The following is a 72,089-nucleotide window of genomic DNA, read 5'->3' on the forward strand; positions in this document are numbered from 1 at the left end:
CTCAAGACATTTTCCAGAACATTGCTTCCATTAGTGGCCATCTTGCGAAAGCAAGGGCTGCAGGTTCCTTAGCTAGACAACAGCTGTGAGTGGCTCAACATCCTCCGGGTCCTGGCAAATTCTGATTCAGACTCAGGTCAAATTTGGACATTCCATCAACTGGAAAAGGCCAACTAATCTCATTATAATAATGACATTTTAGACACTCAAGAGAATACTGTAGAGTTGCTCTCACGGAGGGTGACAGTATTAGGTTCTTATGTGGAGGCAAGTCCTAGCTGTATCCCATGGTCTCAAATGGTCAAGAAGTAGTCTACAGTAATCCATGCAGTTGGTTGGACGCACTGGAAGATTGAGAACATAATCTGGCCTTCTAAGGTAATGGAAGATTTGCTTCCTATTCCAGGGAAGATTACCCCACATGTGAGACAAGTCCCGTTGATGGTGGCTAAGGATAATTAATCTTGTCAACTTTCATCAACTTCCAGGCATACCAATCATCAAAGTCTGTATTCACCTCAGTGACCTCCTAGCTTAAGGTCAATGGAGGAGGAAGTGTCTGGGCAACACAGCCTAGGAGGCCTCAGTTATGCTCCAAACAGAGGGCAATGGGTAATCTCCCATCATGGCAAGAAGGAATACAAGATTTTTCAACTCATGCCAGAGGTATTCAGGTTTGCCAACAGTAAAACCGGTCTCATCTCATCGCTCTGTGTTCTGGCTTCCCAGAACTTCCTGTCAGACACGGTAAAATACGAAGCTTTGGATGTCAAGGGTGAGTCCCTAGACCAACAAGCAGTTCAATGAATCTCAACTTGGCAGTAAACTCAATGGTCAGGAATGGAAGTTATTCTTGCAATAGGAGCTTCCCAGAAGTGGAAGCAATGGACCTACTAACATCCAGCTGGGTTAGCAGGTTAGCCTATATAGCCACCAGACTTAGTGATCTCCAAGCTCCTCATCAGGATCATAGTTGCATGGTTAGGCAGGTTGAAGAAAGACGCAAGTCCATCTAGTTCAACCAGAATCCGTAGTCAAACAGTTGGGATAAGGGCAGTAATGATCCGGTGGCCTTACAGGCCGTGGTGTCTTTGGCCCAAGAACCTCCTATTCTATTTTTCCTGAGATCTCAGACCTTACACAGACCTCAGACCTTACATAGCGGAGCCAAGTGTATCCAAGTTCAGCCACATTAGATATAGTAACTGGGAGACCAAGTTAGGAAGGCTCATCGAGGGGTCTCGCCTTTTGTTATTTGAAACCTTGTGGAAGCCTGGGGAACCTGCGGCAAACTCCAGGTATACTGAACAAGACTACCTCAATACGTTCAGTGACACTAAAGCAGTATTTCTTAAGGATATCACATCTGGAAGAAGGCTTTCAGAGATCCAAGCGTCAAGTGGTAAACTACCTTATTGCTACCATAATCAAACAAAATGGCTCTGGTTTCTTCTTCTCCAGCACCAGACGAGGGTCTGCATCCTTGCTTCTGGGTTAAGACATCACCCTTCCGGCATGTCCAAACTGAAATGTCTGCGTCACCACAAGCTGGAGTAATGGACCCTATGTGGAGGAAATACATGGAAGTGGCCCTTCTCTAGAAGGTCAGTCAGTGGCCTCTTCAGGCCTGGCAGTATCAGAAGACTTTTTTCATTGTCCACTAGGACAATGGTATTATCTCAGGTCAGAGTAGCCTAAGGGGCTTATAGGACGAAGATAAAGTGAGCTCTGCACTAGATTGATGAATTTATCAAATTGGGTGGCGTGCTCATGGGCAAAATTCAGAGGTCCAGAATTTTACAGGATACCAACCAGGTTCATATACTGAAAAACATTTTTTTTGCCTATTGCAAATTCAATCAACCAACATTGGAAGCAGGGGAGTTGACTTCAGTTCCCAAACGAATCTAATGATATGCTAATTCAAACGCTTCAGCATGGCCCTCCCTTATAGGTTTTGTTGGCGTGCTACATCCCATTTGTGTATGCTGTCATGCTTGTGTCAGGAAAACGGAAAATTGTATACTTACCTGATGGTAATTTTTCCTTTCCTGATACATAAGCATGACAGCATACAAACCCTCCCTTGTGGGTTTCGCATTTGAGTATAGTTACGAGAATGCCGCCTGGGGGGGGGGCCACTCATTTATTTATATATATATATATATTAAACAGTCCTGATTGGGTGAGGGCCGGAGCCTATACCATTCGTGTATGCTGTCATGCTTATGTATCAGGAAAGGAAAATTACCATCAGGTAAGTATACAATTTTGCCTTTTTTGGCTGCAGGCGTTTTTTTTTCCCCCTGCAGCCAGTAAACTCTCCAGCTTGTTATCATATGTGTCCATGCACACATAGGCTGTTATCAGCGTTTTTTTGGCAGGGGCATTTTCTGTCTGGGAACCCCCCCCCAGAAATAGTGGGTTTGAAGTTTTTCAGCTGTAAAACCGTTCTAACTGAAAGGCTAAAAAAGGCGGCTATTCTGTATCTATGGGTGTTTTGGAGCCATAAGCTTTTGTGGGAGTATAGTATATGTTTAAAAAGCAAAAGCTGAAAAAGGCCACTGCAAAAAATGCTGCAAAACTGATTCTACAGCTTTCTACAGCTAATGCTACTGGCATTTTTATATTGTCATGTGTGCGTGAGGTCAAAAAGGTTCATACGTTTGCTTGATTAAATTTCAGTTTTACAAAATAACTCTCTCTTGTTTTTATCTTAGGTTTTTTACTTCTGGTTTGTCCCATCTGCCATAGTTTTCATAAAGAGACATAAAGAGAGGGAGAATCTCTCCTGTCACTCTGCAGGCAGCAATAAAAACCTGAAAGGGGTTTAACCACTTCCATAAGGCAGGCCGTCATATTACGTCCTGGGCTTTCAGCTGTGTTATCTGAAAGATGCCTGCAGCTGCAGGCATCATCCAGATATAATTTTTCTTTCAGCCCGCGATTCCCTACACACCATAAGAATGATCATAGCGGCAGTTCAGCCACTTGATCATTTTTACCGGCAACCAGAGGGGGTGCCCCCCCTCCCGCCACCGTCCGGTGCTTCTGCGGGCTCTCCCATGCCATTCTAGAGAAGGAATACGCTGGCGCTGGAAGGAAGTCATAGAGAAAACCTGAGGAACAGATGGTCCCCGGCAATCTCTGAAGCCGGAAGTAAAGAAAGCTAAGATCTCAGCTAGAAAGCATCAGACCGTAATTTTTTTTTTGATCTGATGCTTTCCAGCCTGGAGGAGAGATGTGGGGTCTTATAGACCCCCATATCTCTCCATAAAAGAGGACTGATCACGCACTATTCCCATGACAAGGGATGTTTACATTCCTTGTAATGGGAATAAAAGTGATCAAAAATGTTTTACTTTTTTAAAGGGAAAGTGTAAAAATAAAAATAAAATAAATAAGAAATCAAAGCGGCCCCGCGAGCTCACACGCAGAAGAAAACGCATACGTAAGGCACGCCTGCATATGTAAACGACAGTCAAACCACACATGTGAGGTATCACCGCGAACGTTAGCAATAATTCCAGCCCAAGATCTCCTCTGTAACTCTAAACATGTAACCTGTAAAAAATGTTAAAGCGTCGCCTATGCAGATTTTTAGGTACTGAAGTTTGATGCCATACCACGAGTGTGCGCAATTTTAAAGCGTGACATTTGAGGTCTCTATTTACTCGGCGTAACATCATCTATCACATTATGCAAAAAAATTGGGCTAACTTTACTGTTTTTTTTTTTTATTATTTAGAATTCATGAAAATGTGTTTTTTTTTTCCCCAAAAAAATTGTGTTTGAAAAATTACTGCGCAAATACCGTGTGACATAAAAAGTTGCAATGACTGCCATTTTCTTCCCTAGGGTGTCTGCTAAAAAAATATGTTTGGGGGTTCTGAGTAATTTTATAGCTAAAAAAATTGTATTTTTACATGTAGGAGAGGAGTGCTGGAATTCACGCATTATGGAAGTGGTTAAACCCTGCCTCTTGGCATCCAAAACAAAAAAAAAGGTGTGTGTGTAGATCTCTCTCTCTCTCTCTCTCTCTCTCTTCCTCTCTCTCTCTTCTCTCTCTCTCTCTCTCTCTCTCTTCCTCTCTCTCTCTTCCTCTCTCTCTCTCCCTCTCCCCCCCCTCTCTCTCTTCCTCTCTCTCTCTTCCTCTCTCTCTCCTCTCTCCTCTCTCTCTCTCTCTCTCTCTCTCTCTCTCTTCCTCTCTCTCTCTTCCTCTCTCTCTCTCTCTCTCTCTCTCTCTCTCTTCCTCTCTCTCTCTCTCCCTCTCCCCCCCCCCCCTCTCCCCCCCTCTCTCTCTTCCTCTCCCCCCTCTCCCCCCCCTCTCTCTCTCTTCCTCTCTCTCTCTCTTCCTCTCTCTCTTCTCCTCTCTCTCTCTCTCGCTCTCTCCAGATTTTGATATATAGAACCAACCTAATTTTATAATTGCTATAGGCTCTTATTTTGCAAGTTGCTGTACCAAAGTCCGTTTTGCCTTTACATTTTGTCATACTGAATTTGCACTAATAACCGACTTTGTAAATGGGTGACTAGTACATTTTTATAATGGTGTGTGTGTTTTTTTTTTCTCTGACTGATAAAGAAATGTTACATAGTGGATGATTTCATTACTAATCTGTGATTAAATCATCATTATAGATTTTGAATGGATTGAAGGATTGCATATGAAATGCACATTGTGAGTAGCATCTGAAATATGAGATGTTTGCCAAAAATGCCAGTTCACTGCCAATAATTTATTACTGTAAAACATGAAAACTGTACAGAATTTTCAAAATAAATGGACATTTATGTATAGGACATCTGGTCTGTGTTTTTCATTTATTTTAATTTTTTATGTGCATATTCTCTGTTCAAGACACTTAGATTTTAAAGACTTGTGAAAGTTGTTCTACCAAAAGTTGGAAGAGAATAAAGGACTAGTCAACAGTCTTACCTTTGACCCACTGCTGTGACAAGGTCATCCAGCGCTCAGGGCAAAAAATTACTGCCCCCCTCCCCATTTATGTTATGCAAGCTTAGGGGATCCTACACCCAGCAGTCACTCGCTTGTCAAAATCACTGCTGCTGTCTTTAAAGCAGAGTTCCACCCAAATGTGGACGCTCGTTGTACTCCCCCCCCCCCCTCCCGCTGCCACATTTGGCACCTTTCGGGGGGGGAGGGGGGCAGGATAACTGTCTTTCACGGGTATCCTGTCCCCACTTCTGGGAGCCTCAGCCGCGGGTATTTGCGTCATCGCTGGGGCTCCCTCCTCCTTCCCCGGCTGCCGGGCCAGTAAGAGAGGAGCGGAGCCTCGCTCGTGCGCAGTAGAGTTCCCAGCGTGAAGCGGTAAGGCTACGCTGCCAGGTTCCCTTACTCGCAATGGCGGCGGCATGCACCCAACAGCTGATGTAAACATCAGCTGTGGTGCCAACATCGCTGGACTCCAGGACAGGTAAGTGTCCGATTATTAAAAGTCAGCAGCTGCAGTATGTGCAGCGGCTGGCTTTTAGTTTTTGCAGCAGTGGGCGGACCTCCGCTTTAACCCTGTCAGTCATGTAACAGAAGGAAGGTGCCCCCATCCCTACAGTAAACCATTCCAGCCTTGTTCCAGCCCTGCTCTGACGTCCCTGCAGCGCCCACCCCTTGTTCCAGCCCTGCTATGACGTCCCTGCAGCGCCCACCCCTTGTTCCAGCCCTGCTCTGACGTCCCTGCAGCGCCCACCCCTTGTTCCAGCCCTGCTCTGACGTCCCTGCAGCGCCCACCCCTTGTTCCAGCCCTGCTCTGACGTCCCTGCAGCGCCCACCCCTTGTTCCAGCCCTGCTCTGACGTCCCTGCAGCGCCCACCCCTTGTTCCAGCCCTGCTCTGACGTCCCTGCAGCTGATACTTTTCCCATTGACTCACTATGTCTTGTCCACAAGGGGCGAGATTTACTAAAACTGGAGCAGACAGAATCTGGTGCAGGTTTGCATAGTAATCAATCAGCTTCTAACTTCAGCTTGTTCAGTTAGGCTGCATTCACATTAGCGCATCTCCAAAGTCGCACGATTCCCAGTGTGACTTCGGAGCGCGTCTTTGATCTGACTTTACATTCTTTGGACCAATGTTGCATCAAAAATCGCACCAAATCAGTGGCGGCACCTTTTCAAAGTGGCTGCAACTTTAAGTCGCACCAATTTGAATGGGCTGCAACTTGTCATGTGGCTTTGATGTCCAAAGTAGCATGACAAGTCGCACAAGTGTGAATGGAGCCTTAAGCTTTGACAATAAAACCTAAAAGCTGAATGGTTACTTTGCAAAGCTTCTGTGTGCACCAGTGTTAGTAAATCTCCCCCCTTATTTCTATATGTGTCCATATTGGTAGAGGAGCAGAGCCCTGCTTCCTTATGTCAGAGCCGACCCCCTGATGAATGGTGGGGAATATACAAGCTACAGCAGGAGAGGTGCAGGTAGCACAGATCCACAGAATGAATTAAGTAGAGACAGGGATATCCTTGCACTGCAGGTCTTCAGGTACAGCTTTCTCTCCAGCAAGCAGAGCAGTATTGACTTTATTAAACTTCATTACAAATCTGGTGAAACAAGCTGTCAGAGGTAGTAGTGCCTTATGATCTCACACTGCAGATACAGAGCTATAGTGCTGCTACAGAAAAAGAGTGCCTAGGCATGGAAAGTGTGTATTTTTTTTAGGAGTGTAAGACAATGGGTAGATATTCAGGGTATTTTTTTTAGGCAAAATTTTTATTTCTAGATGCAGCAAGTCTTGACTTTTTGAGCTCAATCCTACTTTGAAGAGAAAATCCACCCCCCCCCCCAAAAAAAATTAAGTCAGCAGCTACAAATACTGGGAGGCAGACACCCTAAAACAAAAACAACAAAAACAAAAGTGTGTTCATTGCAAAAAAAGGCTTTTATATTCATATTTACAGCAATCAGTTATATGCAAATTCACAGCATAGGGACAAGGAACTGCACACATAGTATTAGGTCATATGGCAAATCAAGGTCAGGTAAAAACTTCAGTATGGGTTATGTGACAGGCAAATAAGTAATTTACTGCAGGATGTACAAGTAGTCTGATTGGACTCTAATGCCACGTACACACAAGCGGACTTTACGGCAGACTTTGCCCGGCGGACGGGATGTTGTCGGACAATTCGATCGTGTGTGGGCTCCAGCGGACTTTGTTTTCTCAAAATTTGGACGGACTTAGATTTGAAACATGTTTTAAATGTTTCCGTCGAACTCGAGTCCGGTCGAAAAGTCCGCTCGTCTGTATGCTAGTTCGACGGACAAAAAGCCACGCTAGGGCAGCTATTGGCTACTGGCTATGAACTTCCTTGTTTTAGTCCGGTCGTACGTCATCACGTACGAATTCGACGGACTTTGGTGGATTGTGTGTAGGCAAGTCCGTTCATTCAGAAAGTCCGTCGTAAAGTCTGTCAAAGTCTGCCGAGCAAAGTCTGCCGTAAAGTCCGCCGTAAAGTCCGCTCGTGCGTACGCGGCATAAGGATAGGTGTATAAGGTCTAACTGGGAGTTCGTGTAGGGCAGTGGCGGCTGGTGCACAATAATTCGGGGAGGGTGGCAAAATAAACCAACTTGTGCGTCTTTAGGGCTCACTGTACAAACTTTATCATATGCACGTATTATGTGCTTTTTATCCTTTTTGAGCATTATGTTTATATTTTGTACTTTTTTCAATAAATGTGATAAATATTAATCTTGGTCATCTCCCCATTATTTCCTTGCCTTCAAAATCCGATTTTTGGTTACTCTAGTAAGGCCTTCCCCATTTTTCCTTCAGGCTCTAATCGTTCTTCAAAAAAAAAAATAAATAAATAAAAATCCCCACTGAAATCCATGCGTCTGGCGCCCTGCATGTAGATTAGGGGGAAGGGGGGGGGGGGGCGGCGCCCCTGCGCCCTGTATGAAGGGGCCGCCACTGGTGTAGGGTAGGGTATATAAATGGCTTATACTGGTTGTTTAGTGTAGGGTGTGTCACAGTCAGAATAGGTGTTTTTTGAAGGATGTTTCAGGGTCAGATTGAGTGTTCATTGTATTATAAAGGTTACTTATTAATTATAATGTTATGAGGTTTACAACACATCACAATCTGACTATAAAATCTCCGTTAGATCAACCTACTGCAAGGGCAAGCATGATTGGACGCAGTTTGGGTAGTTTAGGTAAGTTCTCATATTATATAGTTATAAAGTTGACTGTACAAAGACATTGTGGTCAGATTGTAACATGTATGGTGAGCTGAAGGGTCAGGTTGAACATTCATTGTAGGTTGTACAATTCAGGTTTATTTTTTGAGTATAGATTGGCTCTGAACAGTTTTTTTATTTTCCCATACTAAACTTCAAAAGAGTTATTCAGGATTTATGGTGGCGCTATAAATATCTAGTGAGGAGTTTTTACACTCTTCAATACAAGCATTCCATTCATCTAGATCAGGGGTCTCCAAACTTTCTAAACAAAGGGCCGGTTTACTGTCCTTATGACTAGAGGGGGGGGGGGCCGGACTGTGGCCATTGGGAGTACAAAATGTCCCAGCATCAGTTGGAGTAAAAAATGCCTCAACTTTGGTATCAGTGAGAGGAATTGTGCCCCATCCTTGGTGTCATTGGGAGGAATTGGGTCCCATCATCGGTGTCATTGGGAGAAACTATGCCCCATCTCTGGTGTCATTGGGAGGAATTGTGCCCCATCCTTGGTTTCATTGGGCCCCATCTCTGGTGTCATTGGGAGAAATTGTACCCCATTGTTGGCGTCATTGGGAGGAATTGTGCCCCATCATTGGTGTCGTTGGGCCTCATCGTTGGTGTCATTGGGAGGAACTGTGCCCCATCGTTGGTGTCATTGGGAGGTATTGGGCTCCATCATCTGTTTCATTGAGAGGAATTATGCCCCATCATTTGTGTAATTGGGAGGAATTGTTCCCCATTGCTGGTATCATTGGGAGGAATTGTGCCCCATCGTTGGTGTCGTTGGGCCCCATCCTTAGTGTCATTGGGAGGAATTGTGCCCCATCATTGTTGTCGTTGGGTCCCATCGTTGGTGTCATTGGGAGGAATTGTGCCCCATCGTTGGTGTCATTGGGAGGTATTGGGCTCCATCATTGGTTTCATTGGGAGGAATTATGCCCCATCATTTGTGTAATTGGGAGGAATTGTTCCCCATCGCTGGTGTCATTGGAAGGAATTGTGGCCAATAGCTGGTGTTATTGGGAGGAATTGTGCCCCATCATTGATTTCGTTGGGCCCCATTGTTGGTGGCATTGGGAGGTATTGGGCTCCATCATTGGTTTCATTGAGAAGAATTATGCCCCATCATTTTTGTCATTGGGAAGAATTGTGCTCCATTGTTGGTGCCAATGATAGGAATTGTGCACCATCGCTGGTGTCATTGGGAGGAATTGTGCCCCTTGGTTTGTATCAGAGAACGAAATAAGACCCCAAGGGCTGGATAACAGCAAGCACAGCGCTGCATCTGGCCCCCAGGCCACAGTTTGGAGACCACTGATCTAGATAGAGAATGTCAAAGCTCAAGTAAACAAAGGGTATTAGAAGGTGATTTGGGAAGGCCAGTTTAGGGGTCCCATTCAGAAGAGATCATGAGAGAACCAAGGCGGTTTAGGTTGATGTTTGATAAACTGCCTTACAGGATCTGTTGAAGAACCACAACTCCCAGCAGGCCCAGGCAACCCAATATTTACATTGGGGATAAGCATTGTAGGACATATCTGTTCATACAGGACTAGGTGAAAGTAGATTTGGACTTGCAGGCTCACTCCTCAGTTTCATCTTTGCCTGTTCAAGAAATTCCCGAGCGAACACCGGCTCAACCTGAGAAGAGATGGGAGAAGACCAGTAGAGATGAGGTCCTAGCGGAATGAGGCAACAGTAAGGTCACTGTGTGGTGCAGTCTATAACAACCAATCAGATGCTAGCTTGCATTTCTTGTGCAAAAAGAAACAGCAGTGGGAATATGAGTTCCATGAGCAGACATTTTTTCCTGTGCACCAACCCCCATTAAATGACTTCAGATGACTTTCTCTAGCCATAATACAGATGGACAAATCTCCTGCTGTGGCTATTGTATTATGATACCTGAACAGCTGCATCTGATTGGATGCAGCTGCTGTTTAGCTGACAGTTTTCTGCCCGACGCCTTGAAATTTTCAGTTGAGAGATGATGAGTGGGGGGCGTGGCTAACGCCCACCCACTGAGCGACTTTCCTGAGGAACAGGATGAAATTTGATCCGTGTATGAACCAGCTTTAGGAAACAATACACAGGAACCTTTTTTGTAATCACTGCAACATGACTTGTGGCAATGTGAACTGTTCCATTGCCTGCAATGGGGTGCGACTTGTTAGGCCATTTGGAACTGTCAAATCGCATGACAAGTTGCATCGGTGTGGATGAGGGGCTTAACCACTTGCCGACCATCCCATAGCAGATTTACTGCTACAAGGTGGCCGCTCTGCGCATCATCCTGCATTTCCGGGTATAGGGTGCGCATGCGAGAGCCGATCAGCGGGCCCGATGCCCGCCAGCGCCCGCTGATCATTCGTTACACAGGCAGAACGGTAGCCTGCCTATGTAAACAAGGCAGATTTCCGTTCTGTCCGTATGGAAGGCATTGATCCTGTGTTCCTGCAAAGCAGGAACACAGGTTCAATGCCTTCCATTAGTACAAGCACCTCCCCCCACAGTAGTAAAACACTGGTCAGGCACACATTTAACCCTTTGATTGCCCCTGATGTTAACCGCTTCCTGGCCCGCTTACTGGCTCCCGCAAAAGTGTCAGTGTCCGATTTCTCCGCCGCAATATCGCAGTCCCGCTATAAGTCGCTGATCGCCGCCATTACTAGTAAAAAATAAATAGAAATTCCATCATTTTATTCCATAGTTTGTAGACGCTATAACTTTTGCGCAAACCAATCAATATACGCTTAATGGGATTTTTTTTTTTTTTTTTTTATCAAAAATATGTAGCAGAGTACATATTGGCCTAAATTGATGAACAAATTAGATTTTTAAAACATTTTTTATTAGATTTGTTTGTTGGCTATAAGTTGCTGAGCGCCGCCATTACTAGTAAAGAATAAATAAAAATTCCATAATTTTATCCCATAGTTTGTAGACGCTATAACTTTTGCGCAAACCAATCAATATACGTTTATTGGGATTTTTTTTTTTTTTTTAACAAAAACATGTAGCAGAATACATATTGGCTTAAATTGATGAACAAATTAGATTTTTAAATTTTTTTTATTTTAAAGCAGAAAGTAAAAAATATTTTTTTTTTTCAAAATTGTCGTTCTTTTGTTTTCTATTTTTTTTTTTTTTTTGTTTATAGCTCAAAAAATAAAAACTGCAGAGGTGATCAAATACCACCAAAAGAGAGCTCTATTTGTGGGGAAAAAAAAGGACATCAATTTCATTTGGGTACAGCATCGCAGGACAGCGCAATTTTCAATTAAAATGACGCAGTGCCGCACAAAATGGCCTGGTCGGGGGGGGGGGGGGGGGTGTAAATCTTGCCCCCTGCTGAGTCACAGTTGGAGATCTGGAATTAGTAAAGGTCGCGGTCCCTGCTATTGATTTGACATTGCAGAAGACACATTGGGGGTTATTTACGAAAGGCAAATCCACTTTGCACTGAAAGTGCACTTGGAAGTGCAGTCACTCTAAGGCCTCATTCACACGGACGTTTTAACAGCGGATTTTTTGAGCTTTTTTTTGCTGCTTAAGAACGCCGCTCCATGTTATTTAATGGGCTCATACACACCATGGCGTTTTTGAGCTGTAACGGGCATGGTCCTTTTTAAGCTCCAAAAAAAAAACAAACCAAGGACCAGCGCGTTCTGAGGCTCCAGCGCTAGGGCTGTTTTGATGCCGACGCCGAAGAAAGCTCAAAAACGCGCATTAGCGCTATACCGACGTTTTTAAGCTGTAAAACTGTTTATGTGGGTAATTTGGGAGTGGAAAATAGCAGAGAGATTTAAAAAAACTAAAAATAACGCTTACAAATGATGTTAAACGCGCATTGACGCCAAAGCAAAACACTAATAAAATCGCCTTTTTAACGCTGCTTTTTTCTTTCCAGGTGTTGTTACTAGCTTTACAGCCCCTCTTTTTTTAAAATGTCCGTGTGTATGAGGCCTAAATCTAAGGGGAAGGTCTGAAATAAGGGGAAGCTCTGCTGATTTTATTATCCAATCATGTGCAAGATAAAACGCTGTTTTTTATTTACCTTGCATGTCCCCCTCTGATCTACAGCGACTTCACTTCCAAGTGCACTTGCAGTGCAAAGTGGATTTGCCTTTAGTAAATAACCACCATAGGTCCTCTACAGAGACACCGCTGCTTCCACACAGAGAGAAAATACAACTTTTCACAGCAAGGGGGCAGGCTTTGCTACTTAAGCTGCTGACAGCTACTATTTTCAAAAGGATGTCAGCAGTGGCAGTTGACTTTTTTTTTTTTTTCTTCTCGCACAGGTCACCTAGAAACATGGAAGCTGGGCGGTTGCTATAGTCAGCACAATTTTTTTTTTGTTCGTCGTCCTGATTTCCCAGCTGTTCTTTTATGTACGCATTGCTAAATGTTTTTTTTTTCTACAACCCTACAGCTTGCAGGTGGTGCCATCATACTCACGTGTGCTGTTATCAGTTTGTTGGGGTTACCAGATGACTCGGGGTATTCCTCTCCAAAGCACAGCTGGATCTGGTACTGGGGTTCTGGACCTTTGTGTGTCATGAACATTTCCATTTCTAGAACAGAGAGGCAGAACATATAAGGCAACCGGTAAGCTAACACCTTGCAAGAAGAAGACTGTGGACCTAAATGATCAAGGTGTCTGCAAAAAAAACTGTTATTAGTAATCCTGTAAGTTTTCTCTTTGATTCCTCAACTTTAAGTTGAGCAACAAAAGGGATAAGATGATTGGTTGCTGTTATACTCATGTGTGCTATAATTAGTTTGTTTGAGTTGTCCAATGACTAAGGGCAGTCCTCTCTGAAGGACATGCTCTTTAAATCTCAGCTGCCTTCAGGGCCCCAGGGCAAGAAACCATGAAGGGGCCCCCCCTGGTCCCTGACCGGGGCCCTCCCCACTGATCCCAGGGCCCTTTTACTCCCATCGTGGGACCCTTTATTATGGTCCCGCAGCGGGCCACCTTCCTGCCGCCTTTGAGTCCCCCTGCGGGGAAGGAATGCCAGACAGCATGAAATAATAGAAAACTAATGCGCACAACCGCGTTCTTACAAATCAAGGGCACAAAAGGTTAGAGAAGCTGCCAACATAAGAGGTGGCCTCACCCACCCAAATGAGTAACGTACTAACAGTTAAAGATATGTGGCGCTAGTCTACATATGCCGCTCATCATAAATCTCCAAAGAATTCTCAATGTTTCCTTAATACACAATAGACAATAATAACTTCTCCCATTAGGGGGCAGCTGAATTAACCACAGTGTTAAATACTAAAAGACATCCCTAATAAATCATCAAATTAAATCATCCAATACTGATGTGTCCCTCAATCAGACCAAATAAAAAATGTGACCATAAAATACTTATAAAACACAGTGGTAATGATGAAAATTAAACAACGGTTCCTAAAACTGTGTCATAAAACGTGCATAATTTCTTCAACATACAAAAATAAAAAATAAATATTGCTGATGGGTAAATACTATCAAAGCAGCATGCAATAATGAATGTGAAAGTGCAGTTCAATATCACATAAAATAAACAAAAAGTGATCAAGTGCATAAAAGTAGCATAGGTGCAGAGCCGTGCATATATCTAAAATTATGACTCTAAAGTGCACTCCAAAATATATATGTAACACCTCTTCCACCTGAACATACTTCTCATAAAAAACTGTGGCATAAACTGTGATCAAGTCCAAAAAATGTATTGCTTCATGCAATGTGGTTTGAAATGTCCATACAGATGGTTAATATTAGCATGCCAATAACGTGACTTGGTGCTGGATTCATTCACTTGAAGAAACTGGTGCAGCACACAGGTGTTTCCCCCAGCCTCTCACCTTAATCAGCGGCCCCAATGGGCCAAGTCAGGCAGATAGTTAATATTTAACTGTAAGGGATGATGATCCAGCAGCCGTCCCCTTCTTCCAAGGATGTACGTGGGTCAGACACTCACTAACTAGTCACCAGCGCTCACACCGACCCCAAAATGATAATGAAGAAGGAGATGCTTCCATAGTGAAGTAATTCAAATCCAAGTTTATTATAAAAACATAGTAACTTACATGTAAAAACGAAACTGTCAGCAGCAGTAACAGCAGAAACAGTACAAGCTTCCGGGTACGGCCGTCCCCTGGAAGCGTCGGCACCTGGCTCCTCCTACCCTGACGCGTTGCGTCACACCACGTGACTTTATCAAAGGGATGACTGTGTGCTGCACCAGTTTCTTCAAGTGAATGAATCCAGCACCTATGCTACTTTTATGCACTTGATCACTTTTTGTTTATTTTATGTGATATTGAACTGCACTTTCACATTCATTATTGCATGCTGCTTTGATAGTATTTACCCATCAGCAATATTTATTTTTTATTTTTGTATGTTGAAGAAATTATGCACGTTTTATGACACAGTTTTAGGAACCGTTGTTTAATTTTCATCATTACCACTGTGTTTTATAAGTATTTTATGGTCACATTTTTTATTTGGTCTGATTGAGGGACACATCAGTATTGGATGATTTAATTTGATGATTTATTAGGGATGTCTTTTAGTATTTAACACTGTGGTTAATTCAGCTGCCCCCTAATGGGAGAAGTTATTATTGTCTATTGTGTATTAAGGAAACATTGAGAATTCTTTGGAGATTTATGATGAGCGGCATATGTAGACTAGCGCCACATATCTTTAACTGTTAATGCCAGACAGCAGTCGCAAGTGCGACCTTTGCGACCCTGGTAGTTTTGCCGCTGGTGTCAGGTTTTTTATTTTTGTTTTATTTTTTTTATTCATTTTTTTTTTTTTTTTTTTACAATTTATTTTTTCTTATTCTTTTTTAGGACCCCCGTTGGGGGGGCTTTGGTGAAATATCTGGGGTCTAAACAGACCCCTGATGTCTCACTTTTGAGACAGAGAAAGGGTCTGAGGACATATTCATCAGTCCCTTTCTCTGCAGTCTCAGCTGCACAGAATGAATAAACAGGAATAGCTCTGTTCAGAGCTTCCCGTTCATTCATAAACTGAAGCATAGTAAACACAGGTACATGGTGTACCGATCACTAATGCTATTTAATAGAACAAGGAAGGGACTGGTAAATTACACATTTGCCGGCCCCTTCCCCGCTCTCAAATCTGACAGATCCCCCCGCAGCAGCCGGTGGGAGGGCAAGGGGGTGGGGGCAAGGGAAGCACACAGAGGCCCTTGGCAGCAGGACAGGGATAGGGAGGCATGCGGAGGAACCGATGCCCTCCATTTGCCTCCTGCAGTTGATTAATGTTTGCGGGAAGATGAGGAGGAGAAGCGGGCATTCAGTGGCTACATTGAGGTTCCTCTACATGCCACCACCCTCCTATCCGGTACATGGGGGCTGCACTGGCTCCCAGGAGCATGGGGCCAGGTTGCAATGCGACCACTGCGACCCCTGTTCGTATGCCCCTGCTTCCACATCTTACCAAAAGGTCCAACAGCTCCACGTCCTACAATTTGAAGTAGTATTGCCAGTGACAGACTGAGAGGCCACTGCTTAGAATTTTGTAATGCCTTTAGCAGTGACAGGTTTCAGTCAGACCAATGAAGCTGCAAAGCAAGCTGTGTCTGCTGTGCTTTCACTTGAGCTAATGCTTATTTATCTGGGAATCATTGGCATTATTAAAATGCTTATTTGTAAAGCAATTGTGTCAGGGCCTGGATCACTTGCTGATGGCACTGTGGTTCCCTGGGCGGAGGGTTGTAATTTCAGTGTCCACCAGCGGGTGTCTCCCAGCAGCCAGCAGATTCCAGTAATCAGTGTCCACCTGATGCTGGCTGCTGGGAAGATATCTAGGTCCTCCACCTTAAGACCCCATTCACACAGGGGCAACACGACTTGCAGGTCGCCTCTGCGAGGCGACCTGCAAACGACTGCCCGGGCGACTTGCAAAACGACTTCTGTATAGAAGTCTATGCAAGTCGCCCCAAGTCGCCCCCGAAGTCGTACAGGAACCTTTTTCTAAGTCGGAGCGACTTGCGTCGCTCCCCTTAGAACGGTTCCATAGCACAGAACGGGAGGCGACTTGTCAGGCGACTAGGTCGCCTGACAAGTCGTCCCTGTGTGAATGGTCTCTTAGTGCCCTTTTGCTCGCTGCCTGATACTACTTACTAGCTGTTATCCTGTTCTTGCTCCCTCCCTGTACTCTACCCTGCTGCCTTTTACCTTCTCTTCCTTGTTCTTGATCCCAGTTTTGGTTCCCCTTTCTGCTCCCTGCACCTCCATATGTTGTACAGTATATATAGTTAGTTGTTAGGCTTTCTGTTTGTTAGTTGTCAGGTTGTCAGGTATTCGATCACTGGGTTCTTGGTTCACTTGTATTTTTATTTGTTGCTGTGTGCTGGTGTTTGGGTGGTCTTTGTTTCACTGTAAATAAATCTCACTTAAAGTGATTGTAAGGGCTTGTTTTTTTTTTTTTTTTTTTTTTATAAAAATACTGTGCAGTTGGATTTGCACAGAGCAGCCAGGATCCTCCTCTTCTCGGGTCCCTCTTATATTCTCCTTTCCCCTCCCTCTGGTGAGTGCCCCCTCAGCCAGCAGCTTGCTACAGGGGGCACCCGAGCCGAGTCAGAGCTCCATGTAGCCATTCAGACAGAGCCCTGACCCGGCCCCGCCCCCTCTCTCCCCTGATTGGCTGGCTGCTTTTGATTGACAGCCGTTGGCGTCGCGTGCAGGCGTGGCAGCCTATCAGGAAGAGTGTCTGGGACAGCTAAGACACTCGTGGACATCGCTGCGGAGAGAAGGGGCTCAGGTAAACGATAGGGGGGTGCTGGGGAGCTGCGGCACACAAGTTTTTTTATCTTAATGCATAGAATTCATTAAGATAAAAAAACCTTCTGCCTTTACAACTCCTTTAAGGTATAAACAGCCTGGTCCCCGTCTCCTGCCTGTAGCCACACAGATCTGGCCATCCCTGCTGCTGATTCCTGACAAATTGCCTGTATGTGTTGTAAAGAGGCGAGCCCATACTACTGTTTATTTTAGCAGTTTAAAGAGGAAGTAAACATCCTCTGCTGACATTTACCTCTAGGTATGCCTATAATAAGTGAACACATCTCCCAATGTGTACCGTTTAGGAGATATTTACATTGCATGCAGCCAGTGACATCACTGGCGCATGCGCTCTAAGGGAGCGGCCACGGGTGCCGTTCCTTCCGAGCTGTGAACAGGGGCTCACGGGCGCATGCCAATCACCGCGCTGGGGCCCGCAAATCCGGGAGAAACTCCAGGGAAAATGTCAGCTGTCTCAGCGGTGTTTGGGCGCCACTAAGCTTTGTTCTAAGATAAGTATTTCATAATGAGCTAGTATGCGATGCATACTAGCTCATTATGCCTTTTTCTTACATCGTTTTTTTTTCTGAGGTTTACAACCTCTTTAAGCCAGATTTTTGGAGAGGCAGGCACGCTGATTGCACAGGTTACATAGTAGGTGAGGTTGAAAAAAGACAAGTCCATCAAGTTCAACCTATGTGTGTGATTATATGTCAGTATTACATTATATATCCCTGTATGTTGTGGTCGGTCAGGTGCTTATCTAATAATTTTTTGAAACTATCGATGCCCCCCGCTGAGACCACCGCCTGTGGAAGGGAATTCCACATCCTTGCCGCTCTTACAGTAAAGAACCCTCTACGTAGTTTAAGGTTAAACCTCTTTTCTTATTTTAATGAGTGGCCATGTGTCTTGATAAACTCCCTTCCACGAAAAAGTTTCATCCCTATTGTGGGGGCTGGGTTCATAATAGACCCGGGGTTAGCGCTCAGGGCTCCACCCAACAGACATGAGGTCTGTGCAGGACTCCCATCCTCTCTAGGAGTCAGGAAGGCTGCATGGGGGGCAGCCAGAGTGTGCATGTCTGCAGGATGCAGAAGTAGTCCATGACAGAGCAGCAAGGAGCTGATTGTAAGTAAGCTACGAGCAACACAACCTTTGTGTTGGTATGCAGAGCAAAATTCCACGCATGCTCGGAATCCAGCAGAAGAGCCGCACTGGCTATTGAATTTCATTTTTCTCGGCTCGTCGTACGTCTTGTACGTCACCGTGTTCTTGACGTTCGGGAATTTCCGACAAGATTTGTGTGACCGTGTGTATGCAAGACAAGTTTGAGGCAACATCTGTCGGAAATAAATCCAGGATTTTGTTGTCGGAAAATCCTATCGTGTGTACGGGGCATTACAGTACTGGTGGAACCCCTGCATGAGAAATTGGTGTCTTTTGTGAATTTTCCGTTCCTTTAAATAAAAGTGGGCTACAATGCCCTTAAAAATGCAGTTCTAATGCCCCGTACACACGGTCGGACATTGATCGGACATTCCGACAACAATATCCATGGATTTTTTCTGACAGATGTTGGCTCAAACTTGTCTTGTATACACACGGTCACACAAAGTTGTCGGAAAATCCGATCGTTCTGAACGCGGTGACGTAAAACACGTACGTCGGGACTATAAACGGCGCAGTAGCCAATAGCTTTCATCTCTTTATTCTGAGCATGCGTGGCACTTTGTCGGATTTGTGTACACACGATTGGAATTTCCGACAACGGATTTTGTTGTCGGAAAATTTTATAGCCTGCTCTCAAACTTTGTGTGTCGGAAAATCCGATGGAAAATGTGTGATGGAGCCCACACGCGGTCGGAATTTCTGACAACAAGGTCCTATCACACATTTTCCGTCGGAAAATCCGACCGTGTGTACGGGGCATAAGACTGGCACAACTTCTTGAAATCCCATGCACCACTTAAGTCTAACCACCCTGATCTTACTGTGTGTATATATCACAGTCCCCCATACAGTTAGTAATCACAACCAGGGAACACATTTAACCCCTTGATCGCTCCTGATGTTAACCCCTTCCCTGCCAGTGTCATTAGTACAATGTCGGTGCATTTTTTTTTTTAGCACCGATCACTGTAACAATGTCACTGGTTCCCAAAAAAGTGTCAAAAATGTCAGTTAAGTGTCCGATCTGTCCTCCGCAATGTCGCAGTCCCGCTAAAAATCGCTGATCGCCGCCATTACTAGCGTAAAAAAAATAAGAAAAATGCCATAAATCTATCTATTTGTAGACGCTATAACTTTTGCGCAAACCAATCAATATACGCTTATTGGGTTTTTTTTTTTACCAAAAATATGTAGAAGAATACAAATTAGCCTAAACTGATGAATACATTTGTTTATATATATATATATATATATATATATATATATATATATATATATATATATATATTTTTTTTTTGGATATGTCTAATAGCGGAAAGTAAAAAATATATATATATTTTTTTTTTTTCAAAATTGTCGGTCTTTTTTTGTTTATAGCGCAAAAAATAAAAAACCGCAGAGATGATCAAATACCACCAAAAGAAAGCTCTACTTGTGGGGAAAAAAACACATAAATTTTGTTTGGGTACAACATCGCAGTTAAATCAACACAGTGCCGTATCGCAAAAAAATGGCCTGGTCATTAAGGGGGTAAATCCTTCCGGGGCTGAAGTGGTTAAATAAAAGACAGTTTTTTTGGCTGATCAGTCATATTTTCAACATCAAAATTTCACAAATTCTTCCAGGCTATGCAAACTTTTAAGATATATACTGTGTGTGTGTGTATATATACCGTATATACTCGAGTATAAGTCGTTCCGAGTATAAGTCGAGGCCCTAATTTACCACAAAAAAAATGGGAAAAACTTATTGACCCGAGTATAAGACGAGGGTGAGAAATGCACAGCTACTTTAAGTGGAAAAGAGGGTCAACAATGCCCATTTGCAGCATCACTGTGCCCATTTGCATGCCTCACTGTGCCCATTTGCAGCCATAGGTCCCCCGAACTTCAAACTCGGTAGTTAAGGGTTCCTAGATGCCTCCTAGCTGCAGCCAAAATTTGGGGTCTCTGAACCCAAAGGGTCCCGAAATGACATTGCTGCAGATAGACACAGTTGACCGAATTTGGTGCCCAGTATCTCGGGGGCCACTTAGTGCTAAGAACCCCAAATTTGGTGTGTAAATCCAGAGGAACTAGCACCATAACATTTCCAAAGCTGGAGTTTCTAGCACCAAGTGGCCCCGAGATACAGGGCCCCAAAAATCAGTTCAGAAAATGTCAAGCACTTTTCTGCAGCAGAGAATGACATTTTCCGAACCGATTTTGGGGCCCCGTATCTCGGGGCCACTTAGTGCTAGGAACTTCAGGTTTGGATATGTTGTGGTACCAGGTCCACTGGGTTTGCATACCAAACTTGGGGTTTCTAGCACCAAGTGCCCCTGAGATACGGGGCCCCAAATTCGGTTCGGAAAATGAAATTTTTTGCTGCAGAAAAGTGCTTGACTCGAGTTTAAGTCGAGGGGGGCACTTTCAGCACAAAAAAATGTGCTGAAAAATTTGACTTATACTCGAGTATATACGGTATATATATATATATATATATATATATATATATATATATATATATATATATTATTATTATACAGTATTTATATAGCGCCAACAGTTTACGTAGCGCTTTACAACTTGAGGGTAGACAGTACAAATACAATACACTTTGATACAGTAGGAATCAGAGGGCCCTGCTCCTTAGAGCTTACAATCTATGTATATATATATATATATATATATATATATATGTATATGTATGTGTATATATATATATATATATATATATATATATATATATGTATATGTGTATATATAAATATATACACACACACACAATTTAAAAACAAGTTAGAAAAAAAAAATCCTAAAATTGACCCTAAGCCATTACAGTTCCCCTTTAGGTCGGCTCCTCACCTGTCATGAATTGTTCTGTGTCCAGCACCTTGCAGGTCTTCTCTCTCTCCAGTTTGTTGGGTTGGTCTTTGTGCGGGGCTGAGGGGCTGCTCCAGTATACTCGTACTTGGCACTGCCTTTTTATAAACACCCCTTCCGGTGCCACCCACAGTAGCACCCCCTTGTCCAGGTGCTGAAGCAGCTTTTTGAGCACCTGGTAGACCCCGGGTTTCAGGATACCCATCACTTCTTGGGGAGAAGGGAAAGGGATTTCCTCCAACAGGATAGGTGAATACGGGCTGTAATCCCACTGGCAGGATGACTGGGAGGCAATGCGGCAACCTTCGGCGGTTTTTGTGGTGACCTCGGTCACCAGTTTGCCCTGGTAGTACAGGCGTATGTGAAGCCAGAAATCTGCCATAAAAAAAAAAAAAAAAGAATAAAATACAAAGTAAACCATAACAAAATCAAAGCTTAAAGTACATTTACACCATTAATGGACAAGATTTAGTTTGCCATAAACATAAACAATTCCTATTTTTCATTATTTCAAATAAAATAGTTATTTTCCCCTCTTTTCTTCCTTTTGTTACATCTCAGTGTCACTCAAATAAAGTAAAAAAAAGGGATGTGTTGCACCGCTCCCTGCCAAGGCTCATATTGTCAGTTGCCCACGCTGTATTTTACCATGCTGACTAGTGTGAACATGGCCACAATGAAAGCTATGGATTTAAAAATGTATTTATTTTCTACAGGTACTTTATATAGCGCCGTCAATTTTAAGCAGCGATTTACACCTATATTGTACATTCACATCAGTCCCTGCCCCCAAGGAGCTTACAATCTAAGGTCCCTAACATTCATACACACACATATTAGGGCCAATTTAGACAGGAGCCAATTAACCTCCCAGCCTGTCTATTGAAAATAACTTTTGAAATGTCTTAAAAGAGGGTTTTTTTTGTTTTGTTTTTTTATATAGCAAAAAGTACAAAAAAGTTTTATTATAGCAAAAAGTACAAAATATTGTGTTTTTTTTCAAAATTGACGCTCTTTTTTTGTTTATAGCGCAAAAAATAAAAAACGCAGAGGTGATCAAATACCACCAAAAGAAAGCTCTATTCGTGAGAAAAAAAAGGACGTCAATTTTGTTTGGGTACAGTGTCGCGCGACCGCGCAATTGTCAGTTTAAGCGACGCAGTGCTGTATCGCAAAAAATGCTCTGCTCATTGAGCAGCCAAATCTTCCGGGGCTGAAGTGGTTAAGACTCATACTTACCTAGGTGGAGGCAGCATCGGTCCCTCCATCGGCTCTGACACTGAGAGCCTGAGCGATCGAACACCGCCGATCGATCGGTTCTCAGAGCTCCCCGAGCAGAGAGCTCATGACTGTCAGTCACGGCTCTCCGCTCTGCCCCCTCCTCGCTCATTGGGGCGCTGGGCTGTGGAGGGGGGGCGGGGGGCGGCTGGTTCAGGCTCTCAGTGGCTCACTGAGAGGCTGAGCTGGGTGTCAGTTCAAGGATCTGGCGGATCCTGACTTTATTTTCGGGATGACGCGGTGCCTGGACCGACTTCTGTGACATCAGCAGAGAGCGGACTTCAGCCCGCTCTCTGGTGAAAACGGGTCACAGGAGTGCAAAACGAACTGCACTCCTGTGATCCACAGGAGAGGTACAGCCAAACGAGCTTTGGCTGGACTTCTCCTTTAAACATATTAAAGCTTATATAAGATTTAAGTGATTGGATTTACATAAACCTTAAAGCAGTAGTAAACCGCCCCCTGCAGCGTTATGCCATAATGTGCTAGTATGCACTGCATGCTAGCACATTACAACAGACTTACCTGCACACAGAGCCTTCCAGCACAGCGCTGTCATGGCTTCCACCTTCACTCAACCCCGGCACGGAGCTCTGAAGGTACAGCATGGGTATGCTGTCCCCTCTAAGCGCATGTGTCGGTGACGTCACCGGCTGCACCCCATGTGAATATCTCCTAAACGGTGCAACTTAGAGATATTCACTGTACCTACAGGTAAGCCTTATTATAGGCCTACCTGTAGGCTCAAGTTAAAAAGTGGACTTTACTACCACTTTAACTATCCAAGAAGTAGTTGACAAATGGCTTCTATGAGGGCTTTCCATCTAACAAAACTCTTGACACATTTAGCCAATCAGAAATGCAATGACTAATTTGCTGTACTTGTTCAAACATAGATAAAGATGCTGCTTTACAACAGTTGTAAATATTCAGATATATCGGGCCCACCAGCATGCCCACAGCCAATGACAACAAAGGTGATATACTGACCTGAAGACGAGGATGACAGTTGCACAAATCCATCTTGCTCTGATATTTCTGCCACTTTATGGTCACTATGGGGGTCCTTCACAATGAGTGCACCTGATGCACCCTCTTGGGGGAACAAAAAACATTGCACTGAATATCGGCCGTGGTTAAAAATAGAAGCAGGGGTTCTATAGTAAGTGATAGAGGGTTCACAGGTCAGTAGTAGGTAATGCAGAGTTCAGATGTCAGTAGTAAGTGAAGCAGAGATCAGTAGTAAGTGACGCAGAGTCCACAGGTCAGTAGTAGGTGACACAAAGATCAGTAGTAAGTGACGCAGAGATCAGTAGTAGGTGATGCAGAGATCAGTAGTAGGTGACGCAGAGATCAGTAGTAGGTGATGCAGAGTTCACAGGTCAGTAATAAGGGATGCAGAATTCAGAGGTCAGTAGTAACTGACGCAGAGGTTAGTAGTAGGTGATGCAGAGTTCAGAGGTCAGTAGTAGGTGACGCAGAGATCAGTAGTAGGTGACGCAGAGATCAGTAGTAAGTGACACAGAGATCAGTAGTAAGTGATGCAGAGATCAGTAGTAGGTGACGCAGAGATCAGTAGTAGGTGACGCAGAGATCAGTAGTAAGTGATGCAGAGATCAGTAGTAAGTGACGCAGAGATCAGTAGTAGGTGACGCAGAGATCAGTAGTAAGTGACGCAGAGATCAGTAGTAAGTGACGCAGAGATCAGTAGTAGGTGACGCAGAGATCAGTAGTAGGTGACGCAGAGATCAGTAGTAAGTGACGCAGAGATCAGTAGTAGGTGACGCAGAGATCAGTAGTAGGTGACGCAGAGATCAGTAGTAAGTGACGCAGAGATCAGTAGTAAGTGACGCAGAAATCAGTAGTAGGTGACGCAGAGATCAGTAGTAGGTGACGCAGAGATCAGTAGTAAGTGACGCAGAAATCAGTAGTAGGTGACGCAGAGATCAGTAGTAGGTGACGCAGAGATCAGTAGTAAGTGACACAGAGATCAGTAGTAAGTGACGCAGAGATCAGTAGTAGGTGACGCAGAGATCAGTAGTAGGTGACGCAGAGATCAGTAGTAGGTGACGCAGAGATCAGTAGTAAGTGACGCAGAGATCAGTAGTAAGTGATGCAAAGTTCACAGGTCAGTAATAAGTGATGCAGAATTCAGAGGTCAGTAGTAACTGACGCAGAGGTTAGTAGTAGGTGATGCAGGGGTCAGTAGTAAGTGAGGTAGGAGCTCCTGATAAAGACCAATATGTAACCCAACTACAAAAAAAACAACTTATTGGAGTTCAACAACTTGCCCCCCCCCCAACATTATATTTATAATACATGAAATATAAAGAAGTGAGGCTAAGGCTGCCGTCATCATCGAAATATAGCATATACACTATATTACCAAAAGTATTGGGACACCTGCCTTTACACACACATGAACTTTAATGGCATCCCAGTCTTAGTCCGTAGGGTTCAATATTGAGTTGGCCCGCCCTTTGCAGCTATAACAGCTTCAATTCTTCTGGGAAGGTCGTCCACAACGTTTAGGAGTGTGTCTATGGGAATGTTTGACCATTCTTCCAGAAGAGCATTTGTGAGGTCAGGCACTGATGTTGGACGAGAAGGCCTGGCTCGCAGTCTCCATTCTAATTATTCCCAAAGGTGTTCTATCGAGTTGAGGTCAGGACTCTGTACAGGACAGTCAAGTTCCTCCACCCCAAACTCGCTCATCCATGTCTTTATGGACCTTGTTTTGTGCACTGGTCCAAATCATTTAGTGGAGGGGGGATTATGGTGTGGGGTTTTTTTTAGTTCCAGTGAAGAGAACTCTTAAGGCGTCAGCATATCAAGACATTTTGGACAATTTCATGCTCTCAACTTTGTGGGAACAGTTTGGGGACGGCCCCTTCCTGTTCCAACATAACTGCGCACCAGTGCACAAAGCAAGGCCTATAAAGACATGGATGAGTGATTTTGGGGTGGAGGAACTTGAGTCCAGACCTCAACCTGATAGAACACCTTTGGGATGAATTAGAGCTGACACTGTGACATAGGTCTTCTCGTCCAACATCAGCGCCTGACCTCACAAATGCGCTTCTGGAAGAATGGTCAAACATTCCCATAGACACACTCCTAAACCTTGTGGACATCCTTCCCAGAAGAGTTGATGCTGTTATAGCTGCAAAGGGTGGGCCAACTCAATACTGAACCCTATGGACATGTAAAGGCAGGTGTCTCAATACTGTTGGTAATATAGTGTACATTATATTAATACACAAACTCTTAAAAACACACCATGGTGAAATGAAAAGCCCCCAATTATGTACGCAAGATATGCAAAAATCATAATCTGCAGCAAAGATTCACGTACTGGTGTAGCACTTGTGATGTAGAGGAGATCGGGGTGCCGAGGGAGAGGATTAAATGAGACATCCCTTCCTCTCCGGGTGACAGCTATCAAGTAACTAGCGGGTGTTTTCGGTAGCACCCGCTGGTTATATAGTATAAATGCGACTGGCAGCTGTGGGGTTTGGCCCCCGACTGGGCTTCCCCTCCAGCAGGCAAGGGTTTAACTGTGATGTGTGGCCCACTTGACTCCTTCCACATACAAAAAAAAAAAAAAATGAGAACCGTCATCTTCCCATGTCGTGTAATATGTGATGGCCGGTTTACACCAGGGATTGCGCCGCTATTCACATGCGGTGCAGTGCAGTGTGGTTTGCGCCAATTCGTTTTGAATGGGCTGAATCACACTGGACCACACCAAAAGTAGTACTGCTTTTAAAAACGCACTGCAACCAGATCAAGTGGTGCTTCTGTAGCATGTGATCCGGTGCAGGCAAACACACTGCGTTCGTGACTTGCGTTTGGCATTGAGTTAACATTGACACCCACTGCAGATCGTAACTGCAGTGCATTTTAAATGCGGTGTGGGAAATGCGCATGCAACGTAGGTTTCCCGCACTGCATTCTGGTGTGAACGGGCACCGATGGCACAGTGGGCCCTCCTCCCTTAAGGTCCGTGTGCACACATTGCACCCATGGATGATACAGCACTGAGAAGATATATTACCAGTGGCTTAAATACATTTCTTCCTAAACAGAGTAACTACCCTTTCAATATAAAGTAAAGGACAACAACCTCAAGCACCTTCTTACTTAATTACTGCTTCTGCGATGTGTGCCTCTGTTTTCTGAGAAAGCCCATATGTCCCCTCTGTCGTCCTAGAGAAGGCAGAACGTCTTCCTATGTTAAATCTCCCACCTCCCCAATCGCACCAGCTACGGTAGGAATGGCGCCTGAGATCCAGTGGCGGGTGGTGGGTTCTTCTTTGGGGGGGGTGGCAAACAAACAAACCCCCCCCCCCCTGCGGGCGGTCCAGCCCAAGAACTTACTTGCGGTGGTGTCCTCTCCTGGAGTGTGGGTAGCGGTCACGGCGGCTCCGGTGTCCACTCCTCCAGCTTCCTCTGCCGTGTGTCTTCCGCCAAACCTCTAGGCATCCAATAGGATCGCCTGATGCTTTGGCCAATCAGGAAACAGATCTCACAGACCTGCCTCCTGATTAGCGGGGAGAAGGGGGCGGAGTGACCAATCGGGCACTGCCCGAGGGCCCCATGCTACTAAGGGGCCCCATCAGGGTTGCCAGCCTCTATAAAACCAGGGACAGTATGTAAAAATCTGAAAAAGATTATAGCTGCCCCGCCTCTCCAGTACCTTTTCAGTGTGTGTATGTGTATTCTGTGTGTGTATACTGTGTGTGTATATTGTGTGTCTGTGTGTGTATACTGTATGTGTGTGTGCGTACACTGTGTGGCCCCATAATATATTGCCTGGGGGCCCCATAATCTCCTATTGCCTGAAGGCCCCATAATCCCCTTTTGCCCGGGGGCCCCATGAGTTGTCAGTCCGCCCCTGGCGGGGAGTATCTTTAGTGTGAGAATAGCAAAAATGTATTCGCTATGGTCACACAAACTGGGTAAGCTCGGAGCGCAATGCTCTGCGCTCCGAGTCCACCCTTTTTTGAAGCCTATTAGAGCCTCCGGCTCTAATCAGGTGCTTCGAAAAACATATGTAGATCAGGGGGATGGACGCATGGATGGGGAAGCGACGCCTGTGTGCCCTCTATGGAGGGGCTGCTACTGCTGAGATCACAGATGAGGTCGCCAGTGGGTTCCGCTCACCCTCACCTCCTCTTCTACTTGCCGGGAGTACGTTTTTTTGTCTCTGCCAGCGCCTGTTCTGCCCACTTTCTCCCACCCACATCAGGTTGTTGTTGGAGGGAGGTAAGAGTTAGAATCCTCCCTCCAGCAGCTGTTGCAGTCCCGCTCTGTGCTCCGTTCTCCAGCAGCATAGAGGGGGGCTGGTGAATTACAAGAGATTTTTGACCTCAATGCATTCTATGACGCGAGGGTTTACAACCCCTTTAAGAAGTGATCACATTCCCTCTGTTCTCAGCTGCGAAAAAAGCTTAGATAGGGGAGGAGAAACAGCAGTACACTGGTCTTTCCAGTAAATGGCTGTGCAGGGGGGCGGACGTGTCAGCAGAAGTCTAATCATTGGAGGAGAGCAGGCTGAGTTCTCAGCACAGCCATAATAACTGACCACGCTGCGCTTTTATGCCTAGTGTGGTCAGTTTTTAAATAGGGAAACTGAGGGACTGGCAGGACTGGCTGGATTTTACACAAAGGAAGCAATACAAAGAGAACAGGAGACTTTTTCATGCAAGTACATGGTACAGCAGACAAAAGTCATCAGATTTGTACTGCTGAAAACAGGATTGTTGGGGGACACCAACCCCAACTTTCTTTCAATGATACCCCCCCCTCCAAAAAAAAAAAAAGATTACAAATTTCTACACACCTGTATCTGTTGAGATCTGGTGGCTTTCCAACCTCAGTAGTTTTGGTGGACTATTGCTGTCTGAAAATCCTCCTCTCCTCGGTTCCACAATCTTTAAGACGAGTAAAAAGAAAATTAAAGAAACTTAAAGAAAATGCCAAATTGTGCAGAATATCATGAATGTAATTGTAGAGGAATAATCACCTGAAGTTTGTCTTCTGGAGAGCTTGGAGGGCATTCATTGGCAGGGCTCATAGACCTTTCCTTGTATGGCTCATCTGTAATACAAAGGAGCCATCACAACACCACTCTACTCTAATGGGTTTGTTAATATAGAACATTTAAAAAATATATGCAAGCTGAATTTTAGGGCCAAAGCATTAGCAATTTTGTTCAGCCAGTCTTGCGATCTAGGCACCATTGCCAAGACAATAGAGGTAGGTAGGTCATAGAACTCCTTGTAGACTTCACTAGCACTCTAGGTCCAGTCTGTGTTTGGAAAATGAAGGCGTAGCACACTGATAATCCCTATGACCAGCCTACCTGTAACCATAATCACAGACAGCAGCAAAACATGATTAGGTCAAAGTACTGACCTTCACAGTGCACAGGGTGAGCTGAGAACTGCTGTGAACTTTGAGGATGAATTTATCCACAAAGCATGCAGTTACAGAGGTCACTGGGGACTTGTTTACGGCTTATTTATGCTTGTTAAGAATATGTAAAAATTGAATATCTGTATCCTGGCCACAGATTCCCTTTAACGGAGAAGTACAGCCAAACCTTGTGTGGCTGTAATTCTCCTGTGCATCACAGGGGTGCAGTTCGTCCTGCACTCCAGTGACCCGTTTTCAGCAGACAGTGGGGCTAAAGCCCGCTATCGGCTGGCTTTACAGAGCTGGTCCAGGCTTGGGAAAAGTCCAGATCAGGATCCGCCCACATGCCTGGACCGGCACGTGGCTCAGCCTCTCCGCGAGCCGCTGAGAGCCTGAGTCGGCTGCTTATGCCCCCTCCACAGCCCAGCGCTCCAGTGAGTGCGGGGGGATGGACAGAGCAGAGAGCCGGTGACTCTCTGCGCAGGGAGCTCTGAGAACCCAGCGATTGATGGTGTTTGAACACTCGGTTCTCAGTCTTAGAGCTGGCGGGGAACAGATGCAGCATGCTGCATCCACCTAGGTAAGCATGATTTAAAAAAAATTCCCATACTACTCTTTTAAATTATTTCCTGTAGTTTTATGACCGTCTCATATGCAGCAGTGTGAGTCAGTCAGGGTTGTAATGCATGGCAGAGTGCTGTTCAGCTAACAATGGGAGCTTGCTGACAGAAGGAGGGAGCACATGCACCATCTTACAGTAACATTTATACTCACCTGGTGGATGCAGCATTGACCCGATGCTGCATCTGTCCTCCCCTCCACCTCTACACCAAGAACTGGGTGACCAAACACCACTGATCGCTCAGTTCTTGGTCTTCAATGTGCAGAGAGCCGGTGACTATCAGTCACCGGCTCTCTGCTCTGCCCCTCCAGCGCTCACTGGATTGCTGGGCTGTAGAGGGGGTGGGAGCGATTGGCTCAGTCTCCCAGCAGATCACTGAGCAGATGAGCCAGCTGCCAGTCCAGGCATCTTGGTGGATCCCAACATTAAGGACGGTATCTCTCCAGAGTCTGGACCGGCGTGGCATCAGCGGACAGCAGGCTTTAGCCCCTGTCGGCTGAATACGGGTCACAGCAGAGCAGAACAAAGTGCACTCCTGTGATCCCCAGAAGTTGGGCCAAAAACACTTTGGTCCTACTTCTCTATTAAAGCCCAACTCTAGTCAAAAGTTTGTTTTGGAGAAAGGCTTAATCAGGTTTTCACTCCATGAGGGAAATATCCCTTTTGTTTCCTGTTTTTTTTTTTTAACGGGTGTCAAACAGAAGAGGAATGAGGGAGATCCCCCAGTGGGAATGCAGAAAGCACTAGAGCTTTTTGTAGAGTGGGGAAGAGTGGCTCCCCTGCCAACGAGACATCCCTCCACTTCCTGTCCAGGTGATGGATGTCAGACAAAATGTGAGAGGTAATCTATCCAACCAGGTCATGAACAATACTAAAATATAGTTCTAACTCTTACCCGCTATATATAGAAAATAAAGACTGGAATTTAACACTAATACCGCGTACACACGATCAGGGTTTTGCCGACGGGATTCCGCTCAAGCTTGGCTTGTATACACACGGTCACACAAAAGTTCGCTTTCGACCGTCAAGAACACGGTGACGTACACCACTACAACGAGCTGAGAAAATGAAGTTCAATGCTTCCGAGCATGCGTCGAATTGTTTCCGAGCATGCGTAGGAATTTTGCACGTCGGAATTGCTACAGACAATCGCATTTTCGGATAGGAACTTTTTCCAACCGAAAAATTGAGAACATGCTGTCAATCTTTTGCTGGCTGGAATTCAGCCAGCAAAAGTCCGATGGAGCATACAGACGGTCGCATTTTCCGACCAAAAGCTCTCATCGGTCTTTTGTTGGCCGAATTTCCGATCGTGTGTATGTGGCATATCAGTACATGAGTCAAGTGGTGATACTCTCATGGTTATCTGCTGCGTCAGGGCTGAGGGAATCACAGGACTGGCTGAACAGAATCACCAATATTGTGTATGCAGCTATTTGGTTGTCGGTCAGCATTATCTGAGCATTATCTGCATGTTATAGCCCGACTCTATACTCCAGGCTGGTCACAGGAGATCTCAGGACCTTCCTCTTGTCCATATACAGTAAATTGCTTACTGCTACTGTCTTGTGGCTCGGACACAATCCTGTAGATTTTGTAGGGTTCCCCTGCATCCTGACAGCTCTCCGGGACCTCCTGGAAATCAGGGCTCTTGTTGAGTGCGCATCTGAGTCTGGTCTTCCATACAGAAGGATCTGCCTTTGAAGACCCTTCTCGGAACTTCCCCTTATACATCGCCCAGGCCTGTAGAAGCAATGGAGACATGACCACAGTGGTCTGAGGACTTTTTTTTATGTTTTGAGAGCTACGTAAAAAAAAAAAATACCATAAAAGGCTGCAATAATTTTTAGCTCTTGGTTCCATCATTAATAGCTTTGGTATTCAGACTCAAGAGAAAATGCTGGAGCAATGATCACATGATCTTTCTCTGATCCTGTCATTAGTATACATTATGTGGTTCACCTTTAATTTTTGTGGTGACCAGGTAAATCTGGTACTTCTAAAGTGCTGGGGTTGGTCTACCTTAAATAAAGCTGCATCTTCTTCCTCACTATAGTTCTGTTTGGAAGCGTGCTTCCATGGGATTCTGAACCTTGTCTTCTGCTCGTCCTCCCAGTGAAGGCCGGGGTACTTGCCGCTGTCGATCTGAAGTATCAGCCACTCTTTTAGTCTTAGAGGATGGGCAGGCTTCGTATACATCTGGACAAAGCGTTTGAATTCTTCAGCTATACTCATTTAGGACACTGAAATGACAAAAAGAAGAAGGATTGTGGAGGTAATCTAGATTTCTATAGCCCTTTGACCTTCATCCTAGCAAGTAAAATTGGAACCTCGGTAAAAAAAAATTTGATGGACAAGGAAAAACATGGAAGCTGCCACTGGTGAACTGAATAACTGATCCTGAAAACTCTAGTTGCCTGGCTATTGTGCCAAACCTCTGGCTTCAACACTTTAACTCAGGGGTTGTCAACTTATGAGCTAAAGGGGACCTCAAATGCGACCCCTGACATCACCAAAGGGCCACACCTAATGTTTAATATATGTAAATGCTTGAGAGGACTGTCAGAGACTGGAGACCTAATAGAGGAAAGGAGGGTCAGAGAGTGAGGACAGGATTCATTGTTGGCTGGGGACATGCTGCAGAAGACAATACAAAATAGGGAACATGTTACATGAGGCTAGCAGAGATCAATTCCATTACTCTAATCAATGTTCCCACTACAGACTGCTGAGGTCCGAGGGCCGCATATCATATACCAAAGGGCTGCAGGTTGAGCACCAGGGCCATTGCAAAAATACTGCGACAGGGCAGCCACTCTGCGCTGGATCACGTACATGTACCTGATACAGCAATTCTGGGTAAGGGACACGTGTGTGCACCCACTGCCCCATCTGTGCTGTGATTTGGTACAGCACAAGTCAGTCAGCAGGCCATAAATCATTGGCTTAGCCAATCACAGAACAGAGCCCTGTGTTTACTAACAACACAGGGCTTTTTACAAACAGCAGCGACGTGGCAGTCTTTTTCTCCTGCGAAGCAGGGAGAAAAAACAACCACATTGTTCAGTAAAAGCCGCACATATTACACGTTAGTCTGTTAGGCACACAGTTAACACTTTGATTGTGTGGTTTGAACACCGTTTTCATATGCGGGCGCAACTTACGTATGCGTTCACTTCTGTGCACGAGCTCGGCGGGACGTGGCGCTTAAAATCTTTTTTTTTTTTACTTTTTATTTTTTACAGGATTCAAAATAAGGTAGTACTGAGTATTACCAGGGAGGCTGACTTTTTAGGCTAAGAAACAGTGGAGAAGATATAGCAGTATAAAAAATATAAATTTATTGAAAAATACAGAAATCTAAAAAACAATGACAATTGTAACATATAGCATCTATGATTATTGTGCAGTGAGCCCTTGTATATCTACGCGTTTCGCCGTTAGGCTTCCTCAGGACACGGCCAAGGTTAACAGATGAGACAGAGAAGGGAATATGTCTCTCTATCTTAAATTGAAATGCAAAATCATGCAAGTCACGGTAGAATGAGAACGTTCAATCAGCAGTAAGAAAGTATATTAGATATGCAGGGGCATGTAAACAATATTCCTAATTATGGGAGCAGCCATTAGAGGGAGGAGGGCCAACACCGGATGCACCAATTAGATCCTGGATTTATTATCAGCAATGCTGAAGGCTCAATACAATCCCATCGCTGCATATTCAGGATACAAATAATCCAGCGTGCCCCTGGGAGACAGCAATACACTGCACCATGTCCTGGCCATGTCCTGAGGAAGCCTAATGGTGAAACGCGTAGACATGCAAGGGCTCACTGCACAATAATCATAGATGCTATATGTTACAATTGTCATTGTTTTTTTAGATTTCTGTATTTTTCAATAAATTTATATTTTTTATACTGCTATATCTTCTCCACTGTTTCTTAGCCTAAAAAGTCCGCCTCCCTGGTAATACTCAGTACTACCTTATTTTGTGTCCTCAATGATTTATGGACGTGGTTCATTTTTGGTGCACTTTCCTCTCTTTTTTTTTTTGTTTTTATTTTTACAATGTCCTTTAAAAAAAAAAAAAATTGGGACACTTTTTACAAGGAATGTAAACATCCATTGTAAAAGAAAAAAAAAAGCATGACAGGACCTCTTTAATGTGAGATCTGGGGTCAAAAAGACCTCAGATCTCATTTTTACACTTAAAGTGGAGTTCCACCAATTTAAAAGTCAGCAGCTTCAAAAAGTGTAGTTGACTTTTAATAAACACACACTCACCTGTCCCACGATCCAGCGATGCGGCCGCCCGAAGCCTCGCTCCTCTCCCCCGCCTCTCTGCGGCGCTGGCGTTGCGCGTTGTGAATAGCCGGGCAATCATCTGGGACCTGTGACATGTTCCAGAAGATTGCAGGGAGGGAGGGGGGAGAGGTGAACTTCTTTCCGGTGCCGCAGGGCCAGGGGAGGAAGTGGGAGCTGGGTACCTGTGAAAACTAGGTACCCGCTCCCCCCCCCCCCCCCCCCCGCTGAAAAATGACATGCCAAATGTGTCACAAGTACTTAAAGCGCAAGTTACATTTTTGGGTGGAACCCCGCTTCAAATGCGATAAAAATAAATAAATGTCTTTTCAAAAAAAAATTTAAAAATTCCCTTTAAGACCATTGGGCGGAAGTGACGTTTGACGTCACTTCCGTCATCCAATGTTATGGAGTCGAACGGGGGCCATCTTTCCCTCACTAGGCTACATGCTACTGAGGGGAAAGGATCGGATCTATTACCGACGGCTCCGGTAAGCGGCGGAGATGACCGGAGTGCAGCGAGAGGGAGGGGGCACCTCTCCAGCCACCGATAAAAGTGATCTCACGGCGAATCCGCTGCGGCGGCTACTTTTATCTGAAAGAAGACCGCCCGCCGCTGAAGAAAATACCGGGGTATTCTACGTCAAAGTACTGACGTACAATGACGCCGTTTTGCGGGAAGTAGTTAAATATGTATGATAAATGGAAGACTCTGCTTTTAGGCTGGGTTCACACCGCAGCACAGGGGTCCGGTGCGTCTCCATTCACCGTTTCAGGATTGATTTTGGGCTGTGTTCGGACCTGAAATGGACCAGAAGATGCACAGGACTCCTGTGCAATTTGCACCGAAGCCGCCGCGTAGATGTGTGAACTGGCTCCATAGAGAGCCCGGCATAATCTCCTGCTATGCGAATTGGATGCGGGGAAACCCGGACACATTATTAAGACAGGAATGTGTCTTTGAACAAGGCTTAACAGGAGGGTGAGGGGGCACTATGTGTGCCACGTTACTATTCTCTTTGTTGTGCCCAAAGGTGTCCCAGGATTGTATATCCCAGGTATACAATCCTATAGTGCAGTGATGGTGAACCTTGGCACCACAGATGTTTTGGAACTACGTTTCCCATGCTGCTCATGCAGTTTGCAGTGTAGTTGAGCATCATGGGAAATGTAGTTCCAAAACATCTGGGGTGCCAAGGTTCGCCATCACTGCTATAATGTATACTTTACTGTGCTTCTAAAGTGTTCGGGTTTGGCTTGAAGAAAAAGTGGCAACTCTTCCCTCTCTATTTGTTCTGTTTACCATTATCAGTGAAAGTAAAAGAAAATCACACATTTTGGGTTGTCCCCAGAAAAGTAATAGAGGATAAATCTTCCAATGGGGACACTGGGAAGTCCCCAAGGAATTCCCTTAATTTGCAGGGATTTACTCTTACTTCCTGTTTGGCTATGGGACAGGAAGTGAAGGGAAATCTTTGCAATGGGACACAGATGACGATAAGAAAAAAAAAATCTTACAGGGGATAACCCTCCCTTACTCTATCCAAAATAGACAAAAAAAAAGTTCTGCCTATAGTTCTACTTTAATAACCGGGGAAGGAAGTGGTAGGGAAAATCTTTCCACCAGAGACCCAGACAGCATTAAAAACCTGACAGGGCCTATAACTCTTTATATCACTTTGCTAACAATAAAAAATAAATAAATTTTGGCTGGAAGCGAGCTTTGAATGACTAAGTGCTTTGTATAGCAGTTTGTACGTTATCAATTTTTAATGGAACCAGAGACTTCCATTAAGCAGCACTGAGGGACACTTGTTTTCATTCATCCCACAAACACTCTCATACAGGCACATTTCAAACAAACGCACTATTTACTCTTCTCAAGGAAGTGTTGAGCAATTATTCCAACGGTTGTTGGACCTTTTGACGTTAGTGATTCTCCTTTCCCTAAATGCTTCAACATTTCCTGCTTAATTTCTGTTTTGACACAGTTCCTCTTCCCATTGACTTTCCATCATGAGTAATAATGTATAACACATATGCAGTTGCAATTTTGTTATTATTATTATTATTATTTAAGGTACTTATATAGCGCCGTCAATTTACACAGTGCTTTACATATACATTGTATAATAATACATAATACACATAATACATAATAATAATACATTGTACATTCACATCAGTCCCTGCCCTCAAGGAGCTTCCAATCTAAGGTCCCTAACTCACATTCATATACTAGACAGATTTAGACAGGATCCAATTAACCTCCCAGCATGTCTTTGGAGTGTGGGAGGAAACCGAAGTACCCGGAGGAAACCCACGCAGGCACAGGGAGAACATGCAAACTCCAGGCAGGTAGTGTCGTGGTTGGGATTTGAACCAGCGACCCTTTTTACTGCTAGGCGAGCGTGCTCTTATGTACACCAATGACCAGAGTTATGCCTCGTACACACGTTCCGAATATCGTACGACCGATCGTACGAACGTTCTCGCTTAAATAGTCGCAAGTAGAAATTGAATAGCTAATAAAGTCACGAAAATTCTCGTACAACAGACAAAAAAAAATCGGAAGTGATGTCATGTGTTGTAAGGTATTTTCGGACGACAACTATACTGACTAAACAAAAATCGTACGAGGAAAATTTTCGTGTATGTCCGATCGAATAATATCAGATGAACGGTCGTAAACACGATCTGAATATCGTACGATCCTTCCTCGGACGACCGTTTTCGTACGATATTTACAGTGGAACTCCAGCTTAACTCCCCCACCTCCCACCACCACCACCACCACCTGCCCTCCCTTAAGCCCTCGCCACTTTTTTTAAACTGCTTTATATATAATGTGAGGCACTGGCTGGCAAGGTTGTAGCTGGTGTATACAGTGGGGGAAATAATTATTTGATCCCCTAAAAGATTTTGTAAGTTTGCCCACTTACAAAGAAACGAAGGGTCTATAACTTTTATCGAAAGTGGGTTTTAAATGATAGAGACAGAATATCAACCAAAAAATCAGAAAAAAACACAATACAAATGTCATAAATTGAGTTGCAGTTCAGTGAGTAAAATAAGTATTTGATCCACAGACTGGCTACAGTAGGTGCTCATGTGGTACACAGATTAGTCCTGTCAGTTTAAGAAGATGCTCCTAACGATAACTCGTTATGTGTATAAAAGACACCTGTCCACAGAATCTCTTTCTTCCATTCAAACCTCACCATCATGGGCAAGACCAAAGAGCTGTCAAAGGATGTCAGGGACACGATTGTAGACCTGCACAAGGCTGGAATGGGATACAAGACCATCACCAAGCAGCTTGGTGAGAAGGAGACAACTGTTGGAGCGATTATTCACAAATGAAAGAAATACAAAATAACGATCAATTACCCTTGGTCTGGAGCTCCATGCAAGATTTCGCATCATGGGGTAAGGATGATCATGAGAAAAGTGAGGGATCAGCCCGGAACTAACCAGGAGGAGCTTGTGAATGATCTCAAGGCAGTTGGGACCACAGTCACCAAACAAACCATTAGCAACATAATACGCCACCATGGACTGAAATCCTGCAGCATCTGCAAGGTCCCTTCCTCAAGAAGGCACATGTACGGGCCCGTCTAAAGTCAATGAACATCTAAAAGATTCAGAGAAGGACTGGGAGAAAGTGCTGTGGTCAGATGAGACCAAAATTGAGCTCTTTGGCATTAACTAGACTTGCCGTGTTTGGAGGAAGAAAAATGCTGACTATGACCTTAAGAAAACCATCCCTACAGTCAAGCACGGAGGTGGAAACATTGTGCTTTTGGGTTTTTGTGCTGCTAAAGGTACAGGCTGACTTTGCCACATTGAGGGGCCAATAGATGGGGCCATGTATTGTAAAATCTTGGATGAGAACCTTCTTCCCTCAGCTAGAACACTGAAGATGGGTCGTGGATGGGTCTTCCATGATGACAATGACACAAAACATACCGCTAAGACAACAAAGGAGTGGCTCAAGAAAAAGCACATTAAGGTCATGGAGTGGCCTAGCCAGTCTCCAGACCTGAATCCTATAGAAAATATATGGCGGGAGCTGAAACTTCGAGTTGCCAAGCAACAGCCAAGAAACCTTAAGGATTTAGAGAAGATCTGTAAAGAAGAGTGGATCAAAATCCATCCTGAGATGTTTGCAAACCTGGTCACCAACTACAAGAAACGTCTTACCTCTGTGCTTGCCAACAAGAGTTTCTCCACCAAGTACCAAGTCATGTTTTTCTTGGGGATCAAATACTTATTTTACTCACTGAACTGCGCCTCCATTTATAACATTTGTATCATGTGTTTTTTCTGGATTTTTGGTTGATATTCTGTCTCTATCATTTAAAATACACCTATGATACAAATGATAGACCTTTCATTTCTTTGTAAGTGGGCAAACTTACAAAATCTGCAGGGGATCAAATAATTATTTCCCTCACTGTATGTGTTACCTAGGTTTCTCACCTACACATGGTAAAGGGCTCCAGGATTTGTACCTCTTATGAAGAAAACAAACTTTGTTTATTTCATATCTTAAAATGTTTTGGGTTGGATCCTGGAGGCTTTGTAGAGCTTTGGTTGTGGTAAAGCCTTCGGTCCCAGATGTAATGGCTCGTACACACAATCAGAAAATCGTACAAAAAAAAAAATACAACTTTCAACGCGATCGTACGATAATCTGATCGTTAGTACACGGCTTTCGAGAGCCGATCACGAGAATTTACCCGATATTATCCAATGGGACAAGCACGAAAAGATTTTTTCGTACAATATCAGATCATCCGATTTTCGTTTAATCAGTACAGTTGTCATTGGAGAATACAATAAAAATACAATAAAATACATGACATCACTTCAAAATTTTTATTCTGTCGTACGAGAATTTTCGTAACTTTAGTAAACTCTTTATTTTCGATATGAGATTAGCATGCAAAAAAAAAAAAAAACGGGCGATCAATCGTCCAATAATCTCATCATGTGTACCAGGCATTAGTTTACCTGGCAGCTGGGCCTCACTAATTAGGTCTTTATAGACAGGAGCTGACTGAGGCTCTACGGCTCTCTCTTTGCTATTTGATAACCTGCTGCTGAGTAAAAGGCTGGTTACTGACAGAAGAACACTGAAAATGTACACATACTTTTTTTTTTTTTGGGGGGGGGGATCTATTAGAAAGCACCACGTTTGTCAGGAACCAACATCATTTTAGTTGGTGGCTCAGATGAGCATATGTTTTTTGTTTGTTGTATGCAATACACTTGCATTAAACTGCGTGTGTTTCTTGCCTAGCTGAATTAAAGGGCGGGATAAACCTACTTGAGCTGTTCCTGGGTGTCCCTACAATTATTCTTGCAGACTAATGGCTGGTCCGATGACATCATGGGTCCAACTTCCTAGACTGAGCGGCAGTCGCACACTATTACGATCAGAACAGGAGTACCGTGAGTTAATGCTGCAACGATGACAGCTTGGGCTCACAGGAAATTGTCTGGATGGTGCTGGCTATCATTCTACCCAAATGAGGTTTGATGGCCAGCTATGGAGATTTTTTAATTTTTTTTTTTTTAGTATGAAGAGAGGGTACTCTTTTGGGTACCCAGAAGAGGACCAGTGGTCAGCTGGCCAGCTCATGAGAAGAAGGTTTTTTTTTTTTTAGTATGAGTTGGTTTTTTCTTTACTATGGGTATTTTGAGAGTGCTCAAAAGTGACTCCTTTTACTTCCCCATTTAACAGTTCCTTTTTACAGAGAGGTTTCTGCAAGCTGTTCATTGCTCCTTCTCTCATGTCAGAGAACTCGTATTAGGAATAATACTATTAACTGTCTAGCACAGGGTTTCTCAACCAGGGTTCCTCCAGAGGTTTCTAGGGGTTCCTTGAGCATTGATCAACTTCTGACTCTCAGATAAGTTCCCTCTGACACCGTTGATCTTTTTAGCTATCTGTAAGCTGCTAATTCATCCCAATGTCCACAAGTGTAAGGAGCATTCTTCTGACTAACCATCACACTAATGTATCATGAATTTTAGATATAGTATTTTTTAGCAGGGGTGCCCTAAGATCAGAAAGTTATTTCAAGGGTTCCTCTGTCTTCAAAAGGTTGAGAAAGGCTGGTCTAGCATATAGGAGGAGCCCATACACAGAGACATGTTTAAACAGGTGACAGGGGATTGCCTGATAACGCAATTATCTGTTACCGATGACATTTGGTAACTGGACAGCTGCTCACTCACAGCCCAATGCACAGACACCCAGCATAGTCCACCTAGGAGGAGGATCTTCCATATATGTTCCCTGGCTCTTGCCCAAGAAAGTAACCTAAACAACATATGCGCCTTACCCATGCATTACTCAACTAGATTGCAGGACAGCCCTTCCCATGCTACAGGATTCTATCTTCATAGCAACTGTGACAACACTTCTTCGATACCAATGAGATTGTCTTTTTTAACCACTACCCCCTTCCTGCCCAGACCAATTTTCAGCTTTCAGCTCTCTCACACTTTGAATGACAAATACTCAGTCATGCAACACTGTACCCATATGAAATTGTTGTCCTTTTTTTTTCACACAAATCAAGCTTTCTTTTGGTGGTATTTATTCACCACTAGGTTTTTTTATTTTTTTTGCGCCATAAATAAAAAAAGACAGAGAATTTTGTAAAAAAAAACTATTTTTATTTTTTTAGTTTCTGTTATAAAATTTAGCAAATTAGTAATTTTTCATCATAAATTTTGGCCAAAATTTATACTGCTACATATTTTTGGTAAAAACAACCCAAATTTGTGTATATTATTTGGTCTTTGTGAAGGTTATGGAGTCTACAATCTATGGCGCCAATCATTGAAAATGAATCATACCTGATCACGCCTGATCTACTGACGGCCTTTCTCATTTCTTGAGACACTAACAAGTCGGGAAAGTACAAATACCCCCAAATTATCCCTTTTTGGAAAGTAGACTATCTAAAGTATTTTGTAAGAGGCATGGTGAGTTTTTTGAAGTTGTAATTTTTTCCCACAATTCTTTGCAAAATTAATATTTTTTTTTTTTCACAAAATGTCATATGCATACTTGCAACTACACCCCAAAATACATTCTGCTACTCTTCCCAAGTATGGCGATACCACATGTGTGGGATTTTTTCACAGCATGGCCACATACAGAGGCCCAACATTTAAATAGAACCTTCAGGCGTTCTATAAGCATAAATTACATCTAATGTCATGACTACCTATCACACTTTTGAAGGCCCTGGAGCACCAGGACAATGGAAACGCCAACAAAATTACCCAATTTTGTTTTGGAAAGCAAACACCCCAATAATATATTGTATGAGAAATAATGAGTCTTTTGAACATGTCATACTTTTCCACAAGTTTTTAGAAAATGTGGAAGAAAATGAAAATGCATTTTTTTTTTTACACAAAGTTGTCCATTTATAAGATATTTCTAACACATACAGTGAGGGAAAAAAGTATTTGAACCCCTGATGATTTTGTACGTTTGCCCACTGACAAAGAAATGATCAGTCTATAATTTTAATCGTCGGTTTATTTTAACAGTGAGAGACAGAATAACAACAAAAATATCCAGAAAAACGCATTTCAAAAAAGTTATACATTGATTTTCAATTTAATGAGTGAAATAGGAATTTGACCTCTTCGCAAAACATGACTTAGTACTTGGTGGTAAAACCCTTGTTGGCAATCACAGAGGTTAGACGTTTCTTGTAGTTGGCCACCAGGTTTGCACACATCTCAGGAGGAATTTTGTCCCACTCCTCTTTGCAGATCCTCTCCAAGTCATTAAGGTTTCGATGTTTGGTAACGCGAAACTTCAGCTCCCTCCACATATTTTCTATGGGATTAAGATCTGGAGACTGGCTAGGCCACTCCAGGACCTTAATGTGCTTCTTCTTGAGCCACTCCCTTGTTGCCTTGGCCGTGTGTATTGGGTCATTGTCATGCTGGAATACCCATCCACAACCCATTTTCAATGCCCTGGCTGAGGGAAAGAGGTTTTCACACAGCATTTGATGGTAGATGGCCCCATCCATCGTCCCCTTGATGCAGTGAGGTTGTCCTGTCCCCTTAGCAGAAAAACACCCCAAAGCATAATGTTTCCACCTCCACGTTTGACGGTGGAGATGGTGTTCTTGGGGTCATAGGCAACATTCCTCCTCCTCCAAACATGGTGAGTTGAGTTGATGCCAAAGAGCTTGATAATGGTCTCATCTGACCACAAAACTTTCACCCAGTTCTCCTCTGAATCATTCAGATGTTCATTAGCAAACTTCAGATGGGGCTGTACATGTTCTTTCTTGAGCAGGGGGACCTTGCAGGCATTGCAGGATTTCAGTTCTTGACGGCGTAGTGTGTTACCAATTGTTTTCTTAGTGACTATAGTCCCAGCTGCCATGAGATCATTGACAAGATTCTCCCATGTAGTTCTGGGCTGATTACTCACCATTCTCATGATCATTAAAACTCCACGAGGTGAGATCTTGCATAAAGCCCCAGACCGAGGGAGATTGACAGTTATTTTGTGTTTCTTCCATTTGCGAATAATTGCACAAACTGTTTTCACCCTCTCACCAAGCTGCTTGGCGATGGTCTTGTAGAGAAGTCCAGCCTTGTGTAGGTCTACAATCTTGTGCCTGACATTCCTGGACAGCTCTTTGGTCTTGGCCATGGTGGAGAGATTGGAATCAGAATGATTGATTGATTGTTTTTGTGGACAGGGCAGGGCCTTGGAGTTATTGCTTTGACCCAAGTCCAGTCCAGTCCAGGAACAGGAAGAGGAGGATTTCTTGGACCAAAAATTGGTTGCTTTATTAATCGTGACCAATTATGTCATATCCCTTTGCTGCGGGAGCTCCAGGAGAATAATCCGGATGATTTTCAAGAATTATCTCCAGATGACGGACCCCTGCTTTCACCAAATCTTGGCATTGTTGACCCCCTATATTAAGAAGCAGGACACGAGGCTTTTTATTTTATTTTGTGGTTGAATAATGATTTGATATATTTTTTATAATTTTTGGATGCATAGAATGCACTTTTTGGTTAACTTCTATTGGCAGATAGCATGTCTAATTTTATTTACTTTATTTTTTTAATGCACAAGAAAAAAATAGTGTAGAATAATACTTGGCTATGTGTTTTACTTCAGATGACAGTTTGGTAGTAGGCAGTTACATTAAAAAAAAATACAATGTAAAATTAACAAGGGACACCAACATAGTTGTATCTTTGATCTTAAAAACTACGGGATAATAGTGTTGTGGTAATTTGCCTCCCCAAAAAAAGCATAATAATATTATTCTTGATATCACTAGAAAATAAAAGCCTTTTAAAGTACGTTTGCCATAACTCCATCAGAATCACCAGCAAAGCAGCTTCATTATTATCCCATTAAAGAAGAAGAGAATTGTGCGCTGCATTCCGATATTTCATAGTTTACCACGTCACGAATGTTAATTCTATATTACGAACGCTAGTTTACAAGACCGATTGCTTCCGGCTCGTCCTTGCTTCCGAGCATGCGTGTTTGTACTTTGGACTTTTGTCCGATGGACTTGTGTACACACACTCAGAAAATCCGACAACAGACATTTGTCTGCGGAAAATTTTAAAGCCTGCCATCCAACATTTGTCTGCGGAAAATTTGACAACAATTGTCCGATGGAGCGTACAAACGGTCGGATTTTCCGCCAACAGCCTGACATCACACATTTCCTGTCGGAAAATCCGACCGTGTGTACGAGGCTTTAGGGCCTTGGTCAGTTAAGACCTGGGCACAGGGGTAGAGACTTCTCCCACCCAAATCTCTTTGAAGCCTCTACTCTCCAGACCCTAATCTGGAAATCGCAAAACCTGGAGAAAAACAAAAAAATAGTTTCCTCCATCCAGAAAAACAAGCAAGTTTCACATTATGACATTGCCTTGTTGCAAAAAAAACAAAACAGTGGTTTATATACACACGCAAGAAAAAAAACAAAAAAAAAACAGCATTTTTTTTTTTTAATTTCAATTTCTTTATTGATTTTTTTTTTTCCTGAATCAAAACTATAACACAAAGTGTGGATGCAACCTCGCTGTATCATCAGTATACACGATTTCTTAATACAGTGGAACCTCAGTTTGCGAGTAACGCTGTTAACGAGCGTTTCGCAGACCCGAGCACTGTATTTCTAAAAATCCTAACTCGATTTGCGAATGTTGTCTCGCAAAACGAGCAGGATTCAGGCCAAAAGCGGGGTGCGGTACCGCTTTTGGCCTGAGGTGGGGGGCGCCGGAGTCGAGCAGAGCCGAAAGTCGCCAGTCGGCGTCTTTCGGAAATGCACGGAAAGGCCCGAGGACAGTTCGGCTGACCTTGGCCCTTGGCAAACCTTGGAAAGGCTTGTGAACGGAGTCTTTCCGAGGTTTGCCGAAGTGTCCCTCGGGCCTTTTCGGCCGTTCGCAAGGCTCTCCGGTGCCCCCCGCCCCTGGCCGCATGCAGTATTGCATCCCATTGAAGTCAATGCGGAACAAATTATTTTCGTTTCCATTGACTTCAGTGGGAAAACTCGCTTTGATATGCGAGTACATTGGATTACGAGCATACTCCTGGAACGGACTATGCTCGTAATCCGAGGTTCCACTGTACATTCTTAACACAGACCCCCACTCCCGACCCCTACCCCCCCCCCCTCCTAAACCCACCCCCCCACTCTATCCCTCTCCCTCCCCATTTACCTTTCTCGCTCCAGATCTATCCTATTCTTTTCCACTGTTCCTCCTCTCCCTCGGTGTATCTATCTTATTGCTTCCTCTACTATGGTTTATACCAGGGGTGTCCAAACTTTTTTCAAAGAGGGCCAGATTTCATGAAGTGAACATGCCTGAGGGCCGACTATTTTGCCTGACTTTCTTTGAACCATTAAAATGAAATGCAAATTAAATATTTTATGCAAAGTTTATTGCAAACGGCATACTTTTCATTTCGTCACATGGATAACAAATCTAAACAGGTGTTAAATCACTCTGCTTTTCATATCTGAAGGACAGATGAAAAAAAAATCCAGGGAGCTGAAATATGTGTCAGGAACATTGTAAAGTACATTGCATATTATAATAAAGGTCGTCAACTTTTAAGTTAAAAAAAATTGGAACAGGAACATAACACCAAGTATACATCTTGTGTCCAAATATATTCATAACTGATTTAGACCAACTGACATTAAAGTGGTGTTCCGGCCAAAATTATAATTTTTAAATAAAAATACCCCTATAATACACAAGCTTAATGTATTCTAGTAAAGTTAGTCTGTAAACTAAGGTCTGTTTTGTTAGTTTATAGCAGTAGTTTGTTATTTTATAAACTTACAGCAGGCCGTGGCCATCTTAAGTGTGGGCATCTGAAGCCAGACTGTATTTCTTCCTGGATCTCATCCTTGCAGATCTCGCACATGCTCAGTGCAGCACAAGCAGTATAATAGGTTTCAGGTCAGGTTTCCACAGCAACGGCAGCGTCAGAGGAAGTTGCCGCCCCTACCCAGAAGGCATTGCAAACAGGAAATGATGCGATGGGCCACGGCCAGGGAGGAGGAAGTAAAAAATGAATACAGCAGATATACAGTAGGTGCTGAGAAAAAAAATAAAAAAATATCCAATTCGTTTACAGTGCACAGTTTAGTGAGGGATGTTGAAGAGTTGTAAAAGTGGGTGGAACTCCACTTTAATATCTGATGAAATCTCTTCAATTCTCCCTGCTACAGTGTTACGAGCCAGGCAAATGTTGGCAAACTCTTGCTTTATCTCGGGACAGATATTCTCAACCATTTTCATAACGCATTCTTTGATAAAGTCACCCTCAGCAAAAGATTTGCAATTTTTTTAGCAATTAACGTTGCCACCTCATAGCTCGCCTTTGTGGCATTTTCATTTGACTCACGGGCTCTTGTGAAAAATCGCTGTTGTGTCATTAAAACAGCTTCAAGTTGTTAGCTTGTCGTATGTGCTATGTCGCGACTGGTAGTGTCTCTTGACATTAAAATCCTTATAAACAGCCACAGTCTCTTGGCATATCAGACAAGCACAGTGATTCCGTATTTCAGTGAAGAAATATTCAACTTTCCACTTGTCCTGGAAGCGGCGGCCCCTCACTGTCAACTTTCCTTCTCTTGTTTACAGTCGCCATTTTAGAGATTGCCAGAGGTTTTGGTCTAAGTGTGTTCGTCCGATACACTAATACACTGCCCAACAAGAATTCTCCTACCTTTTGTGGCTGTGCGTGGTGAAGAGGATGAGTTATTTGGATATATATTTCCTCTTCTTTATCCCCTGAGAAATCTGGCCTTTATCACTTTGGTGGCCCCCAGGCTCCGATCAGGGCAAGGATGAGCTTCTTTTTTTTTCTTTTGGTCTCTCTGGGCCCCACTTGTAATTTGCCCTTATCTCTTCTGTGGCCCCCAGGCTCCGATCAGGGCAAGGATGAGCTGTTTTTTTATATTTCTCTCTTGCCCCCACAAGGATGAGCTTTTTTTTATATTTTTCTCTGGCCCCCACAAGGATGAGCTTAGTTTTTTTAAATATTACATATACTCTCTTTATATAACTTAGAACGGTACTTATCTTATCCACTGAGAAATCCCTGAGCGCCTCTCACTGACACTCACAGGGATGACGTCGGGCGTGTTCACAAGTCGATGTGCCCGAGCCCACTAGGATGCTGACAGCGCGCAGCCAATCGCCGCCGCCAATCGCCGCCGCCAATCACAGTCACTGAGAGCTCTGCAGCGGTGAAAATGATTTATGCCACGTACACACGGTCGGACTTTTCATCTACAAAAGTCTGACGGACGCCGACGGACTAAAGCTGGCTGACAATCCGATCGTGTGTGGGCTTCCCCGGACTTTCAGCGGACTTTCAGCAGACTTTTCCAGCCGCAAATCTGACGGACTTTAGATTTGAAACATGCTTCAAATCTTTACGTCGTAACTACGCCGGACCCAGAAATCCGCTCGTCTGTGTGCTAGTCCGACGGGCAAAAACCCACGCTAGGGCAGCTATTGGCTACTGGCTATGAACTTCCTTATTTTAGTCCGGTGTACGTCATCACGTACGAATCCGTCGGACTTTTGTGTGATCGTATGTAGGCAAGTCCGTTCGTAAGAAAGTCTGCCGCAAGTCCGCCAAAAGTACGCCAAAAGTCCGACAAAAGTCCATCGAAAGTCTGTCGGACAGGCTGTCGGACTTTTGTAGACGAAAAGTCCGACCGTGTGTACACGGCATTAGTGTCTGTTATTGGTGCGGCGCGCTGTCATCTTCCCAACGGGCTTTGGAACACACCCTAGCTTATCAGTGAGAGGCGCTCAGGATTTCTCAGGGAATAAGAGAATATATATATATATATATATATATATATATATATATATTAAAAAAACGGGCTCATGCATACCCTGTGGGGGCCACAATAGTGATAAAAGCAAACTGCAAGTGGGGGCCGCGTAAAACCGGGTCGCGGGCCGCAAATGGCCCATGGGCCGGACTTTGGACATGCCTGGTTTATACCCTATGCTCCCATTACTTCTGCAAATCTTATTGTTAACTTGTAATCAACCCATTCCCGCCATTTCTCTTCAAAGTCCTCCATTCCCTGTCCATCACTGAACCTTAGATATTCTAATGCCCTGTACACACGGTCGGACATTGATCGGACATTCCGACAACAAAACCCATGGAATTTTTTCCGACGGATGTTGGCTCAAACTTGTCTTGCATACACACGGTCGCACAAAGTTGTCGGAAAATCCGATCGTTCTGAACGCGGTGACGTAAAACGCGTACGTCGGGACTATAAACGGGGCAGTAGCCAATAGCTTTCGTCTCTTAATTTATTCTGAGCATGCGTGGCACTTTGTGCGTCGGATTTGTGTACACACGATCGGAATTTCCGACAACGGATTTTGTTGTCGGAAAATTTTATAGCCTGCTCTCCAACTTTGTGTGTCGGAAATTCCGATGGAAAATGTGTGATGGAGCCTACACACGGTCGGAATTTCAGACAACAAGGTCCTATCACACATTTTGCGTCGGAAAATCCGACCGTGTGTATAGGGCATAAGTTTTGGATTTCATTTATTTTATTACACCAGTTCTTCATGGTGGGCCTTTCTGTTTCCTGCCAATGTCTAGGTATAAGGCTTTTAGCCGCGTTTAAAAGCTGTGGAAGCAACGTTCTTATATATTGCTTAGTTGGCATTCTTATCCCGTGGAATAGGCAGCCCCACGGGTCGTCAGGGACCTCTTTGTTGGTTATCTCTCTAATTATTTGCCTAATCTCCCCCCAGTATTTTTTAATTTCAGGACAATGCCACCAAATGTGGGACATGGTCCCAATTTCTTTGCACCCTCGCCAACATAATTGTGATTTTTCACTTTGACATTTTGTGCCTTATCGCGGGTGATGTACCATCGGGCCAAGCACTTATAGCTTAACTCTATCATATTGCTATTGACCGAAGTAGTGTGTACCCGCCTAAATATTTGCCTGATCTCCGCCTTATTTACTGATATTACCAATTCCCACTTCTCAATGTATGGTGGTATCTCCGGCCCTGTCCCGTCGTTCAGCACTCTGTAAATCCTAGAAATCACCTTCTTCCTTTCTTTATCTACACAGATTTTCTCTAAAGGAAGTAGATTGTCTGCCGATCTAATGGGCAGGGGCAGAGTCTCAATGAAGTGTTTCAATTGGCTTTACCGCCATACATCTATGGCCATCAGCTCCTTTTTATTTTTTAGTTCCTGAAGTGTGTATTTTACCTTGTTGCATTATATCTTTTAGTTGTGCATTCTCCTGTATTATCCAGTTACCAAACAGTGTCTCTATTCCTGGTGTGAAATATTCTGTATTTTTCAATGGTATTAACCCCCCTGGCGGTATTCCCGAGTCTGGCTCGGGGTGGATTTTACATACCAAAAGCGGTATCCCCGAGCCAGATTCGGGCTTGCATCGCAGGATCCAGGAAGAGATTACTTACCTTGTCCCCTGGTTCCTGCGATGTCTCTCCGCTGTGATCGGCGAGCCGCTGTGTCTCGCTCGATTCACAGTGCCGAGCTCCGTTCCCTGCGAGCGTTGCGACGCACGGGGACGGAGTTCGGCGGTAAATTCAAAAGTGAAACACACAGTATAGATACAGCATACTGTAATCTTACAGATTACAGTACTGTATCAAATAACTACACATCCCCTTTGTCCCTAGTGGTCTGCCCAGTGTCCTGCATGCAGTTTTATATATATAAAACTGTTCTTTCTGCCTGGAAACTGGAGATTGTCCATAGCAATCAAAACTGTCTCTTTACATCAAAAGTGGCTTTAGACCAGCTAGAAAAAAGCGATAATAAATTATAATCACTTGCAGAATTGAGCGATAGTGATTTGTGGGGAGATCCGTCATCAAACACTAAAAGTAATAAAAGCTAAAATTCTGGAACTGAGCAAATTTCAGTGTTTTTGATTTGATTACATTATTATATAATTTTTATTATTATTATATTATTATGTGTTTTAATTATTTATAGTTATTTATTATATTATAATTTTTTATTTCGTTTTTCAAACTTTATCATACCCGGGATGTCTACTAGACTCTTGTTTGGACAGATTTAAGTGAACTATTCCTAAGAATTACAGGCCTACAATATAAAACGCCAAATTTCTGTGCAAAATAATGGTACCGCTTTCAGCACCTAAAATCTGAAATAATCATACCGCCAGGGAGGTTAAAGGTGAATTATATTCCCACTTCTCCCTTTTATGTATATTATCCCATATTTCTAGTGCATTACTCGTGATAGTGTGTGTGTCTTTACTGAGATTCCTATATTGTGCCGGGATCCATATTATTTTCCCCAATGTGACCATACTTATTGTGCATTCCATCTTAACACATCTCTTTTCCTTATTATTTTTTACCCATTCTATTATTTGTGACAATATAATTGCATTATAATAATTTCTAATATCCGGTACCCCCCTCGCGCCTTGTCCTTAATTAACTGTGTCAACTATTCGTGATTTTTTCCTTCTCCGTACAAACCTTAAAAACATGGTATTGTTTTGAAAAAAAAAACGGTGGTAGAGGGATTGGGATCATCTGCATCTTATACATAATTTTAGGCAGGATAACCATTTTAAAGATATTGATTCTTCCCCCCAGGATAGTTGTCCTGATGTATTTTTATTTAACTCTGTTTTGATGTCGTTCAGTAATGGGATGAAGTTTACCTGATATAGTGTCTCGCTAGAAGTTGTTATCTTGACGCCTAGGTATTTCAATTCTTTTTTACCCCAGACAAATGGAAAATCTTTTCGAAAGGTAAGCACTTCTTTTTTTTTTTTGGTATATTAAAAGTTAGGGTTTCTGACTTGGCCGGGTTCATCTTGAAAATGGAAATCTCACCATACTCTTTCAAAGATTTCATTAGGTTTTGGAGGGTTATCATGGGACATGTTATGTAAAATAAAACGTCGTCCGCGTAGGCTGCGTTTTTTTTGGATTTCCTCACCTACTTTTATCCCCCTGATATCTGTATTCTGCCTTATCCTCGTCAGGAGGGGTTCCAGTGCCAACACAAACAATAGGGGAGATGATGGACACCCCTGCCTGAAGCCATTGTGCATTTTGAACGGTCCCGAAACTGTCCCGTTTACATTCACCCTTGCTGTAGGTCTATTGTACAGTGGCTTTATCCATCCGATCATTTTCGCTCCCAGTCCCGTTTCATCCCAAGTACTCTGCATAAAGCCCCAGTCTACTCTGTCAAAAGCTTCCTCAGCATCGATTGACAAGAGTAGTCCTGGGGTCCTACTATCTTTGATTTTCTGTATTGCCAGTAATGTTCTAGTTCCATTGTCCCTCGCCTCCCTTCCTGGGACGAAACCTACTTGGTCTGGGTGTATTATGTCCTGCATTATTATTTTCATCCTGCCGGCAAGGATTTTCACAAAAACCTTAGTCTCCGAGTTTAGGAGTGAGATGGGTCTATAACTGGAGCATAACATGCTATCGTTCCTCTCTTTCGGGATGACAGCAATAACCACTTCCAATGCCTCTCTACGCATCTCCCACTTGTCCCCGATCCCATTCATGTAGGAACACATTTTAGGGATTAAGATATCCCTACATTTTTTTATAATAAAAGGTCGTCAGGCCATCGGGTCCGGGACTTTTCCCTGACGGGGATTCTTTTAAGGTTTTTATAATCTCCTCCTCTGTTATAGGGGCTTCTAGCTGTCTAAGTTGATCCTCTGAGATTTTCTTTAATCGGGTATCCTTAAGAAAGGCTTTTATTTTTTCCTGTTTCCGTTCTACCTCTTATTTGGTACCCTGCTTGTTTATTGAGTAAAGTCTACTGTAATACTCTTGGAAAGTCTTAGCAATTTCTACTGTTTTATGTACCGGTTCCCCTGTGCTTAGTTGTATTTTCTCAATGTAATTAGCAGTTTTTTTTTTTCTCTAACACCCTCGCCAGATGTTTCCCAGGCTTGTTCCCATATTGGTACCTTTCTCTCTTAACTAGGTTGTAGGCCGTTCACGTTTCCTGTTCTATTACATCTCTCATAGCCTCTCTTTTGCAGCTGAGTTTTAATAACAGTTCTGTATCTCTCGTGGTTTTATGCAACTGTTCTAAGTTATGGATTTCTTCCATTAAGGCTGATTTATTCTCCTTAGTTCTCTTCTTCCTCTCTGAGCCAGCCATAATCAGGATACCCCTGATATAGGCCTTATGGGCTTCCCACACTAGAGCTTCTGAGATACCCTCCGTGTTATTAATCCTAAAAACTGCACTAGTTCTTTAATTCGCTTTTCTATTGCTTTATCTTGTAATAGATCTTCGTTTAGCGTCCACATATTGCTCCTTATTTGGGCCTCTTTTGACTTTAGCTGTAATCTCACAGGCGCATGGTCCAAGAAGGTCATTATTCCAATATTCGTACTGACCGCTGCCTCCAACAGCCTATGCTCCATCGAAAAAAGTCCAATCTGGAATACGTCCCATGTACGGGGGAGTGGAATGTGTAGTCTCTTGCCTTAGTATGCTGCGACCTCCACACATCCACCATTTGATATTGGTGCAATTTCTTTTTTAATTTATTCCTCCATCGCATTCCAGTCTCCCGCACCTGCGACGTACTATCCTTCCTCGGTTCCATCCAGAAGTTAAAATCCCCTGCCATAATGGCCACCCCTATCTTAAATTCCATAAACTCCGCTATGACCCCCATTAAATATCCAATGGGGTTTTTATTAGGGCCATAGATGTTCGCCAGGGAATACTCGGCTCCATTTAATTTTCCTCTCAGAAACAGGTAGCGCCTTTCTGGATCCATCTTTCTCTCCTCTAATCAAACCTCACTCCCCTAGCGAACCCTATGGCCACTCCCTTGGCTTGACTAATAGGAGAGTCCCCATAATACCATATCGGGTGATCTTTAGAGAATATTCTAGTATTCGAGCCCTGGGAGAAATGTGTCTCCTGTAACAGTACCATGTCTGCTTTAAGGTGTTTTAATTTGCTTATTATATTCGCCCTTTTTATGGGCACATTTAAACCTCGTACATTATAAGTAATTATATTTAGGCTAGGCACCATTACCCATTTTGTTTTTGAGATTTTTTAGTGACACACATCAGGCAAACAAAGGAACAAAAGTTTTTCCACCCTACCACCAGTGGAAAAAATAGTCTATACCTCCTATCATACATTGCCCGGTAGATGCCCCTTATTGCCCAATTTACACCCGCCTCCCCTTTCCCTGCCTCTCCCTCCTCCCCCACCCTCCTGATACCCTCCCCCCCTGTCCTACACATACTAGGAGAACTTGCATCCCCATGGCCACTATAGCTATGGCCCTCCAATCTCCTCCTGGCCCTACGGTTCACCCCCTAGAGGTTGAGCTCTAAATGTGATCACCAGGCAGAGCCAACACTCCCCCCAGATTGTTTTCGGGGTGCAAAGTGCACAGTCTATTTGTCTTTAGTAAAGAAACCGCAGAGATTTGTGAAAAACTAAGGCTTTTATAGCACTCTGTGTTCCTTTCCGCTGGGCTGCGTGTTCTGTAGTGATGCAGATGGCCAGTGGCGACCCATCAATTGCAACCACATTGTGTCCATCAATTGCAGCCACTGTGACTCCCCGGCGGCACTCAACTGGCACCTAACCAGCACAAGCCCCCCCCCCACCCCCGCGGCACTTAATAAGCATAACCCTAAACCCCCCCCTCGCCTGCCCATTGTCTGCCCGGCACTTACCCCATCGTGCAAGTGAGTCAGGCAGTGAGTGACGGCGGCGAGCTGTGGGACGAGCGGCGGCTCACGCAGCAACGAGCTGTGGGACAGGCGGTGGGTCACGCAGCGGCAAGCTGCGGGACGGGCGGTGGGTCACGCAGCGGCGAGCTGTGGGTCACGCAGCGGCGAGCTGTGGGACGGGCAGTGGGTCAGGCAGAGGCGAGCTGTGGGACAGGCGGTGGGTCAGGCAGAGGCGAGCTGTGGGACGGGCGGCGGGTCACGCAGCGGCGAACTGTGGGACGGGCAGTGGGTCAGGCAGAGGCGAGCTGTGGGACGGGCGGCGGGTCACGCAGCGGCGAGCTGTGGGACGGGCAGTGGGTCAGGCAGAGGCGAGCTGTGGGACAGGCGGTGGGTCAGGCAGAGGCGAGCTGTGGGACGGGCGGCGGGTCACGCAGCGGCGAACTGTGGGACGGGAGGCAGGTCACGCAGCGGCGAGCTGTGGGACGGGCGGTGGGTCAGGCAGAGGCGAGCGGTGGGACAGGCGGTGGGTCAGGCAGCGGCGAGCTGTGGGACGAGGGGCGGGTCAGGCAGAAGCGAGCTGTGGGACGGGCGGCGGGTCAGGCAGAGGCGAGCTGTGGGGTGGACGGCGGGTCAGGCAGAGGCGAGCTGTGGGACGGGTGGCGGCTCCTGTGTCCTCCATGCTTCCGCCATGCGACTCTTCTTTCCTCCTGCTAGGCGACCAATAGGATCGCCTGTCCTTTCAGCCAATCAAGTTACGGGTATCAGACCCGTGCTTCCTGATTGGCGGTGAGGCGATCCAGTGTTAGAAAAGCGAATATTCATTTGCTTTTCTAACACACCTGGGTGGGTTCTGAGCGCAATGCTCTGCGCCACGAATCCACCCTATTTTGAAGCCTATTAGAGCCTACGGCTCTAATCAGGTGCTTCTAAAAACACCCCGCCACTGTAATTCACGCACCCAGGGTCCTGAAAGGGGCCGGACGCTTAAATAGGGGATGGCCACGGCGGCTGTGGATAGATTCATGCTATGGTAGTGTGGATAGAGAGAGCGGCGCCCGTGCACCCTTAATGGATGGGATGCCCTTGCAGGTGGCGATGGGAGGAACCACAGCATGCAGAAAGGGAGAAAGCATTCGACACAAGTGTCCAATACCTGCAACTTAGCATTATTATAAGATGTGACAAGAGTAAGTATACTTTTGCTTCTTTTTTTTTTTTTTTTTTTCTCCTGCAATAATTATATAAAAAATGGGACAGGATGCTAAAAATGCTCATCCATGTAAGCGAACTGAGCTTAAAGGCTACATTGACTGCCTGCCACCATCATGGGTAGAATTATACGATGACAATACATGTTACAATTCAGTTCTATCAAATTAAAAAAATTTCATTTTTTAATTTTTTTTCCAAATATGATACAGTCCTGTATTTTAGCATTCGGTTTCACGGCTAGAAGTAAATCAGTGCAAGTTTCTTTCAACCTGCTGACACCGCATTGACAAGTTGCAAGTCACATATCTCATGGAACATGCTGATTTTTATTTAATTCATCACATTTGCAGATTTACAAGTCAGTTTGCTTTTGTCTAGTTGAACTCTACTTACAGTACAAGCGTCAAGCCATAAACTGTACAATCCAATTGTAATTTGTCAGTTACCGGTAAATGTTCTAGTTTGCTGAATGTAACTTGTAAAATACATTGCTGAAATTATATTGATGTTAAAGCGGACTTCCACACAGAAATGGAACTTCAGCGGATCGGATTCCTCCCCCGCCTCCGGTGTCACATTTGGCACCTTTCAGGGGGGAGCGGATACCTGCCAATGCCAAGTATCTGCTCCCACTTCCGGAGAAAGATCTCCGAACTACACCATGTCCCGCCCCTGCCCCCCCCCCCCACTGCCTTCTGGAGGACACACAGGTCTCAGAAGACAGCAGGGACCATTCAGAACGCGCAGCGCGTTCGCGCATGCGCAGTAGGAAACAGGCTGTCACTTCCTGTTTCCCTTAGTAATGATGCCGGCGCCTGCACCTGGAGCCAAGGGATGGGTCGGCTTCGGGTGCCCACACCGTGGGCTCTCTGGACAGGTGAGTGTCCTTATATTTAAAAGTCAGCAGCTCCAGTATGTGTAGCTGCTGACTCTTAATTTTTTTTTACCCCAGGCGGAACTCCGCTTTAACAATATCCCTGGTAGAGCCAACCACCAGAGAAGGGGTAGGCAACCTCCACACTTCTGCTGCGGTGAAACTACAAGTCCCATGAGGCATTGCAAAACTCTGACACCTGCTACCGGCATGACTTCCAGAGAAAGTACCATGATGGGATTTGTAGTTTCATCACAGCTGGCATGCCAAGGTTACCCTTGCTTTAAACTCGCCCTTTTTCACCAGTTTAGATAACGTTTACAATAGGAATACAATGGGGGATGATTTACTAAAACTGGAGGGGGCAAAATCTGGTGCAGCTCTGCATAGAAACCAATCAGCTTCCAGGTTTTATTGTCAAAGCTTCATTGGACAAGCTGAAGTGAGAAGCTGATTGGCTCCCATGCAGAGCTGCACCGGATTTTGCACTTTCCAGTTTTAGTAAATCAACCCCCGTGTCAGTACGAAGTAAATTATTTTAGGACAGACGTCAAGTGAATCAAGCATGCTACAAGACAATGGGGTTGACTTCCTAAAGGCAAATAGATTGTTCACTCTGCAAGGGCAGTTGCACCAGAGCTTAGTAAATGAGAGGAAATTATGCTGACTTCTAACATCCAATCATGTGCAAGCAAAAATGCCGTTTTTTTTTATGTTCCTTGCACGCGATTGGGTATTCTTTGCAAAGTGGAGCTTCACCTCCTTTACTAAGCTCCGGAGCGAATGCTTTTGCAAAGTGAACAGTCTCTTTACCTTTAGTAAATCAACCCCATTTGGCTTGTGAACAGTCCACAACACATGACAAAAATGCAGATTCAATTATAATATACTGTGCATGATAAAAAGATTATGACCTTGTCATTCTAGTGTCTTGGACGACATATATATTAGTATAGGTATATAATTATGTATCCCTAGAGGAGATGACTATATTGCGATAATTCATTTTATAATGCATAACTGTTTGTAAGGAAATGTAAGGGGATGAGGGCATATCTACAGAGGTTGTTCTTGCAAAGAGGGTAAGGTTAGCCATGCTTACTGTCCTATTGAATTTCTTTGAGCAACCCCTAATTAAATAGGTCAATTAAAAGGAATGACTTGAATAATTACCTTAACCATATAGAGATACTGGGAGGATTGGGGTCTTTCCAGGTCAATGTTATTGATTTTTTTATTTTTTTTGTATAGGGGCCTCCTTCACACTTGCTTTGTAATCGCACCTGAACCGGACTGAAAAACTCTTTTTAAAAATGCACCACGGCCGGCCCGCAGATATGTGAACGAGCTCCATAGAGAAGGCTGCCGGTTCACATGTAATGAGAATTGGATGCGGTTTAAACGCATCCAATTCGCATATATATATATATATGAACAGAGCCTTAACTCCTTGAGGGCCAATTCACACCAGAATGCGGCGCGGGAAGCCCAAGTTCCGTGTGCGTTTCATGAGCCGTGTTCAAAAACGCACTGCACTTGTGATCTGCAGTGGGTGTTAGTGTAATACAAACAAAACAAACACAGGTCAGAAACACAGGAAAAAAGTGCGTTTGCCATCACTAAATAAAATGGTACAGACGTGCCATGCGATCTGGTTGCTCTGTGTTTTGTAGTGCATGCACTACTTCTGCTGCGGTCCGGCGCAATTTCAGTCAAGTCAAATGAGCGGCTGAAATCGCACGGAACCTGGATAGCATGTGAATTCGCACAGGAACACACAGCACGTCCCTATGCAATTAATGGTTTAAATCGGCCCTGATTGCCACACTACCACTCCGCAAACATGTACATTGCATGCAGTTGTAGGGGCACTTGCAGAGCGGCCCGATTCACCTGAATGGGTCACACTCAGCGAGCGCCATGCCCGCCAAAAGCGACAGGGTGTGTAATCCCTCCCGTGCCCTGATCTCCTCAGTACCACTCCGCAGCCGTGTACATTCCACGCCGTTGTAGGGGCACTTGCAGAGCGGCCCGATTCACTTGAATGGGTCACACTCAGCGGGCGCTATGCCCGGCAAAAGCAACGAGTGTGTAATCCCTCCCGCCCTGATCGCTGCACTACCACTCCGCAACCGTGTACATTGCACGCAGTTGTAGGGGCTCCGCTCCAATTCATCCCAAAGGTGTTCTATCGGGTTGAGGTCAGGACTCTGTGCAGGCCAATCATGTTCCTCCACCCCAAACTCGCTCATCTATGTCTTTATGGACCTTGCTTTGTGCACTGGTCCAAATCATTTGGTGGAGGGGGATTATGGTGTGGGGGTTGTTTTTCAGGGGTTGGGTTTGGCCCCTTAGTTCCAGTGAAGGGAACTTATAAGGCGTCAGAATACCAAGACATTTTGGACAATTTCATGCTCCCAACTTTGTGGGAACAGTTTGGGGATGGCCCCTTCCTGTTCCAACATGACTGCACACCAATGCACAAAGCAAGGTCTATAAAGACATGGATGAGCGAGTTTTTATGTAGACAAACTCCTAAACCTTGTGGACGGCCTTTCCAGAAGATTTGAAGCTGTTATAGCTGCAAAGGGTGGCACCAGTGCACAAAGTGAGGTCCACAATGACATGGATGAGCGTTTGAGGTGGAGGAACTTGACTGGCCTGAGTCCTGACCTCAACCTGATAGATAAGTTTGGGGTGGAGGAACTTGACTGGCCTGAGTCCTGACCTCAACCTGATAGAACACCTTTGGGATGAATTAGAGTGGAGACTGTGAGCCAGGCCTTCTCGTCCAACATCAGTAGCTGACCTCACAAATGTTCTTCTGGAAGAATGGTCAAACATTCCCATAGACACACTCCTAAACCTTGTGGACAACCTTCCCAGAGGAGTTGAAGCTGTTATAGCTGCAAAGGGTGGGCCAACTCAATATTGAACCCTACGGACTAAGACACCATTAAAGTTCATGTAAAGGCAGGTGTCCCAATACTTTTGGTGATATAGCGTAAACTCAGAATGTGCAGGCATTCCAATACTATATGTATAACATCACCCATACCTCCCAACATTTTGAGATGGGAATGAGGGACACCTACTAGCAAATGTATGTAGGCATAGGACACGCCCCCTGCCACACCCCCTTAAAGGAGAATTAACAAAAAAAAAAAAGGTTAATTAAAGAGGAGTTCCAATCAAAAAAAAAAAATTAAAGCAGCAGCTACAAATACTGCAGCTGCTGACTTTTCTTTGGACACTTACCTGTCCCTGGGTCCAGCGATGCGGGGGGGATCGAAGCCCCGCTCGTCTCCCCCTCCGTTCGGCGGCGCCGGCATTGCAACTGTGGGCGCCGGGCTGTGGCTTCACAGCCTGGCACCCACTGCGCATGCGCGAGCGCCGCCGGGCGCCGTGGTTGGCCGCCCAGTCACCTGGGACCTGTAATGGGTCCCAGATGATTGACAGGAGGGAGGGAACAGAGCTGAGCCCTTCCTGTGCCGAGGGGGAAGTGATGTCACCAGCCCAAGAGGAAGAGGCAGACTACGAGGGACCCCCTAGCAACAGGCATTTAGAGGTAAGTAAAAAAAAAAAATATCCACTTTTTTTTGTATTTTTTTTTTAGGATTTTTCATGTATTTTTTTTTTTTTTTGGTGGAACCCCACTTTAAATCCACACGGACTTACCACTACTATTCCTTTATATTGGCTTTAAAAATGTACAAATGCAACAATTTACAAATCAGATGAAAGGTTTAGCGCTGGGAAACACTTTTTTAAAAGATGAAAAGTGCATTTTATATACAATCATGAGGATCAGACTAAAATGAGGGACAAATGAGGAGGAATGAGGGACAGAGGGACATTGCTCCAAATCAGGGACAGTCCCTCGAAATCAGGGGCAGTTGGGAGCTATGACATCACCAACTTCAACTTTGCATGTAGGACACATGGGTGAATCTGCTCTCCACATGCTGTGTGGTTTATGGGAGGGGGGGTTAGTGTTTCCTATGCAGATATCGCAACTAAATTATTTTTATTTCTAGAGGTAATAACTAAATTCAGATCAGGGTTAGGAATATTGTCCCATGACTTACCTGTATCTAATCATTCGTCTCCACATGTCTCAACAGGAATGATATTTTCACAGGACCTCCTCCTCCTCTTCTGAACCTCACAGCTCCTCTCCATTCATGCCCCTTATACTCCACCATGAATCGATCGCCTTGTGTTCAGCCCCCCCCCCCCCACTGACTACTCACTATATCCATTCCTGTGGTCTTGTAGAATTTGCTACTTACCTTTTTCATGTACTTGATCTGTTTCTGTCTTCTCCCCCACTTATGACGAAGAGTGAAACTGATACTTACATCTGAAATATTTGCTTTCAGTTTCCATCTTCGCATTGGCAAGTTCTCTGCACAGAAAAAAAAAAGGCAGTCAGGCAAATATAGCATGCAACATGGTGACGGAGATCTCTTTTTTTTTTTTTTTTTTTTAAAGTGTCGCGCTAAATAAAAACACTGTAAAAAAATAAAAGAAAAAAAAAATCTATATAGGTAGGTAAATATTTAACTTTTATGAGTTTCGGGCTCATCTGCTATTTGACTTTTACTCTATACTTAAAATAAACTAACATAAACTACCCGAAATTGACTTGCCCCCCCTGCCTCTTGTATTTAATACAGCAGCAATTACACTAGGAGAGGGCGGGGCCAATAAGGGGGTTTGGCATTCACATGGACTGACACAGAACGTGCTGACCAGGGTTGCCAACCGCCAGTAAATTTACTGACAGTTTGTAAAAAATCTGTGATTTTTTTTTTTTTTTACAACTGCCAGTAAACACCAGGGGCTGATAACTTCATGCTGTGTTGACTTTTTAAGCAAATGACTTTGTTATAGGTATTGTCAGTGTTTCCATATCATGTTTATACTGTTCAAATATTCACTGTGTTCGTTTTCAAATAGGAGTTCTGTAATTTCTCAGGTTGCCAGTAAAAAAAAATGTTCTCCGCCAGTACATTTTCCATGTTTTGTCAGTAAAAAATGCTGCGGGAGGTTGGCAGGGTGTGAAAGAGGTGAAAGCAGAGAAATTACATCAGCCTGCTGCCGCTTCTTGACTGTCCAATCAGAGCATACCTCCCAACTGTCCCTGATTTTGAAGGATTGTCCCTGATTTGGAACAAAAGTCCCTCTGTCCCTCTTTCCTCCTCATTTGTCCCTAAATTTGCTCTGATCTATAATATATATATATATATAAAATGCACTAAAGGAAGTCCCCAAGTTACGAACGCAATAGGGACTGTGTTAGGTACCTGGTAGTTGAGCCTGACTGGTAGAAGGAGACCTCTCTTAAACGCTGGTTCAGGAGCTGGAAGTGGGAACAGTGGTCTCCTGAGCGCAGTGGGTAGGAGGGCCTGATGCAGGGTCCAGCAGAAGCAGATACCGGAACTGGAAGGATGTCCCTCAGGGATGGCTGAGCTGCGGATGCAGGTAAGCTGGTGCAGGCCGGGAGGCAGGCGGACAGATGCGAAGACAGCAGATGGATGCCAAACAAGCAGGCTGAGAGCAGCGTCACAGGACACAGGCAAACAAGGTCAGACAGTCCGTTTTGGCAGGAGATCAGGCAGGTATAAACAAGAGGGATGATCCAAGGATAGTCAGGCAGGCAGGAGTTTAGCAACAGGTAACAGAATAAGCAAGGTCAGGCAAGCCGGGTCGGATAGGAGACTGGAGAATGGTCAGACGTAGCCGGGTCACTAGCAAAATAACAGATAGGCAGATACAGGAACTTCAGGTGCAGAGCTGCAGACGAACAGCACCTGACATGAGCACCTGTCATTCTTTTAAAGGGACCTTGGCGCCAAAACAGCGCTAGCGCGAACGGGCGCGCGCACGCGTACCCGCGAACGCGCGTACGGGCACACGCGGGAGCGTTCCGGCGCCCCCTGGTGGGGAATTGAGCTGAATTGTCCTAGAAAGACCCCTCGTGCACCTGCGTGCACGCAAATTCGCCCGACGGCTACTGACATGCCCCTGACATTGCCCCCTCCCAACGGGCAGCCTCCGGATGCCCAGATAACTCTTCTTCTCAGGATGGGCAGAGAAATAGGCATGAATCAAACGTTTGGCATGAATATTACAGTCAGGTTCCCATGAGTTATTTTCCGGATAGGAGACTGGAGAATGGTCAGACGTAGCCGGGTCACTAGCAAAATAACAGATAGGCAGATACAGGAACTTCAGGTGCAGAGCTGCAGACGAACAGCACCTGACATGAGCACCTGTCATTCTTTTAAAGGGACCTTGGCGCCAAAACAGCGCTAGCGCGAACGGGCGCGCGCACGCGTACCCGCGAACGCGCGTACGGGCACACGCGGGAGCGTTCCGGCGCCCCCTGGTGGGGAATTGAGCTGAATTGTCCTAGAAAGACCCCTCGTGCACCTGCGTGCACGCAAATTCGCCCGACGGCTACTGACATGCCCCTGACATTGCCCCCTCCCAACGGGCAGCCTCCGGATGCCCAGATAACTCTTCTTCTCAGGATGGGCAGAGAAATAGGCATGAATCAAACGTTTGGCATGAATATTACAGTCAGGTTCCCATGAGTTATTTTCCGGACCATACCCCTTCCACTTAATTAAAAACTGTACTTGCCCAGACCTTTTTCTGCAGTCAAGGATGGCTTCCACTTCATACTCCTCATTGCCGTCCACCAGAACTGGTTCAGGGACTCTGGTGCCCCTATCAGGAAAAGGATCATCTACAGCAGGCTTCAAGAGTGATACGTGAAACACAGGGTGTATCTTAAGTGAGTCAGGTAAGCATAATTCATAAGACACCTCGTTAATTTTCCTTTTCACAGGGAAAGGCCCAATAAATTTAGGGGCAAGCTTCTTGGAAGGACATGTCAATCTAATATTATTGGTAGACAACCATACCTTGTCGCCAAGCTGAAGGTTTAGATCTCCCCTTCTTTTCTGATCAAAGAACCTCTTATTGTCCGCTTGGGCCTTGGATACCGCTTCCTGCAAGATCCGGTTATTACGACTGAGGAACTGCACTGTGTCCTGGACCGCTGGAACTGATGATTCTGAAAGAAAATCTGGTAAAAAAGATGCATGAAACCCATAATTGGCAAAGAAAGGGGATTGACCGGTGGCAGAGTGGCTGGCATTATTGTAAGCGAATTCCGCTAGGGGCAGCAAGGACACCCAATCATCTTGCACAAAAGATGTAAAACACCTAATGTATTGCTCCAGAGTCTGATTTGTCCTTTCAGTTTGCCCATTTGTTTGGGGATGGTATGCTGAGGACAGGGCTAGTTCAATTTTCAGATTTTCACAAAGGGCTCTCCAAAAGCGTGAAGTAAACTGTACCCCCCTATCGGACACTATATTTGCGGGGATTCCGTGTAACCTGACAATTTCCCTGATGAACACACGGGCCGTCTCCACAGCAGAAGGTGTTCCTTTTAGGGGCACAAAGTGGGCCATTTTGGATAGCCGGTCAACGACCACAAGGATCGCCGAACATCCCTCAGAACATGGCAAATCAACTATAAGGTCCATTGCTATCATCCTCCAGGGCCTATCTGGTATAGGCAATGGTCTTAGTAGTCCCCAAGCTCTGTTCCTGGGAGTTTTATTCTGGATGCAGACAGAACAGGAATTGACATATTTTCTGCAAAATTCCTTCAGGTTAGGCCACCAAAAGGTGCGCTGCACCAGCTCAAGGGTCTTACGGACCCCGAAATGTCCTGCAAGTGGATGGTCATGCAAAAGTGTCAGCACCTTGACTCGGACGTTCTCTTTTACAAAAATTTGACTTCCCCTCCATAATAGTCCATCTCGAGATGTTAAAGAGGACCCCTGGAGACTTGAAGGTTCTGGAGATGCTTCTCTGATCATGGACAGAAGATCTGTTTGAAGGAGAAGAAAACTATTTGCCGGCAGAATAGTGTCAGGCACAGAAAAGTCTTTAGGATTATCAAACATGCGCGACAGCGCGTCTGGCTTTACATTTTTGGATCCCGGCCGGTAGGTGATATGAGAACAAAACCATGTAAAGAATAGAGCCCAACGGGCCTGTCTGGGTTTTAGTCTCTTAGCAGATCTTAAATATCCAAGATTTTTGTGATCCGTATAAATCAGTACTGGGTGGACTGCGCCTTCAAGCAAATACCTCCATTCCTCCAAAGCTGTCTTGATAGCAAGTAGCTCCCGGTCCCCCACATCATAGTTCCGCTCAGCCGGTGAAAGTTTCCTAGAAAAGAACCCTACGGGATGCATCAGGTCCTTGTTGCCTTGCCGTTGGGAAATAATAGCACCCACGGCTACTTCGGAAGCATCAACCTCCAGGATAAAGGGCAAGGATGGGTCAGGATGGCTAAGAATCGGAGCTGACGTGAAACGTCTCTTTAACTCTTCAAAGGCCCCCTGAGCCTCCGGGCTCCAGTGGAAACGAAGATTCTGCTTAGTTAGCTGCGTGATGGGGGAGATGATGGCAGAGAACCCCCTGATAAACTTCCTATAAAAGTTTGCAAACCCAATGAAGCCTTGTACGCCCTTCTTGTCCATGGGTGCTGGCCATTCTAACACAGCAAACACCTTCTGAGGATCCATTTTGATGCCGGTTGGGGAGATCACTAACCCCAGGAACTGAATCTCCTTTTGTTCGAATTCGCACTTCTCCGCCTTAGCATACAATCTGTGCAGGCGGAGTCGGGCCAGGACTTTACGAACATGTTCCCTATGTTGCTCGAGTGAACTGGAGAAGATTAGAATATCGTCCAAGTAGACGATTAGAAAGATGTCCAGGAAATCTTTAAACACATCATTGACCAGATGCTGAAACGTGGCAGGAGCATTGCAAAGGCCGAAGGGCATGACTAGGTATTCATAGTGTCCGAAACGGGTCCGGAAGGCCGTCTTCCATTCATCCCCAGCCCGAATGCGGACCAGATTGTAGGCCCCTCTCAGATCTAATTTGGTAAAGATGATGGCAGACCTTAATTTTTGGAACAGTTCAGGTATTAGGGGCAACGGATAACGGTTTTTGACCGTAACTTTGTTTAGCTCCCGATAATCCACACAAGGGCGAAGCGTTTGATCTTTTTTGGAGACAAAAAATATTCCCGCACCAGCTGGTGAAGTGGACTGTCGGATGAAGCCTTTTTCAAGATTTTCGTTTATGTAAACCTTAAGTGCCTCTTGTTCTTTTTCAGATAGCGGAAAGATGCGCCCAAAAGGAATCTCAGCCCCAGGGAGCAACTCAATTGGACAATCATAGGGACGATGGGGTGGCAGAGAGTCTGCTCCCTTCTTGCTGAACACATCTGCAAATTCCTGATAGACCTCTGGTACGTCTTGAGGCAGATCTGGGTCAATGTCCATACAAAGTAAGGTAGCAGCAGAATTAACGGGTTCAGGTAGACAATGTCTTTGGCAATAGGGTGACTGAAACTTGATCTCGCCCGTGGCCCAGTTAACAAGAGGATTGTGGGCCTGAAGCCAGGGCATACCCAAAATGATTGGGAAAAGAGGTGATGAAATAACGTCCAGGACTAGGATTTCTCGGTGCTGAGATGAGCAGGTAGCAGACAGAGGAAGGGTTTCTTGAGAGACCTGTCCAGATCTTATATGGGACCCATCGGCCAGAAAAATTGAAAGTCTGTGTGTTTTATTCTTTAAAGGAAGATCTTGTTGGGTAGCAAAAACAGAGTCAACAAAGCAGCTACATGCCCCGGAATCAACAATGGTGTTGACTTGAATTGTTCTTCCCTGGAGCTGTAATGAGAGAGGGAGAACAAGTTGAGTGGCATTGGCTGTTAAAGCGGATAAACTGGTTGGAGTCAAAGAAAAACACTTACGGATCTTTCCTGGGCAGTTGTTCACATAGTGGCCCGTCCCGCCACAATAGAGACAAAGATTCAGTTGGCGCCTGCGGGCCCGTTCTTCAGGGGTCAGAGTAGTACGCATAAGTCCCAGTTGCATAGGTTCAGGAGCATCAGTTGTTTGGTTGACTGGACTTGGACCGGCAGAAGGTAGATACCGGGAGGCAGGCAGCGGGGCTCTTGCGGTCATCCACATAGGCCGCATTTGTTGAGAAGATCGTTCAGACCGGCGCTCACGAAGGCGTCGATCAATTTGGATGGTAATAGCAATGAGCTCCTCCAAGGTGTCAGGCATTCCTACCTGGGCAAGTTCATCCTTAAGACCCTCAGATAGCCCCATGCGGAACTGGTGGCGCAGGGCTGCGTTGTTCCATTGAGTGTCCGCGCTCCAGCGTCGAAAGTCCATAACATAGTCCTCGGCCGGCCTACGGCCTTGCTGGAGCGCGAACAAAGCTGCCTCAGTGGTGGCAGCTCGCTGAGGGTCCTCATATAGCTGGGCCATGGCTTCAAAAAAGGCGGGTAAAGACTGAATCTGTATAGCGTTGGTTTCAAGCAGGCGGTGGGCCCAGGTCTGGGGTTCCCCCTGGAGGAGGGATATGACAAATCCCACTTTGGTAGCTTCCAAGGAGAAAGTCCGTGGCTGTAAGCCGAAGTAAAGTTGACAAGCGCTGCGGAAAGCCAAAAACTTGGTTCGGTCACCAGAGAACTTTTCAGGAACAGGGACTCTTGGCTCCGGTGGAAGCATGACCACAGAGGGTGGTGCAGCAGCCTGTACTGGAGCGGCTGCGGTAGCAGGAGCCACACCACCGGGACCACTGAGGTTTAACACTTGACCCTCCAGTCTGTTGTAACTGTCCTGTAAGGTCTTTACTGCTTGGGTGAGTGCTGCTAGGTGCGTACAGATCTCCTTGATGGGAGAGGTCTCTCCTGCAGGCTCAGTCATGGCTGTTCGTACTGTTAGGTACCTGGTAGTTGAGCCTGACTGGTAGAAGGAGACCTCTCTTAAACGCTGGTTCAGGAGCTGGAAGTGGGAACAGTGGTCTCCTGAGCGCAGTGGGTAGGAGGGCCTGATGCAGGGTCCAGCAGAAGCAGATACCGGAACTGGAAGGATGTCCCTCAGGGATGGCTGAGCTGCGGATGCAGGTAAGCTGGTGCAGGCCGGGAGGCAGGCGGACAGATGCGAAGACAGCAGCTGGATGCCAAACAAGCAGGCTGAGAGCAGCGTCACAGGACACAGGCAAACAAGGTCAGACAGTCCGTTTTGGCAGGAGATCAGGCAGGTATAAACAAGAGGGATGATCCAAGGATAGTCAGGCAGGCAGGAGTTCGGCAACAGGTAACAGAATAAGCAAGGTCAGGCAAGCCGGGTCGGATAGGAGACTGGAGAATGGTCAGACGTAGCCGGGTCACTAGCAAAATAACAGATAGGCAGATACAGGAACTTCAGGTGCAGAGCTGCAGACGAACAGCACCTGACATGAGCACCTGTCATTCTTTTAAAGGGACCTTGGCGCCAAAACAGCGCTGGTGCGAACGGCGTGCGCACGTACGCGCGTACGGGCACACGCGGGAGCGCTCCGGCGCCCCCTGGTGGGGAATTGAGCTGAATTGTCCTAGAAAGACCCCTCGTTCACCTGCGTGCACGCAAATTCGCCCGACAGCTACTGACATGCCCCTGACAGACTGTAGGTTTGTTCGTAATGCCGAAGTTGTTCATAAATCGCAACACTGCATTCGTAAGTGTAACTTCCGGTCGGAACACTGCATTTGTAAGTGTAACGTCCGCCTGTGCATGGATGTGGGATGTTCCGGGCGCTTGTCATGTTATCTGGGGCTCTTCTGGCCATGCAGTACATGTAGAACTGCAGTATGGGATGTGTCCGGAGGTATCCAGGACCAGCGTGGAGCACAAGTGGCCGGCATTTGAGGCCGTTTGTAAGTAGGAGTCGTTCGTAACTCGGGGACTGCCTGTATTTATCTTTTTAGAAAGTGTTTCCCAGTGCTAAACCTTTCATCCTAATTCTAACGTTCTGCATTTGTAAATTCCAAAAGCCAATATAAAGGGATGGCTGTCAGGGCTGGGCTCAGCCCTTCCTTCTCAGAGCTGGCCGCTCAGCTGCCGGATAATTGCCAGCTCTCATCTCTCTCCACAGTTACTCAGCTGTTGATGATATCCTGCTCGTCAGTCCTGCCTACTTAAGCCGTTCAGCCCAGTGGATCTCTGCCTTCGCCTTGGTCGACATCACAGAAACTATCTCCTGCGATCCTGTTCAAGACTTGCTTTGCTGACATCCCTTCTGGCTCCAGATCTTGCTTGCTGTTCCACTACATTGATCCCTGACTTCTGGCTTGGCTGACTATCTGTTCTGTTTACTGAACTTTGGCTATGTTTTGACTACGTTTGTTCTTTTTACTTTTATCATTAAACAAGTGAGATTTAACTGTACTTCTGTCTCTGCCTGATTTCATGGTCTCTGACAATGGCATGGACTTCACACCCCCAATCACGTCAGTTATGACGAAACTAGTTGGGTGGAGTCTATGCCCAGTCTCAACACGCTAGTTTTTATGTGATCTGCAGATTGTTTTTTATCCTGAAACTTTTTATCCCTGTCTGATTGGACTTGTGTTGCTTCAATAAACCATCACAGTTTTATGCTATGTTGGAGTTCTCCTCCTCTTTTTTTACACCTCACCTGGGAGCGAGAGACAGAGAGAGCAGCCATTTGAACTGATATCTTCATCGTCCTATCTACATCCAGAGGATGGATCTTATGTATTGTATGAACCCACGCTTTACTAGGTTCCTATAACGTGGATTCTAGTCATCTGGTTAAGGGCACAGCCTTCCTTTTTTTACCGTGGAAGGTGCACTTCTGGTGTTAAGTCGTTTATTAGCACTGAGACACGAATATTCAAGGACATTTCATTTATTTTGGTTTCCTTTATGGACTGATCACTGTTACTTTGGATGTCTTCATAGATTGATCACTGTATATACATCTATCCACATTTATTATATTTTGTGTTTTGGTCATATCTCTCTTTTTAGCGTGGCAATCTTGAGTTTTTATTATTTATACACTAATGTACTGTTGTGTGATTGCCAGCTGCTGTTTTGATTATCAAACCTTTTCATCTGTGCAACTACTATATATATTTTTTTAATATAAAGGAATTGTAGAGGAAAAAAAAAAAGCACTTGTGGGTATAAACCACTTAACCTTAGGTGGACGTCATATGATGTCTTTAGGTTGAAGTGGAGATATCTGCAGCTGCATCCATCATTCAGATATGGGTTTTTTTAGCCGGCAATTCCCTGCAATGTAAGAGCCATGACAGCGGTTGCTCAACCCCACTCCCGCTGCCCTCCGGTGCTTCTCCCGGCTCGTCCGTGTGATCAGGTAGCCAGAGAACTATTCGCCCAGCGGCTGGTGGTTTACCATAGAACTGGCCGTGGACCATGTGGTCCCTGGCCATCTCTATGACCCTCAGAGGCCACAAATGGCGCCAGCAGATGTAAACACTGCTTTTTTTTTTCTGGGAAGCCTGAGATCGTATTTGATTGTATCTTTCCAGCATTGAGGAGTTATAGCATAGCTCCCAACTGTCCCTGATTTGGAGGGACTGTTCCTGAATTGGAGCAATGTGCCCCGTCCCTCGTTCCTCCTTATTTGTCCCTCATTTTGGTCTGATCTATATACTTGTATATAAAATGCACTATTTATCTATCAAAAAGTGTTTCCCAGTGCTAAACCTTTCATCCAAATTCAAAATTTCAAAATTGCTGCATTTGTAAATTTCCAAAGCCAATATAAAGGAATAGTAGTGGTAAAAAAAAAGCACTTGTGGGTTTAATTAATCTTTTTTTTTTGTTAATTCTCCTTTAAGGGGGTGGGGCAGGGTGTGTGTCCTATGCCTACATACTTTTGGTAGTAGGTGTCCCTCATTCCCATCTCCAAAAGTTGGGAGGTATGCTTATAGACCCCAGATCTCTCCATAAAGAGGACCTGTCATGCCCTATTCCTATTACAAGGGATGCTAACCTTCCTTTTAATAGGAAAAGAAGGTTAAAAAAAATAAAATGCATTTAAAGGAAAAAGTATAAAAATAAAATAAATAATAAAAAAAACAATAAAAATGTTAAAGCGCCCCCGTCACCTCGTGCTCACATGCAGAAGCGAACGCATAGGTTGTGCCCACATATGTACGGCATTCCAACCACACATTTGAGGTATTACCGCAATCGCCAGAGCGAGAGAGATAATGCTAGCCCAAGACCTCTTCTGTATCTCTAAACTGGTAACCTGTGGATTTTTTTTTTTAAAACGCAGCCTATGGAGAGTTTTAAGTATCGAAATTTCGGGCCATTCAATGAGTGTGCACAATTTTAAAGCGTGACATGTTAGGTATCTATTTACTCGGCATAACATCATCTTTCACATTATACGAAAAAATTGGGCTAAGTGTTGCGTTTATAAAATTTCTGCGCAAATACAGTGTGACTTAAAAAAATATGTTTGGGGGTTCTGGGCTGGAAGTGGTTAACCATTTTTTTTTTTGTTCAATTCTCCTTTAAGGGGATGTAACAGGGGGGTGTATTCTATGCCTACATACTTTTTCTAATAATTGTCCCTCATTCCTTTCTCAGAAAGTTGTACATGCTGCTTCAGTGATCAATACATTGTTTTAATGATCTGATTGAGAACTGCTGTGCAAACAATCTACCATGGCCCCTCCCTTCTTTAATCCGGGGGTGTGGCTTTATACAGCGCGGGGGGGGGGGGGGGTAGATAACATCAAGGAAGTTTACACTAGCGGAGTCCCGGGAAAATATTTTCTTATGAATCCTGTCGTTATAAACAATGCCAATACAAACACACCTACGCCTAGCACTACCAGGTAAAAAGTCAGTCATTGTGACAACCTAATTCACTGTGTTTAAATAAAGTTTGAAAGGTTTTAGTTTTGCATCATATAATGGATCACCAGATAATTTAGCGCCAGGGAAGTCTCGGTAGCCTCTATGCAAGTAGCTGGTAGAAGGGCTTAAAAGGTCTGCTGAATCTGGAAATTAAAATGTTAGATTCAAGATAAAAAAAAAAACATTTCTTTTTAAAATTTACATATACATTTTTAGAGGTGTTGGTTACACTATAGAAGTTTAACTGCTTTTTTCATTTAGCACTTTATATGTATGCACTTATTAATTGGCACCTTATTTGTATTGATACACTGTTGGTAGCGCATTAGTACTTTGCAATATAAATTACAATATGACTTGTGTCGCAATTGTATATGCTATGTTAATTTTTTTTTTTATTTGCTGTATTCCCCACCCCCCAAAAGTAGAGTTACCCTTTAGGGCAGGGGTAGGCAACTGGGGCCCTCCAGCTGTTGCAGAACTATAAGTCCCCAGGGCCGTCTTTATGCATGGGCATCCCTGGGCGCCAGGGCCGCCTGAGTAGGGACATAGAGCCCAGCAGGCGTTTGGGAGCTACCTCCGCATTTGCACTCCAGAGTAAGTTGTTCGGGTGTGTTGGAGCTATCCATATTTATTTCAATTTCTGTCCATTTGTTATAGGACCATTGGATAAACCAGGAGGCAACTGCTCGTAGCTGGGTTGCCTGATAGTATTTGATAAGGTTGGGGGAATGCGAGGCCCCCTTCACCGTGTGCCGCCATCAGTACCGACCTAGGTATTCTGTGTCTTTTGTAGTTCCAGATGAAGTGAAATAGGTTGGATTGAAGCTTTTTCAAGTGTTTGTAGGGGACAGGTATGGGCAATGTGGAAAAGATATAAAAGCTTTGGGAGGAACGTCATTTTAACTGATGCGATCCACCCTAGGAGGGAGATGTGGTGTTTCTTCCACTGTAGCAGTAAATATATAATTGATCAGGGGGGGGGGGGAGTTTTCTTGATATATGGTAGTGAATTTTGGGGTAATTGGATCCCTAGGTATTTTAGGGCAGTTGTTTTCCAGCTGTGAGAAAAATTGGTTTTTAAAAGTGTGATCTCTGCTTCGGGAATGTTGATGGGCAGGGCCTCTGACTTGGATGTATTAAATTTATATCCCGAGAGGACTCCATAGCGGTCTAGCTCCGCGTGCGGGGTCGGAAGGGATATGTGGGGTTGGGTCAGTGTGAGGATGATGTCGTCGGCAAAAAGGGAAATTTTGAACTCTTTGCCCCTGACCGATATTCCCCCCGAATGTCTGGATTGTTCCGGATAGAGGCAGCAAGGGGTTCAAAGCAAAAATAGCAGGGGTGAGAGTGGGCACCCCTGCCTAGTGCCGTTAGCCACAGAAAAAGATGGGGGAAAGGGCAAAGGAGTCCTAACCTTGAGAAGAGGGATTGGAGTAGAGATGTCTGATCGCCCCGCGTGAAGGTCCCCCCGGAACCCTATGTGACGCAGCGTGGCGAACAGGAAGGGCCACCCCAAACGGTCAAAGGCCTTTTCGGCATCCAGGCTGAGTAGCAAGGATGTCGAGTTCTCCCTGTTCGCCACGTCTACTAAATCTATCACTTTTCTGGTGTTGTCGCCAGCTTGTCTAAGTGGGACGGAGCCCACTTGGTCTTTATGAATCAGGGAGGGAAGGACCATGTTCAGGAGGATTGAGTAATTTTGTGAATATTTTAAGGTCAGAGTTCAATAAGGGCAATGGGTCTGTAGTTGGCGCACAGGAGGGGTCCCTATCCGGTTTTGGAAATAGGGTGAGAAAGGAGCGCTGCGTGTCCGAGGGGATGGGTGTGTCCTGGAGGAAGGCGTTAAACAGTTTGCGTAGGTGGGGTAGTAGAAGGGGAAGAAAAGGGGAAGAAAAGTTTTATAATATTTATAGGGCAATCTGTCCGGGCCTGGGGCTTTGTGAGATGGTAAGGATTTAATAGTCTCTTCTATTTTTTCGTCGGTGATTGGGGTGTTAAGTGATAATAGGTCAGAGGGTTGACGATGGGGAATCCCCGCTTCATTCCAGATATTGTCGCATGCAGTGGGGAAGGTCAGGTGAGGGGGGGGGGGGGGGGGAGTTACTGGGGATGTCCGGGTTTTTATATAGATCCCTGTAGAAGTCTGCAAAGGTATGGGCAATCTCTGTGGGGTGGGATAGCATGTGGCCCGATTT

At 44.8% G+C, this 72,089-nt stretch overlaps 1 protein-coding gene across 3 annotated transcripts; it reads right to left on the minus strand.

The window, feature by feature from the left end:
* Positions 1-6,876: 6,876 nt before the first annotated feature.
* Positions 6,877-59,541, minus strand: LOC141113951 (interferon regulatory factor 4-like). 3 transcript variants are annotated; one of them, XM_073607329.1, is made up of 9 exons: positions 59,440-59,541; positions 31,396-31,616; positions 30,930-31,116; positions 28,357-28,430; positions 28,174-28,264; positions 23,319-23,423; positions 21,033-21,425; positions 12,658-12,773; positions 6,877-9,837 (listed from the first exon to the last, which is right to left on the minus strand). In XM_073607329.1, exons 2-9 carry the CDS (start codon positions 31,606-31,608, stop codon positions 9,739-9,741), a joined length of 1,278 nt encoding a protein of 425 aa, XP_073463430.1. In that variant the 5' UTR covers positions 31,609-31,616; positions 59,440-59,541; the 3' UTR covers positions 6,877-9,738. The 3 variants fall into 3 exon arrangements, with proteins under 3 accessions (XP_073463430.1, XP_073463428.1, XP_073463429.1); XM_073607327.1 differs by having other exon boundaries at positions 59,371-59,541; XM_073607328.1 differs by lacking the exon at positions 59,440-59,541 and adding an exon at positions 59,167-59,330.
* Between the last annotated feature and the right edge of the window lie 12,548 nt (positions 59,542-72,089).

Source organism: Aquarana catesbeiana, linkage group LG12, assembly GCF_042186555.1.
Source record: "Aquarana catesbeiana isolate 2022-GZ linkage group LG12, ASM4218655v1, whole genome shotgun sequence".
Lineage (NCBI taxonomy): Eukaryota > Metazoa > Chordata > Amphibia > Anura > Ranidae > Aquarana > Aquarana catesbeiana.

Coding starts and splice junctions, on each gene's coding strand:
- LOC141113951 (XM_073607329.1), bottom strand. CDS start 31,608: ATGAGTATAGCTGAAGAATTCAAACGCTTTGTCCAGATGTATACGAAG. Junction 31,117..31,395: donor AAGATGCAGCTTTATTTAAG/GTAGACCAACCC, acceptor TTGCTTCTACAG/GCCTGGGCGATGTATAAGGG. Junction 28,431..30,929: donor CGAGCCACAAGACAGTAGCA/GTAAGCAATTTA, acceptor TTTGTATTACAG/ATGAGCCATACAAGGAAAGG.